Source organism: Marmota flaviventris, chromosome 9 (genome assembly GCF_047511675.1).
Source record: "Marmota flaviventris isolate mMarFla1 chromosome 9, mMarFla1.hap1, whole genome shotgun sequence".
In the NCBI taxonomy this organism is placed as follows: Eukaryota; Metazoa; Chordata; class Mammalia; order Rodentia; family Sciuridae; genus Marmota; species Marmota flaviventris.
In genome coordinates, this window is record NC_092506.1 from 46,412,003 (window position 1) to 46,468,176 (window position 56,174).

The 56,174-nt window shown below is 35.8% G+C and overlaps 1 protein-coding gene and 1 pseudogene across 4 annotated transcripts; both read right to left on the reverse strand.

Annotated features, from left to right (window-relative positions):
• Positions 1 to 525: 525 nt before the first annotated feature.
• Positions 526 to 1,365, reverse strand: LOC114098151 (claudin-6-like; annotated as a pseudogene).
• A 1,402-nt stretch (positions 1,366 to 2,767) lies between these two features.
• Nucb2 (nucleobindin 2) lies at positions 2,768 to 55,408 on the reverse strand. Of its 4 annotated transcripts, XM_071616364.1 has the most exons (16): positions 55,292 to 55,407; positions 50,319 to 50,465; positions 31,854 to 31,997; positions 30,994 to 31,101; positions 29,499 to 29,625; positions 22,921 to 23,024; positions 21,725 to 21,910; positions 21,075 to 21,165; positions 20,449 to 20,507; positions 20,264 to 20,356; positions 14,873 to 14,962; positions 13,150 to 13,320; positions 12,154 to 12,229; positions 8,764 to 11,742; positions 5,173 to 8,143; positions 2,768 to 2,970 (listed from the first exon to the last, which is right to left on the reverse strand). In XM_071616364.1, exons 2-14 carry the CDS (start codon positions 50,322 to 50,324, stop codon positions 11,735 to 11,737), a joined length of 1,263 nt encoding a protein of 420 aa, XP_071472465.1. In that variant the 5' UTR covers positions 50,325 to 50,465; positions 55,292 to 55,407; the 3' UTR covers positions 2,768 to 2,970; positions 5,173 to 8,143; positions 8,764 to 11,734. The 4 variants fall into 4 exon arrangements, with proteins under 4 accessions (XP_071472465.1, XP_027798076.1, XP_071472464.1 ...); XM_027942275.2 differs by lacking the exon at positions 5,173 to 8,143; XM_071616363.1 differs by having other exon boundaries at positions 5,173 to 11,742.
• Between the last annotated feature and the right edge of the window lie 766 nt (positions 55,409 to 56,174).

Here is a 56,174-nt window from a genome sequence, read left to right on the forward strand (position 1 = left end):
GTCTAGATCATTTTCATTTCAGTTATCAAACAGATTTTAAAAGACACCTCCTCCTCTCCCATAAAAACAGCAAAAAGTACTGGGCGTGGGGGCGCACACCTGTAATCCCAGAGGCCGAGACAGGAGGATCACTGAGTTCAAAGCCACTCTCGGCAACATAGTGAGATCCTAAGCAACTTAGAGAGACCCTGTCTCAAAATAAAATATAAAAAAAGGGGATGTTGGGCTAGGGTTGTCGCTCAATGGTAGAGTGCTTGCCCAGCATGTGTGAAACACTGGGTTTGATCCTCAGCACCACATATTAATAAATAGAATAAAGGTATGGTGTCCACCTACAAATACATACACACACACATATATAAAGGGGATGTTAAGTGACCCTGGGTTCAAGTCCTGGTACCAAAAAGAAAAATTAAAAAAAAAAAAAACAGAACCCCAAAGTTGTCAGACATCACCATCTCTTGATGGGTTCAATTCCGGGACCAAGTCTCCCTAGCCAATGGAACCCTCATTCCACCCCCAACATCAGATATAATTTTTGGTGAGGTACTCAGAGGGTTCCCCAGAGGGATAATACAGGAGAGATGCTAAATAGCCAGCTAGGCAGTTGTTGGAACCCTGGGACTCTCTAGAAGGGTAAGTACAGCACAGCAATCCTCTATACAGCAGCAGAGGTCCCCAGCTCTCACTTTTGGGCCTTGGTCACCAGGGGGCTGTAATGGATCAGGACCCCAGAGATGACAAATTTGATCCCAAAGATGAGCACTAGGTGGGTCTTGAAATCCTTATCTACACAGGTAGTGCACTTGGTCCTGGCCAGGAAAACCAGCAGGCAGAGTAGGGTCATAAGGATGGTGATAACAGAGGGGTGCACATTACAAATGGCACACTTTGCACTGTATCCAATACTTTGACTCTGTCAGACATACACAGCCGTGCTCATACCACCTTGGCCTCCACAATGTGGTTGCCAGTAAATGTAGTCACTTTCCACATGGGCAGGACTTAGGAAACCAGGGCCTTCACCCCTCCCAGCAAAGTTAGGATAATTCCTAGGATTTGCAGACCAGTAGAGGCCAATACAAGGTTGAAGAGGTTACAATGGGGACCAGAGAGATCCAGAGGCCAGGTGTGGGGTTGGGGATGGAGACAAGGTTTTACAAGAGGCAATGATATTACTGGACAACTTTGCCTGCGGACAAACCCAACCCTCTATCTGGTAGGCAGCAGGCCCAGGCATCCTAGCCTGAGGTAGAGATGGGGAGTGCTCAGGCAGGGCTGTAGGGACCCTGGTTGACTGACTTCCCAGCCACCACTTATTAGCCTTGTGACTAGGGAACTTACCCAACTTTCCTGAGCCTCCATTTCCTACTTTGACAAATGGATATAACAAGCCTACATTATTTTAGTCTAAATGTCCTAAGATACAAATTAAAGAACACATTATTTTTACGTTACTGTTACACCCCCCTGGGTCCTTAAGAAAGCAGAAATTAACACTGTAAGGGTTGTTTCATATCTGATTCTCTCTACTCCACATCCTTTGAGCACCCAGAAGGCCAGGTGAGTGGGAGCAGGGGTGGCTAGAGGCTCTCGCTGTGAGACCCAGAGGCATCTTCTTATTTTTGTGGTGCTGGGGACTGAACCAAGGGGCTCCCTCATCTCAGGCAAGTGCTCTAACACTGAGCTACATCTCCAGCAACACATTTTTTCAATGTTGCCAATTTTTTTCCCTCAGAAAATTACAACAAATACTACATATTTTCTTGATTTTACATTTAATATAATTTAAAAAGAACTTATATAAATGATAACTAGAATAATACTTTCTAATAAATACTGAAATGGAATAATTTTTACAATATATTCATAAAATGAATTCAAACATAACAAAAATTGTGTAAAATCTGTCTGATTCTGTATCACATTAAAATCCAATTGTTGATTTGAAATATTAAAAAGTTAAAATGTCTAAACAAGCCAAGAAGAATTATATATAATCTTCAAGGCAGTAGATTTTTTTTTCAAAATTTAAAATTAACAGCCACGTTTATAAAATGTGTGTGTGTGTGTGTGTGTGTGTATACAATTTCTTGGGTACTGGGGATGTAACCCAGAGGCACTTTACAATTGAGCTACATCCCCAACCTTTTTTATTTTGAAACAAGGTCTCTAAATTGCTGAGGGCCTGGTTAAGTTTGTGACGCTGGCCTTGAACTTGGAATCACCATTCTCAGCCTCTTGAGTCACTGGGATTACAGGCATGTGCCACCACACCCAGCAAAAGGTTATATTTTTAATTCAACATTTAAATTGAAAAAACTTGCAAAATTCTTCCCCAAATTAGTAACAACAAAAGGGGCTGAGGTTGTGGCTCAGTAGTAGAGCACTTGCCTGGCATGTGTGAAACACTGGGTTCAATCCTTAGAACCACATAAAAATAAATAAAATAAAGGCATTGTGTTCATCTACAACCAAAAAAAAAAAAAAGAATTTATTTATACACACACACACACACACACACACACACACACACATTAAAAAGGTATTTAAAAGCCTGACTTTAAAATGGGATGTATAAATCATCTTATTAAATGGGTGTTAAACATAATATTGGAAAAATATGCATTATACAGCACTAGTTTCCATCATTAAAATGAAAAGCAATAATGAAAAAAATCTTTTTTCCTGTTTTAATTTCGAAAGACAATGTATGGTCTTCTATTCAAACCTATTTTAGGTACAAGCTTTCACATAAATACACATATTCCATCCAAAAAATTGATCTTTAATCAGAAGCTATACAAGTTGGTACATAGCATTTACTGAACAGAAGCTATTTTTAGAGTTACAAGGGCTTATGACTTTTATGTGTACTAAAAGATCTTGGTTTCAGAAGACCCGCCTTCACTCAAGAGGGGCTCTTTCTTCACCTTCAGCCTCCAGGTTTTTCAATTCTTAGGCTGTGAACTGGGAGGAGAGGCGCAGATAAAACTATGTCACCACAGAAGAATGAAACAGTCGCTCTGGGTATTAACTGACTTCAAGTTGTTGTCCTTAGAATAACATATTTAGCCTTTTTTACCTTTTATATAAATCTTTCAAAAATCAATTTGTTTTAAACAAAGTTACCATATCTTAATTAGTAATAAAACAGACTCCCTTAGAGAAAAGATGAATGGCTTGGAATTGTGAGGAGAATTTCTCTGAAAGCCCTGGTGATAAGTCCCATGAAGCTTACTATGAAATTTTAAGTCTGAAAATGGTGCTATAATATCCTGTATCTCTTAAAACTTTCTCCAATAATAAGAAAGTACATGAGAAATGCAAGAGTGGAAAAGTTAATACAAAACTGGGAAAATAAGCCAGGAGTGGTGGTGCATGCATATAATGCCACCTTCTAGGGAGGCTAAGGCTGAAGGATCTTGAGTTCAAGGCCAGTTTGGGCAACATAGTAAGACTCTGTCTCAAATTAAAAAGAAAAAAAAAAAGGTGGGGGGGTGTGAAAATGGGAGAGTGCCTGGGAAGGAAAAGAACATGATTGAAACTCGGGTCATCAAATGTAATGAAGAAACAACACACTATGCTTATGGTGTCCATGTACAAATATGTAACAATGAATCTGAATCCCATCATTATGAATAACATAACTCACCAATAAAAATATGGAAAAAAGAAAATGAAAAAAACACACTATGCTACTTCTTTTCTAATCAGAAATTGCCCAATTCATGTCCTGGTTTTTCTGTACCAAAAAACATTTTTCTTTATTAATGATATTACAGAGAACATTTGGTGGGGTATAAAAATTACAGTGGATGGGCTTTTGCTTATTTTTAAAACTATTATTAAAAAGAGTACCAAAAAAAAAAAAAAAAAAGAATTGAGCAAGGGACATCCATCACAGTCTGTTACATATCTATCCAAAGCTGGCTCACTCTGTCAAAGAGGAGTGAGGAGTTGAAGATGCATACCATGAGTTAGAGATTCTGTTGCAGGGTGAGAAGTGCTCTCCAATGGGCAGAACCCACTTAGGAAGAACTGCCTGTTTGTCTAGCCAGCTCAAAAAAGCTGACCTATCTACAGAGGAGCTTTTCTTTCTCCCCAAATCAGCTTTGAATCTCAATGAAACATACAACGAGTCTCAAAGAGAATAAAAACACACAAACACCAAGAGAAATAAGAAATGCACAAAGGATTACAGCTGAGATTTAGTCAAAGAAATAAAGTAAGACAAACTTGTAAAATATACTATTCAATGCTACAGAACAAGAAGAAATCACTACACAAAGATGGTAGAGGTTTTAAATGATCATGTTTGGCAAAATGCTTCAATACTACCATTAAAATGTGTAAAACATTAAAGGACATGATAAATATGTTTTAAAAAAGAAATAATCTATACATTACCACTTGAATAAGAAAATATTTAGAAAGCAACACCACCAAGAACAGAAAGGGTAAGAAGTAAAGCAAACCCAAGTCATTGTAACAATTGAAGAGTCATAGTGAACAGCAATATAGATACAGCGACATGATAGAAAATCAGGATATCCGGGTTGTATGTTTCATATCCCACACATAGGGATTCTAAATTGAGGGTAGGAACTTAACACAAAGGCACATACTTTGGCATCACTAAAACTGAACATTTAAAATGGACTAGAAAAAATATAACATGTTAACTATAATGCTTCATGGGAGACGGCAAAGAAAACTAGATGAATTTTTTTCTCTCATTTTTAAATCATTTGGACAGGTTATAACTTTGAAATCATGTAGAAAATAAATTGTTACTTACTTTAAAATTCGATTGAGTAGCAAAATCTTAAGAATTGGAAAATAAATATTTTAACACTTTAATTTTGAGTATATATATTCATAAACCTGGAAAGGCCAGGCAAATATACTTAGTACTAAAGATAAAATAAAATTAGATAAGCAAATTTGCACAGCAAAAGTCAAACCCATTGTGTACAATAGATTATAACAAAACAAAACTTGTTTACACAGGCATGCAGAGCTTTGAGGGCAACCAAATGGGTGATTATGTAGGGAGAAGTACCCAGTCAAGAGCTAGCTGATAACCAAGCTGAGGCATTCATCCTCCTTGGGCACATGACTGACATCAATTAAAATGTTTACTAAGAGCTCTGTGAAAATTATAAATACCTGTAAACATGAAGTGCAGTTGTTCTTCTATGTAGTTCTCTGGGAAATATTTGAATAACTCTTAAGTTCCTACAATTAAATCAAAAGCTTCATTGGTTTTGTTTTGCTATTTCATTAAACAGGTTGGCAGCTCTTGAACTGTAAGTCCAGATTTTTCAATCTGGTGTCTTTGCCATTTGCTATTGCTGCTTGTTCTGGCTCAGTACTTGGATTCCCTAAGCAATGTTTATGAATTCATAGATAATCACTCATTTAAAAAATAAAATTAAGGGACTGGGGCTGTGGCTCAGCAGTGGTATACTTGCCTAACATGTGTGAGGCACTGGGTTCGATTCTCAGCACCACATATAAATAAAAAAAAAAAAGGTCTATCAACAACTAAAAAATAAAAATTAAAAAAAATAATAATAATTTTAAAAGTGGGTAAGGAAAGATTTGGATTCTATTAATAATATTTTGTTTTTTAAAAAAGAAAAGCAAAAATAGGATCGAATTGTCTTCAAATACCACATCTCAGAAAGCAGGTTCTCATTGCTGTCTCGATTATATCATCCACAAGGAAGGAAAAAGCAAACTTTGCATTTTAATACCTCAGTTAACCAATTTCAACAAAATCTGTGAATTTAAAAAGTATATTTAGTTGAGGCACCAGTGGTTAAAGGGTGAAGGTAGACTTCTTCAGCAGTTTCTTCAGGGGATAAAATTGTTGCATGAACATGATGAATTTCATCATCTAATTCTGGTTCTTTTTAAATTTCTTCTTGATTGTACCTCACAGCTATAAGATAAAGATTAAAATTTATGTACTAACCAAACTGGGCTTCTCAAAAATTTGCCCTAAAAAAAAACAGATTTCTTAAAATCACACTATCATAAAATACTAACACTCTCTTATATGTGAAAAAAGATTTGCACTTAGGCTTATGGCAATATAAATCTGTTCATTATCATAAAAATAATGCTGTTGTAAGCAAATCTTGGTTAAAAAATATATGGCCATGTCTCAAAGGAACTTTTTTTAACCACTGCTTTTTTTTTAATTTTTTAATTTGTTCTTTTTAGATATACATGACAGTAAAGTATATTTTGGCGTATTATATATACATAGTTTAACAAATTCTAATTAGGATCTATTCTTATGGTTGTACATGACGCAGAGTTACCCTGGTTGTGTGTTAAAATATAAGGACAGGAAATTTATGTTCCAGTTAATTCTACTGTCTTTCCTATTCCCCTCTCCACTCCCTTCCCTTGTTTGCCTTTGTCTAATCCAATGGACTTCTATTCTTCCCTTCCCTATTTTCCCTTCTTGTGGATTAGTGTCCACATATCAGAGAGAACATTTGTCCTTTCTTTTTTGGGACTGGCTTATTTCACTTTGAAAGTAAAAAGTTTTTACGTGGGGATGTGGCTCAGTGATAGAGTATTTGCCTAGCATGCATAAGGCCCTGGGTTCCATCCCCAACACTATAAATAAATAAGTCTAAGGAATAATGATCTTTTTTAAAATCAAATTTTTCTTTTTTTTTTTTTTTTTTTTTTGGCGGGGGGAGGGGGAGTACTGTAGATTGAACCCAGAGGCACTTTACCATTAAGCTATATCCCCCATCCTTTTTTTGTTTTGAAATAGGGTCTCACTGAGTTGCTGAGGATGGCCTTGAACTTGTGATCCTCCTGCCCCAACCTCCCAAATCACTGGGATTAAAGGTATGCTTCAACTGCACCCAGCTCTTTTCTTTTTTGAGATGGAGTCTTGGTATGTTGCCCAATCTGGCTTCAAACTCCTAGACTCAAAAAATCCTCCTACCTCACTTTCTCTTCCAAATGACTGGAACAGGTAGAGTCACTGCACCTGTCTAAAATCAAATTTAATAATATATACCTAAGGGTACTATAAAATTTATGTTTCAGGAAAATTCATACATAAAACTCAAAATTACTAATACATACCACTTAGTTAGCTAAGCCAAAGCTATTTAACATCTAAAGAAATAAATAGAATGTCATAAATTAAATTTAGCCCCAATACTTTTTTTCTCCAATATTTTCTATTAACTATAAAGAATAATATTTGCAATTTTCTCAGAAGTAACATTCAGTCATAAATGCCCGGAAATGGAATTACTTAAGTCCATAAGTAATTTTAGGTTTCACAATTCTTTTTTGAATAATATAAATTATGATAATTTGCTGGAAACCGTGAGATGTTGTTACCAGAGGCTGAAAGTCAACTGTAGAGTGACCCTGGGTCCTCGGGTATAATACCTATGATTAGGAAAATTGGCCTGGCACAGAAACAAGTACAACAAGGCAGGGATGGTAATTAGAGCAAGTTTATTGCAAGGTGAGGTAAAGACAAGAGAAAGTGAGATACCCTAGAAAGAGGGGTGGGCAGACTGGCTAGGGACAGAAATGCACAGCAATGGTTAGGCTGTAGGCTTTTGTTAGGATATGGTGCAGTGATGTGAAACCTTGGAGTGGCAGTAAGCACACTTCTTTAGGCTGGTTCCTTGTTCAGCTGCTGCCCATTAGGGGGAAGTCATATGCTGCACTGTGTAAAAATTGAGGGCAAAGACCTATGTACTGGAGTACCTCTCTCTGGCCTAGCACCATGGGTGAAGTTTTTATAAAGGTCAGCTGACTCTTGGAGCAGCTTGCAGGTGCATGCCCAATCCTAGGAACATGATGTGTGCTCATCAATCTACGGAGGAGTGTGACATGTCCTTTTGTGGAATATGGGGAAAGGGCATAGTCAATGGTACTATTCAGTGACTCTGAGTAGTCTTCCCATCTTCCTTAGATGGATTTCTTCTATAGCCCCCTCACACAAAAGGGGTGAAACAGGTATGAATTATGTCCTTATGGCATCACATGACGGCTATTAAGTCCTCTGAGTCAATCATCAGTCAGGAGTCTTTTTACAGATGTCCCCTTTGGTTTCTTCTATTCCTGCTCATCATTAGCTAACTACCTATGATAATGATATGTCTACATTAATATCCATTCATTATTCTCATGTCAAAAATCATCAAAAGAAAGTTCTCTTTCAATTACTTTCCACTTTAACCCCAGTTCACCATCTAAAGAAGTTTACCAAGATAATACCAATCCTATCACTAGTCACAGAAATCATCTATAAAAGATTGTTTCAAACCATCTTTCTACATTGCCCACAATTTAAACAATAGAGATAGAAATTCTGCTCCATCTTTAAAGAAACAGAGGCTATTACTATGTTGAGTAGTTTCTGTATGTATGTGTGCTTTATAGCCAGTATATAAAGAACTTTTCTAAATTGCTATATTTAATTTTAAGATCGATGATTTAAGGGGAAGAAAGTCTATGGTATGTTTCGAGCAGAATTAATGATTATTTTAAAATACTTAAAATGAGGACTAATAATTTTTAAAAATGATTAATGTTAAGAGAAACAATGTAAAAATCATAAGGCTCTAGAGTGGATTGGCTCAACCTGCTTTTAACATGCATTCTCGTAACACAGAGGTAGGAAAGTCAAACACTGTTAATTCCCAGACTCCCTTATAGAGAGGGTTCCAGATACAATTGGTGCAATCAATCAGGAGCACTCACTTGAGGTTTTCCTCTGAACAGAGTTACATGGAGAGAGAAGCAGAACAGGAGGTATCCGTTTTCCCGGCACAGAGCATGGCAGAGGTCGTGTGGTTCTGGAGTTGGCAACTATTCACAATGTTCTAACCCAGCAAGTGGCTTCCTGATCTGGCAAGCAGCTTCTTGACTGTTCCAAAGTCAGCAGCTCCTTTGAAGGTACACTCTTGTGATGTAGTTTCTAGAAGTCCAGCCTAGGTTTGTATCTTCAGAAGATATCTGAGAATCTCCCAAAGATTCTGTGAGCGATCTACACTCCTTAATCAATACCCTCTGTTTAAAGATACAGAATAATCTTCTGAAGGAAGATCCAACTAACTACAACCAAGAATCTTGACAAAGACAGGATTTGGTATTAAAAATTTGGTAGTAAAAATTAAAAGTAAAGTGCAGCAAGTAAAAGCACCTTAAATATGGGGTTGGCACGGAGTTCATAGCTCAGTTGATTTGATCCCCAGCACCAAAAAAAAAAAAAAGTCAGAAGGTGGGGAATGGCATAGTTGAGGAAACAGGACTTTGGGCAATGAGACCTCCTGCCAACCAAGGTTAAGGTATCTGACAAAGTAGTGGTAGGACTTCAGAAGGCTATCATGTGCTGACTGCTTCTGGCCAAGCATACAAGATAAATGCAACTCAGGCTAAGATTCACAAGTCTGCAGATACAAGGCAAGACAGCTTTGCTGAAGGAACTTCTCTCTGCCTACAATATCAATTGAGAAAGCCCCAAATCTATGTCTCTTTGAATTGAAAAAGTCAGCTACTACTGCACTCCAACTGAAACTGTTATATCAGTAAAGGCTCTGAGGAAGCTGCTAACATTTTTCAAGAACCTTCTCTTAAGAATTTTCTGCCAGCCAGGTATGTGCCTATAATCCCAGCTATTCAGGAGGCTGAGGCAAGAGGATCATAAGTTTGAGTCCTGCCAGTGCAACCTACGGAGACCCTATGTCAAAATCAAAAATAAAAAGGGCCAAGGGTTAATTCAGTGGTAGAGTGTCCTTGGATTCAATCCCCAAGACTGAGAAAAAAAAATTTTTTTCTACCTAGTAATAGAAGCTATTCTCAGAGAAAAGATCAAATTAAGACTGCTGCCATCCCATCCAAGACTATAGTCTGAAAGGGTCTCAAGTAGGTATCATTTGTTTAAGACCGAAGGGATGGAAAGAGCACAGAAGCCAGCAAGTAAATAAAGAGGTTCTTTCTTAAAAACCGTCTTTTAACTAAGTTAAAAATGTCTTTGATTGTGGTTACTCATGGAAATAACTGAAGGGGGAAAAAATACCCAGAAACTTCTTAAGTTTGGGGAGAACTATTTGGCAAAAAAAATCAAAATAACAAATAACAACCAAACCTAGCTTGCAACAGCCTGTAGCTATTAACTATCTAAAACGATCCTGGCACCTCCAAGCCCATAATAGTAGGAAGTGAATTTCTAAGACCTTCCAGTTTCCAATTCCCATGCAGACATGTCCCTGAAAATTAATGGTCAATAAAAGTCTCCTATAGGGTAAAGCCAAGGACTTGAGGACATTAAATAAGGGACTTCCTCTCAGAAAAGTGAACTGGGGTTACCTGAAGGGCAAAATAAGGAATATATCCATGATCACAGCAGACATTACTATTTTTGCCAAACAGTACTTTTTAATTGCTAGGGATCAGTGTCCATTATATTTCCAATTCTTTCTTTTTCTAAAAGCTAGTTTATTTGTTTGTTTGTTTTGCTATTTCCCTACACCTATGCATTATGTATGTGGTGCTTTGGGGGCAGTAAACTTGCCCTTCAGTTAGTAGGTGGTCATAACTCAAGGAGCCATAACCTAACCTGAAGAAAGGGGAAACACCCAGCTATGATGGTCTTAGAACCAATATGTAATGATGGAGTAGATTTCTGGTGGTTTCTCTTTGGGATGGGAGGAGTGTTTTCTGTCTCAGAAAAAGAATATATAGAGAGTCTTCAGTAGCTAGACTGATTCAGGTTAAAACTATAAGTTGTCTACCAAACACTTCCTCCTTCCTTCTTCTTAGTAAAACCCTAACTTTTAGTTAGTCACATTACTGTGTGGACTTTTCAGCCTCCCCAGCTAGGTTTGGCTATGTGACTTAGTTCTAGCCAATGAGATGTAAATTTAAGTGCTGCTGGTTGTAGAAAATTGCCTCAAGCTGATTCAACTGAGGAAAGTCTTTCCTTGCCCTTCCCCACAGACTCCAACAGCAATCTCAGTGAAAGCGGAGGTAGCTTGAGGATAAAAAGCACACACTGAGGAAGACAGGAACTTCAGAACCACCTACTTCTAAATTTCTTCTATGTAAGGGGTGGGAAATTCTATTTAGTTTAAAACACTATAATCTTTGGTTTTCTGTTATAAGTAACAGAACCTAATCTTAAATGATAAAGTATACAGAAAAAATACAAATGAAAACTAACCTGAATTCGTAGAAAAAGCTATTCATTTTAAGAATTTCCAGCAGTTTTTGCTAAAAATAGGCAAAAGTTATCAGGAAACTCTGGAGAATAGTATGGTCTTTTCACAATAATTTATAATATCAAAAAGACATTTATTGAAAGAAGGGATAATAAGCACCCATAAAAGAATATCTATCTTTATGAGTAAGTGAGAACTATTTATTTTCAAAGGAGTAGACAGACCTTTCTCACTTAATAATATTTTCATTAAATTCTGGCATGAGGCCACTTAAAAACTAAAGGAGAACAAGGGGAAGACAAGGGAGGTATGATGAATGTGTTTTCTTCCTTGTTATGGTAGATTTATTCTTAAATGTCTGTGTCCAAAAACATGTGTTCGGGTTTTAAAGATATCTTCCTTTATTCTGAATATGCTTTAAAATATTTATTGAGCGGAGAACAAGGAAAGGAGGTAAAAAGATGAAACAGATGTTAACAGGTTTCTTCCAAGTTCTGGTGGACTTCGGAACTTTAAATGTCTGTTCAAAAGAAATATGCTCTCATTTTAAACATATCTTCCTTTATTATGAATATTCATTTACTTACAGATTTAACAAGTCTTTTTAAAAATATGTTTAGTGAATCATAGATTACAATTTAAAAACACATACTTTGGTAAGATCAATATAATTGATTAGAAAAATTTATTAATAATGTTGAAATAAATCATTTCACCATAAATGTGGTTATCAAATTATACAGCATTTCAAAAATGCTGATGCATAAAATTTTTGAAGGACTTTCATTTTTCTGTGATGCAAATTTCTCAATTTCTACAAATATATAAAAACCATAAATCTTAAAAATCTAAAATTATACTCTATCTGTAATAAATGTGGATTGAAATTTATAGTGGTGTATTTTCCTAAAAAATAAACAAAATTACATACGTGGTTTCAACTCTCCAGTTGTTCCTGATGGAGCAATTCCTTGTTGTAATTTTTTCTGTTCCATCTGCTGAATGGCCTGTTGAATGGAAAAAGAAAATATTTAAAGTAAGAATTATTTGATTTTTTACATATATGTGACCTTTGACAAAGCATCAAAAACTAATTGAAAATTGTTTTCAAACTATAAAATTTAGATTAATATTGTACAAAGTAATTTTTTAAATACTAAAATTTAAAATACAATAGCTAATAGTACATTGAAAAAGGATCTTACAAAAACACAGGCTTTAGCACAGCACCTAACATCAATTTTTTGTTTTGTTTTGGTATCAGGATTTGAACCCGGTAGCATTTAACCATTGAGCAACATCCCCAGGCCTTTTTTTAATTAATTAATTTACTTATTTAAATTAGGTATATATGACAGCAGAATGCATTTCATTGTACACAACTGTAGCACAACTTTTCATCTCTCTTGTTGTATGTGATGTAGCATCGCACCATATGTGCACTCCTATATGTACTAGAGTAATGATGTCCATCTCATTCCACCATCTTTTCTGCCCCCATGCCTCCTCCCCTCCCCTCCCTTCCCTTTGAGTGCTTGCCTCATATGCACAAGGCCCTGGGTTCAGTGGCCAGCACCACAGGAAAAAAAAAAAAAAAAGTTTAAGGGCCAGGTATGGTGGCCCAGCCTTTTTTATTTTTATTCTTTTTATTTTGAGATAGGGTCTCACTAAGTTGCTTAGGGCCTAGATAAATTGCTCAGGCTGGCTTTGAACTTGCAACCCTCCTCCCTCCACCTCCCAATCTGCTGGCATTACAGGCATGGGCCACCATGCCCGCTTATTTTTGGTTTTGTTTTCGCTATTTGGCTGTGCTAGGTGGGGATCAAATCCAGGGCTTCATGCATGCCAAGCATGCACTCCACCACTGCACCACACTCCCAATCCCTAGCATTCATTCAAATGTCATAATCCTTTCACAAAATACCACCTGATGATATTCCTGCTTCTGAGCTTCAAGCTGATCATGCTGACGCTGCAGCTCTTCTTTTTGTTTCTGAAGTTCATCAGCCTTCTTCTTAAGTTCATCTTCTTGTAAAGCAATAATATTTTCATATTCTTTTAGTTCCTCCTCTGTGAAGAACTGCTGCTGATCCAATGTCTAAAAGAAAAAGAAAATGAGGAAAAAATAATCTTAGAAATAACCAAGTCTGATTCAGCTCTAAAATTTTATGATTAGTACAAAAATACATTTATAATATTACATATTTTGGGTAAAAAAAAAAATGGGAAATAAGAAAAAATATACTTATGTAGTCATTTGAGCTCCAATTTGTCTAGAGCTGCCTGGTTTTATCAATGAAGAGTTCCATATCGTGGGAAACCCCTCAGTCCTGGGTAAACCAGAACAGTTAGTCACCCTACCCTGTTTTCTGGACAATTAAAAACATAATTTAAATGACAATTTTTATTTTTTATGTAAAAAACACAACATTCTTTCTTTGATTTATTTTGGTTGATATCTCCCAACTATTCTTTTGAAATTGTGTATATACACATTTATATAGTTATAAATTGGTATACTTTTCTGAATCAATGTGGCAAGATATATTGAGAAACTAAAAGTTTTCAGAAACCTTGAGAATAGTTCTATTCATGGGAATTAATCTCAGGGAAATCATCACAGTTTGCCCACAAATGTTTAATTAAATAGATAACTATAATACTATTATTTATTATAGTAAAATATTAAATTTTGCCTAAAACATATAAACCTGGAGGAATGGTTACATAAATTATGCTGTAACTAAACAACCATATGTTAAGTAGTTATTTCTTTTGTGGGGGGTAGTACCAGGGATTGAACTCAGGGGCACTCAACCACTAATCCACATCCTCAGTCCTATTTTTGTATTTTATTTAGAGACAGAGTCTCACTGAGTTGCTTAGCATCTCCCTGTTGCTGAGGTTGGCTTTGAACTTTCAATCCTCCTATCTCATCGTCCTGAGCTGTTAGAATTATAGGCATGCACCATCATACCCAGCCCAACTAGTTGTTTCTTAAATCATGTTTTTGGAAAATCACAATGAAAAATGTTCATGAAGTATTATCAAATAAAAAGCAGTACTTCATGAACATATAGTCATTTATATAACAAAAACATTTTTAAAAATACATAAATGTTTCAAGAGCTATGTAATGTTTTGAACAACTAATAATAATAAAAAAAAGAAATTCTTTAAATAAAAAAAATACATAAATGTGAATATATGTGTATCTATAAATTAAGAATAGCATAATACATTGTTTACATATATGCTACATATACATGAGCTGTGTACTATTCCAAATTGGCATAATAGAATGCATAATTTAAATGTTTACATTTAAATGACAGAATTACTAGTAACTTCTAATTTATTCTTTAAATGTATCTATATTTTTAAATTTTAATAATGTATATCATTTTATATTTAGTAAGAAGTATGTTTATAAAGACTTCTAATTATTTTTAATGTGCTAATACATAACAGATCCATTACTACAAGCTTTCCAAGAATCAGGTTCGTTATTTTATAGTGACATTTTATATAAAAAAACCAAGACAGTAAGACTATACATGCAAACAAAACAAGGAACAAAAGTTAAAAGTTGAATAAACTGATGCAGACTTTCTTGAACCATACTTTCTATTTGAAGTTGATTCTATTACCTCCCAGCTATCTGGCTCTAAGAATTCTTTTTTTTCTGTAGCTTTCAAAAATTCTTCCAGAGTCACCAGTCGGTCTTTGTTAGTATCAACCTGATTAAAGAAAAACATATGTATAATATAAAATAAATATTTCTATATTATTTCATCTTTCTTCTATTATTAGAAGTAACGATCTTCTAAAGGAGGCTACTACATAATATATAAAAATTAGGACTGCCTTAACCTCCACAGAAAACAGAAAAAAAAAAACACTCAATATTATAATAGAATTAGGAAATAAATACCTTTCAATCCTGTATGAATGAAACTTTAACATACAAGATATCTATATACCCAAAGATCAAAACATTTGAGTCAGCTAATCTGACTGGTTAAGTGCTACTGTCTTCTTCTGTCACCTATAATCCTCCTAAAAATCAAATGCTTGGGCAAGAAAAATCACCATTCCAAATGAGTATTGTTTTAGCCATGTGTAAAAGAGTTTAATTAAAGTAGTCCCTATTGTGTGTTGTATGCATATATGAATATATAACAGCAAATCCATCATAATGTACAACTATAAGGTACAAATTTTAAAATGTGGGAAAAAGTACTCACAACATTTTTTCTAAAAAAGAAACAACTAACTAAATTAAAACTAAAGTTGACTATTTCTCCAAATCCTCTTAATGACTAATACAGACTGGCAAATTCAGTTACAAAGGTTAGCTTTATAATAGTCAAGAAAATTCATTTGATATTTGAGGTACTTCCAAGAAACAAAGATCCCAATTCATTATTAACAGCTCATATATTCAGGTGACAATCACTGAAGTCAAACAGTGGGCTTTAGTAATCCTGCATCATATGATACCCATATCACAAGTTTTTTTCTTGGAAGGAGGAAGGGCAGGACAAGCACCACAAAAAAGGGCAAATATTTCATTAGGAGGGTCATGGAGGTCTTTCTAAAGAATGAACATTTGAGCACACTTGAGAATAAATCTGCTAAAAGTGAGCCCAGGAGATGATCTAGGCAAAATGTTCCAGGAAGAAGAAACTTCTAAGTTCATATGCCTTAAAATGAGAATAACTTTGGTGAGAGGTAAACACCAAGAAGACCAATGTAGACAGTAGAGTGTGACAAAATCACGAGACATGGGATCAGAGAGCAAGGCAAGGGTGAGTGAAATCATGCCATGACCATTACAACATGAGACAGGACTCACCTTCTAAGTGAAACAGCAAGCCACTGAAGTATTCTGAGTAAGAGAACACTATGACCTGACTTATGCTTTTCTTCCCCCCCCCCCCTCCCTTTGTGGTACTGGGGATGCAACCAGGGCCTAGTGCAGTGCTCTGTCACTGAGTTACATTCCAAACCCTAATTTATGTTTTTAAGAGATTACTCTGCCATCTGTACTGCTGTGTGGGTAGGTGATTGCAGATAAGATGCAGAAGCTGAGATACCAGCCAGGAGATTGCCTTTATTTTTTTAAGAAATACTTGGAATTGAACCCAGAATCTCACACAGTACCCTATCAACTGAACTACATCCCAGCACCAGTCAGGAGAGGATAGGAAAGGTAGCAGAATACAACAGTTACTAATAGGGCATTATGTAAAAATGTGGATGTGTAACCAATGTGATTCTGCAATCTGTATTTGGGGTAAAATTGGGAGTTCATAACCAACTTGAATCTAATGTATGAAATATGATATGTCAAGAGCTTTGTAATGTTTTGAACAACCAATAAAAAAAAAAGAAATACTTGGAATTGAACCCAGAATCTCACACAGTACCCTATCAACTGAGCTACATCCCAGCACCAGTCAGGAGAGTATATGTGGGACAAAGTGGTCAAATTCCAGATTTATTCAAAAGGGAGATCAATGAAGACTAGCTTTAGGATATGAAGAAAGAGAAATTAAGAATGACTTAGCTTGAGAAATCAGATAAATCATAATTCATTCACTGAAATGAATAAGGCTGAGGGAGGAACAGGCCTGGTTATGGTGAAGAAGTGCATTAAACATGAAATGGGAAAGGTCAAACAAATATAAGCCTGGAGAACAGAAAAAGGAAAAACTGGTGATTAATAATTTTGAATTCACCAGGGCATACACAGAGACACAGGACTCCATTTATCACCTAAGGAAAGAGAAGATAGAAAGGAGAACACAGCTCAGGGCACTGCAACATTTAAAACTTGGGAAGAAGAGGGACAGACAGCAAGGAAAATTGAGAAGAAAGAGCAAGTGAGTATAAGGAGGTGTGGTTCCCCAAAGGCCAAGGGTTATGGTTTGGATATGAGGTACCCCCCTAAAAGCTCAATGCAGGAATACTCATAGGTAAAATGATTTGATTTTGAAAGCTGTAATCTATTTAGTCCATGCTAGTTTGAATGGACTGACTGGGTGGTAATTGTAGGCAGGTGGGGCATGGCTGGAGTAGGTTACTGGGGGCTTTTCCGGAACGATGCAGCTTCCCTGTGGTTCCTTTTCCCTCCCCTCTGCTTCCTGACCCCACCATGAGCTGAGCCATTTTCCTTCATTAGGCCCTTCCTCAATGATGTGCTGCCTCACCTTAGGCCCAGAGCAATGGAGCCAGTCATCTATGCACTGAGACCTCTGAAACCCAAATAAACTTTTCTTCCTCTAAGTTGTTCTTGTCAGGTATTTTGGTCACAGTGACACAAAGCTGACTAAAACACCAGGTAAAGAAAGCATTTCAAGAAGAGTGAAGCATCAACTGTATCAAATACAAGAGTCAAGTAAGATGAGACAACTGAATTGGTCATCTGACAAGAGAAATTTCATTGGAATGGTGAAGGCTACAGCACAGATTGTGAAGAAAACAAAAGGTGAGGAATAACAGAAACAGGAAGAGTAAACAACTATACAGAATAATTTCCCGTGAAGGAAAGAATGGAAATGCAGCAATAAGTTCAAGTATGGTTTTGTTTTTAAGTTGAAAAATACTAGGTCATGTTTGTCTCCTAATGAGAATGATCTAATAGAGTAGGAAAAACTACGCAAGAGCGAAAGGAGGATAACAGCAAGAACAAAGTCCTTCAAGAGGAGATACTGAATGGGACCTCGTGCACAGGTAGAGAAGGCCTTCCATAGGAACAGCAGGAATTTATCCACAGTCGGGTCCAGTGGTGCATGTCTTTAATCCCAGTGACTAAGGAGGCTGAGGCAAGAAAATCAAAAGTTTGAGGCTAGCCTCAGCAACTTAGTGAGACCCTGTATCAAGATAAATAAGAAGTAGCTCAGTGGTATAGCACCCCTGGGTTCAATTCCCAGTACCAAAAAAAGAAAAACAAAAGTTTATCTACAATTAACAGAAGACAAGACAAAATAAATGATACAGATGCAAATTGGATGATAGATTTGATAGAGGAAAGATGAAGAAATTCTCTTGATTGCTTTTATTTTCTCAGTAAAATGAGAGGAGTGGGAGGGGAGAAGGAGGAAAGGGAAGTGTCTTTGAAGGTATAAGGAGAGGGAAGAATATGCGAAACTGTCAGACTGTGATTGTGGGGATGTGGATGTTCAGGGGGAATATACAACTGCCAGCAGAGGGCCTGCTAGCAATCTGTGCTTGGAAGACTGAAGTTAACATGTTTCCATATTAATCTCCAGCCACGGTCCACTATCCCAATATAGTAGAAAAAAACAGGGCTATGAACTTAGTAGTTATTACAAGTGATGTACTTAGGTAATCATCATTCTATTTGCAAAGGGCCTCATCCACCATCTATTTAATAAGAAGCATGCATCATAGTCTGGACACCTAATTTGGAGGGGGAAGAAGCTCACTGAACAGGCAAATTTAAAATATCTAGTTGGAGCCGGGGTTGAGGGTCAGTGGTAAAATGCTTGCCTGGCACATGTGAGGCACTGGGTTAGATTCTTAGCACCACGTAAAAAATGAATAAATAAAGTAAAGGTATTGTGTCCATCTATAACTAAAAATATATTTTTTAAAAATATGTCTAGTTGCTTTGAAAGGACAGAAATTAAAATTTTAAGACCCTGGTTGGTTTGGGCTATTGTTCCCAGCTATTGCTCCCTCCTGTAATAGGATTATACACCTCCGCCCAGTGGCACATGACTTGCTGAACCATCCTGTAAGAGGTATACATCCACTTCTCACTGACTGGGGACTTGACCCAGATATGCTTCAGTCAAGGGGCTATAATAAGTAAATGTGAGGTTTACCCTAGATGAACATAAGTCTTAAGTAATACAGAGTTTGACTTGGAGTTTCTTATGATCCAGATAAGACCCAGATAGAGACCATTCCTGTAGCCTAGAAATGATAAGACATGTAGAGCCAAGCCTAGCTGGGCCAGATTTGGCCAAGCCAGCCTAACCCTGCCATACCTATCTGACATTAACCTTTAAAGCTTAATAATATTAACAAGAAATAAATATTTGTTATTGCAAGCCATTAATGTGTTGGTATTTTGTGATTTTTCTTAGTATAGGTTGAGTATTCCTTATCCAAAATGCTTGGGATCAGAAGTGTTTGGGATATTGGATTTCTTTGAATTTTGGAATATTTGCACATACATAATGAAATATCTTGGGGATGGGACCCAAGTCTAAACATAAAATTCATTTATGTCTCATATACACCTTATACACAGCCTGAGGTAATTTTATACAATTTTGCAAATAATTTGGTACAGGGGAGGGGAGGGGAGGGGGGATAGTAGAGGATAGGAAAGGCAGCAGAATACCACAGACACTAGTATGGCAATATGTAAATCAGTGGATGTGTAACCGATGTGATTCTGCAATCTGTGTATGGGGTGAAGGTGGGAGTTCATAACCCACTTGAATCAAAGTGTGGAATATGATATGTCAAGAAATTTGTAATGTTTTGAACAACCCACAATAAAAAATTAAAAAAAAAAAAAAGAACTATGTAATGTTTTGAACCAACAATAGAAATTTAAAAAAAATAATAATAATAATTTGGTACAAGAAACAAAGTTTCATGGTATGAAATTCCCATTTATGGAATCTTATCAGTGCTCAAAAAGTTTTGAATTCTGAAGCAATCTTTATTTTGGATTTTTGAATTGAGGATGGTCAACCTGTAAAAGCTAATGTAGGTTTTTAAAATGCCAAATGTTGAGCTTCATTGTTTCATACTACTAAAAAAAAAGAAAAGAAAAAAAGATTTTATAGTTCATATGCAATAGCATCTTAATCTTTTAAAAATAGTTTCAAATTATGTTATTTAAACTTAGGGAATCTAGCATAATATTCTGAAAAAAAATGCAAAATCCAATTAAATACCTACTTTCTATCTTTTTCATTTTATGGGAATATTTATTGCAAAAAACTTTAATAATCCAAAGAAACAACATACACTCTTAAACTTTTAAAACATACCTCACTCATTACATGTTCCCTCATTCTAAGTCTTTCTTCCTCCATTTCTACCATATCATCCTCTTCATTTTGGGCATCATATACTTTCTCCAACTAAAAATAAAATTTAAAGGCCATCATGAAAGAAGAGAAGACTAAAAAAAAAAAAAAAGCAAGAACACTGAGCACTTAATAAACTCATTTACCTCTTTAGTAAATAGGGCTTCTAATTCTTGTTCATCCAGGAACCCATCATTATTGACATCTAAAGTTTAAAAGTTACAGAAGCAGAAATGGATTTTAATCCCTTGTAAAATAAGTACTTAAAATACAATTACTGAACACATGGCTTGCAAAAGCAGTAGAGACATGAAACAACAATATACTGCAGAGAAGGGCATCTTCTTTTTCGTGCAGCTTCAGATAACAATTCAATGTTTATAATTCATCATTTTCATAAAAACATAACCATTTTTTTCCAACAAGATAAAGTAAAGCAATATGCTGTAAAAGTAAATTTTAACATTATAGTATAAAGCCTGTTAGATATAAGCTAGCTAGCCACAGAATTACCTTCGGTTTACAAAGAATCTTGCAAAAAGTCATACAATGACTTAATAGTAAAAACAAGTAGAAAGATGGCTTCTTATCTAAAATATTTTATTCTGCTTATCAGTAAAAATGTCCATAATATTAACCTAGAGAGATAACTAAGTATTTACTATATATAGGACTCAATAGCAGACCATGGCAGAAATCAATGAAGAGTAAAGTAAGTATAATCTTTTCAAATAGCAAATATAAAGAGCAATATTTGTATCAAATCTGTTACCATGTAGCTTGAAAAATGTCTTGGGGTCGAAGTCATTAGGATCCAATCCATCAGTCTCTTCCCATACCTCTTTTAGTTGATCTTTGCTTCCCTGTGAACCAATTTTAAGAAATTGCTTGAATCAAAATGTAATCTATGTGCATAGATTCAAAATGAAATATAAGTTTGAGGAATTTTGCAGAATTGAGAGTCAAGATTTAAGTACTAACAACTTATGATAAAATTCTGCCATCTGATATAAAGAATAATCTTCATCAAAATATGGTTTCATGGGCTGCGGTAGTAACTCAGGCACTGGGTTCAATCTTAAGTACCACATAAAGATAAACAAATAAACTAAATGTATTGTGTCCATCTACAACTAATATATATATATATTAGTTGTAGATATATATATATTTATATGCATACATTAAAAATAAACAAATAGCCTGCCTGTAATCCCAACTGCTCAGGAGGCTGAGGCAGGAAAATGGTGAGTTCAAAGCCAGCCTCAGCAAAAGCAGGGTGGTAAGCAACTCATTGAGATCCTGTCTCTAAATATATGGCTGGGGATGTGGCTCAGTGGACGGGTGTACCTGACTTCAATCCCTGGTACCCAAAAAATAAATAAACAAATAAATACGGTTTCATAAAGTCACAATTCTTACTGGATGATTAACTTTTGGATGATTTTCATGCTTTTTCTTCATTTCTTCAAATTTAGATTCTTCTTCTTTTCTCTTTTCCTCATTCAGTGTTTTTAAATATTCTCTCCGTTCATGTTCCTTCATCATTTCATATTTTTTAAATTCTTCATGCCGAGTCCTGTCATAGTGTTCCAGATCACTTGTTGCCTTAAAAAAATAAAGAAATGTATTTGAAAAGTATAAACAAAGCCATTCTTAAATATAGCACACTAACAGAAGGTAGTATAGGAGAGCAAAAAATGACTGGACTACCCTTTTTAAATTCTACCATTTTACTGGAGTCAGTATTATTACCAGGGAATGTAAGTGTTCAAAGAAACTAAAAATTCAAAGCTAGCTTCAATTTTAGAAAATTCTCATAAGCAAGAAATATATGTTGATTTTTTTAAAAAAACAGAACGGACTGTATCAATATGTACAGTATAGAAAACTAGAATGGTTTCTAACCATTTCACTAAATCTAATAACTGCCAGACTAGAACATCTAGTTTGGTAACTCTTTTATACATGAGAGGTCTATAAATTCTCATCTAAAATCCCTGAGGCCAGATGTGTTTTATAACTTTCCAAGTTTTAGACAGGGAATATGACACATATACCACATTATAAGACATCCTACAATGTCTGTAATCAAAAATTAGTATTTCTTTAACAAAAATCTATAAATAGACTAAATAAAAAACTTCAAATAACATTACTATAATTGGTTAGTTCAAGCCAGGTTTCAGTTTTTATAGGTTTTTGAATTTTGAAATTGTGGATAAGTGATTATAAACCTGCATTCCACATTTATACCTGCAATGATCAAGATTAAGCTTCCTCCCTTTAAAGATAGATATTTTAGCAAGTATATAAACATTTTATTTCACTGGCACAGTGGTGCATGCCTGTAATCCCAACAACGTAGGAGGCTAGGCAGGAGGATTGCAAGTTTAAAGCCAGCCTCAGCAAATTAGCAAGACCCTAAGTAACTTAGTGAGACCCTGTCTCAAAAACTAAAAAGAGCTGGGGATGTAGCTCAGATGGCCCTGGGTTCAATCCCCAATACCAAAAAAAAAAAAAAAAAAAAAATTTACTTCTGCTTCATTGGGTTTATTTGCCAAATTACAAAACCTCAAATGTACAATAAGAACAATGCTTTTTGGAATTATTCTCACCGCTTTGATTAGCATATCTAAATCTGTGGATTCAAACTTGTCAGGATTCACATGGTTTAGATGATCAAATTGTTTTAGAAGAGCTTGGTGGTCCATGCCTATATCTGAAAGAAAATGAGAAAACTGTAAATGATCCATTACCAGTTGCTAGAAACATTAACATAAATGATATAAGAAAAATACATTCACATTTATTCTTACAGGATTTTATAAGAAAATTTCAAAGTTTCAGAATAAGGGCTCGTATCCATTTTTAGAATATTACACATATTGTTATTCTAGACAAAGGTGATGAATCTAAATAGGATACAATTTAATATGCATATTTTAAAGTTCTATGTAGAAAGCCTATCAGCATAATTAACAGCAAAAACCTTTTTGATTATTTTGAAACTATCAGATATACCTTATTTAAAATCAGGTAAACCCTAGTATAATACCCTCAAAGATCTAAGTAGCATTTCTGAAGAGAACTGTGGAGCAATAAAAATTTAATTTAAGTAAATTCATTCAAATTATGACATTTTTAAAGAAACAACAAATGTATTCTTTGAAAGAAATTTTTAAAGACAAGTTACAAAATGAACTGGTAAAGTGACTCTGGATTATTTCAATTGTATAACTGATTGGGTCATATATTGATGTTGGAAATCAGGGTTTTCACTTAGGAAGAAGGAATATACAAATACATGAAAAAAGTCTGTGAAATGGATAGGAATTAGTACTATGTGTGAACTCAAGACTTCTAAAATATGTACATGCAACATGTATATTGCATTTGCTTCACATGTATATGAATGCGTGTGGAGACATGTATATATTTCCTACATCTGATGAAAGTACAAGAAAAATACATTCCAGTAACAAGGAAAATACTATTGCTGGCCTTTGATCTATAATAGTATTCCCCATTTAAAAGAACCAGGACACCAGACACAGCAGTGCACTCCTGTAATCCCAGCAGCTTGGAAAGCTAAGACATGAGGTTCAAAAGTTCACGGCTAGCCTAGGCAACTTAGCAAGACCCTGTCTCAAAATTTAAAAAAATTTTTAAAAAAGGGGGTGGGGTGTAGTTCCGTGGAGGAGTGCCCCTGGATTCAATTCCCAGTAGTGGAGGTAGGGAGGAAAACAGGGCTCCTCAGAGAAATGGCTGATTTAGGGCTTAGAAAAGGGTAAGTAAAAGATAAACCTGGAACATATTGTTATGTCAGAAAGTAAAGATGTAGTTCAGTCAAGCTTTCACTGAATCTCTAGTATGGCACTGTATTAGGAGTTTTACTCATAAAAAAGAAATTTGTTAAAGGACTTATCCCTAAAAAAATATAGCCAGACAGTGAAACATGAAACGATGCCTAACCTCACTCAAAATAAGAGAAATACACACTTAAACTACACTATTAAACCATATAACAGGAGCTTGGGTTATGGCTCAGCGGTAGAGTGCTTGCCTTGCATGTATGAGGTGGGTTCGATCCTCAGCACCACATAAAAAAAATAAATAAAATAAAGATATTGTGTCCATCTACAACTAAATAAAAAATAAAATAAAATAAACCATCTAATGGAACTGCAAAATTCAGAATTATTGCTAATGGGTATATATACTGGCTCAACTTCCATGGAGGTAATAGTAGGAACAGCTATCAAAATTACAAACACACATATCTTTTTATTTAGCTATTTCACTGTGGGAAAATTATCCTACAGATATCTTATATGGAACATACAAGATTAATCACTAGAAATAACCCACATGTCCATCAATAGGGACCTGGTGCCAGGTGTGATGGTCCACACCTGTAATCCCACCACTCAGAAGGCTGAGGCTGGGCAATTCAGTGAGACTCTTTCTCAACATAAAAAAAAAAGGAAGGCTAAGGATGTAGCTTAGTGGTAGAGTGTTTGTCCAGCATGCATGAGACCCTAGGTTCAATCCCCAGTGCTACAAAAGAAATTTAAAATAAATAAATAAATAACAGGCCTGGTTAAATGTATCCATATAATGAAATTCTATGCAGCTGTAAAAAAAAAAAAAAGAAAGTAAAGATGGTCTCCATGTACTAAAACAGAAATATCTTCAAAATGTTTCAAAAAAGGAAAACAGTACACAAAATGTGTACTGTATGCCATCTTTGGGGGTTTTTTGGTTTGTTTATTTATGTGATGCTGGGGATCAAACCCAGGGCTTCTTGTATGCTTGGCAAGCACTCTACCATTGAGCTCCAAATCCCTGTCTGCTACCTTTTATATAAAAAGAGCTTTTATCCAGGTACAGTGGGAATGCCTATAATCCCAGAGGACTGAGGCAGTAGAATCACAAGTTTAAGGATAAACTCAGCAATTTAGCAAGACACTGGCTCAAAAATAAAATATTTTAAAAAGGGATATAACACAGCAGTAGAGCACTGGCCTAGTGTGCCTAGTGTGCCTAGTGGCCTGAGTTAAATCCCCAGGATGGTTAAATAAATAAACTTACTTTTATTTATGTTTGTTTCTGTAAGAATAAAGAACCTCAAGGACAAGGACGGTATTAGAGGACAGTAGGAAGTTATAGGGAACAAAAATACCAGGTAGATTGCTGCTCTGTACTTTCTTATGCTTTCTAATTTTAAACCATGTGAATGCAAAACCTACTTCAAAAATTACCTCCCCCCAAAAATCCTGTAAATTCGTCTTTAAATTATCAGAAATTTTAACTCATAAATTATGAATCAATGAGAAAATTCATAAATTTCCTAAGTCACATCAGAATCTCTGCATTTTTAACAAGCTTGCCAAGTGATTCTTATGCAATCTTAAGTTTATGAACCACTATTCCAAACCAGGTGTCGTGGCACACACCTGTAATCTCAGCAACTTGGGAGGTGGGGTCTGAGGATTACAAGTTCAAGGTTAGCCTTGGCAATTCAGTGAGACCCTATATAAATAAATAAACAAATCAGACTGGGGATGTAGCTCAGTGGTAAACCACCCCTGGAGTCAATCACTCACTCTCTCTCTCTCTCTCTCTCTCTCTCTCTCTCTCACACACACACACACACACACACACACACACACACAGACAAATGTGTTTATTAACCACAATCAACCACCAGAAGAGCACAACCAACATATGGGGGCATGTCACAGGACACATGAACCAGCTTGAAGGATCTCGCATTGGCCAAATCTAGCCCTCTGGTTTTGACTCGTAATTAGAAAGGCCATTCTGAGATAATAAATGAAATTCACCTATTTTGTCACCTACTACTTTTGAAATTTTATTTTTTTACATTTAAATGTTTGACTCATATACACATATTTTGATGCAGAATAGAAGAATAGCTACATCAATATTTTAAACATTTTTTTTCTCTTTAGGTTCATTCAAATGGTTTATAGTATTAGATTTCCTAATAGTAAATCAAATTTGCATTCCTAAAATAAATTTACTTGCTGTAAGACTATGTTATTGAGCTTAGGGTATACCTCAGTGGTGAATCATTTTCCCCACTTACACAGGCCCTGGATTTGATCATCCGTGCCACAAAACTAAAAGAAAGAAAAGATTGGGGGTTTTCATTTTTTATGGTGCTGGGAATTAAACCAGGGCCTTGTGCTGTCGAGGCAAGCACTCTTCCAACTGAGCTTTATCCCCAGCCCAAGATTTTATTTTTGTGATACAATAACTTTGGTTTTGGTATCAATACAGAACAAGAATATGGAAGCTTTCTTTTTCGGTGCTCAACAATAGTTTAGAGAGCATTGATAATCTGATTTTTAATGGTCTGAATTCCTTTATGAAACTGTATAGTTATTTCTTGTTTGGTTTTTTTTTTTTTTTTTTTTTTTTTTAGTACTAGGGATTGAACCCAGGCAAGCTTTACCACTGAGCAACATCCCCAGTTCTTTTTATTTTTCATTTGAGATAGGGTCTTACAAAATTGCTCAAACTTGCAACCCTCCTGTCTCGCCTCTAGAGTCACTGGGATTACAGGCATGCACCACCGTGCTCCTGAGGGCCTGGTGATTTTTGTAGGGTTAGCTCTCTGACAATTGTTCTATTCCATATGTGACATTATTCTAATTAGATTTTCTTTTGGTTTCCTATGATGTTGCTCTTCCTCTTTTTTTTTTTTTTTTTGCATTACATTTCTTGTTACATATATAGAGCACAATTTTTCATATCTCTGGTTGTATATAAAGTATGTTCACATCAATTCATGTCTTCATACATGTACTTTGGATAATGATGTCCATCAACTGGAACAAGATAGGGATGCCCTCTATCACCACTTCTATTTAACATAGTTCTTGAAACACTGGCCAGAGCAATTAGACAGACGAAAGAAATTAAAGGGATACATATAGGAAAATAAGAATTTAAATTAGCACTATTTGCTGACAATATGATTCTATAGAAGACCCAAAAAGCTCCACCAGAAAACTTCCGGAACTAATAAATGAATTCAGCAAAGTAGCAAGATATAAAATCAACACCCACCGCTAAATCAAAGGCATTTCTGTACATCAGTGACAAATCCTCTGAGAGGGAAATGGGGAAAACTACCCCATTTACAATAGCCTCAAAAAAAAAAAAATACTTGGGAATCAACAAAAGAAGTGAAAGATCTATACAATGAAAATTATAGAACCCTAAAAAAAGAAATCAAAGAAGACCTTAGAAGATGGAAAGATCTACCGTGCTCTTGGATGGGCAGAATTAATATTATCAAAATGACCATACTATCAAAAGCACTATACAGATTTAATGCAATTCCAATCAAAATACCAATGGCATTCCTCATAGAAATAGAAAAAAGCAATCATGAAATTCATCTGGAAAAATAAGAGACCCAGAATAGCTAAAGTAATCCTTAGCAGGAAGAGTGAAGCAGGTGGCATCACTATACCAGACCTTAAACTATACTACAGAGCAATAGTAACAAAAACAGCATGGTATTGGCACCAAAACAGATTGGTAGACCAATGGTACAGAATAGAGGACACACAGACTAACCCACAAAATTACAATTACCTTATATTAGACAAAGGTACAAAAAACATGCATTGGAGAAAACATAGCCTCTTCAACAAATGGTAATGGGAAAACTGGAAATCTATATGCAACAAAATGAAATTAAAGCCCTATCTCTCACGATGCACAAAACTTAAGTGGATCAAGGACCTAGGAATTAAACCACAGATGCTGCATCTAACAGAAGAAAAAGTAGGCCCTAATCTTCATCATGTGGGATTAGGCCCCAACTTCCTTAATAAGACTCCTATAGCACAAGAATTAAAAGCAAGAATCAATAAATGGGATGGATTCAAACTAAAAAGTTTCTTCTCGGCAAAAGAAACAATCTGTGAGATGAATAGAGAGCCTACATCTTGGGAGCAAATTTTTACCCCTCACCCATCAGATAGAGCACTAATCTCTAGGATATATAAAGAACTCAAAAAACTAAACAACAAAAAAACAAAAACCCCATCAATAAATGGGCCAATGATCTGAACAGACACTTCTCAGAAGAGGATATACAATCAATAAATATATGAAAAAATGTTCATCATCTCTAGCAATTAGAGAAATGCAAATCAAAACTCCTCTAAGATATCATCTCACTCCAGTCGGAATGGCAGCTATTATGAAGACAAACAACAATAAGTGTTGGCGAAGATGTGGGGGAAAAGGTACACTCATACATTGCTGGTAGGACTGCAAATTGTTGCAGCCAATATGGAAAGCAGTATGGAGATTCCTTGGAAAACTGGGAATGGAACCACATTTGACCCAGCTATCCCTCTCTTCGATCTATACCCAAAAGATTTAAAAACAGCATACTACAGGGACACAGCCACATCAATGTTTATAGCAGTACAATTCACAATAGCTAAACTGTGGAACCAACCTAGATGCCCTTCAGTAGGTGAATGGATAAAAAAAAAATGTGGCATATATACACAATGGAATATTACTCATTAATAAAAGAGAATAAAATCATGGCATTTGCAGGTAAATGGATGGCACTGGAGAAGATAATGGTAAGTGAAGTTAGTCAATCCCAAAAAAACAAATGCCAAATATTTTCTCTGAAATAAGGTGACTCACAGTGGGGTGGGGGAGGGGAGCATGGGAGGTGGAATGTCAGTGGCTTAATACATTACTTTTTGTTCTTTCTATTGATAAAATAATTTAAAGCTAATAATTTGAATTTTCATATTTATTTGTTTTTGTGGTCCTGGGAATTTAACCCAGTGCCTTACAAGTGTTCTACCACTGCTCCACATCCCAGCCCTTTCTTTTTAAAAAATTATTTTGTGAAAGGGTCTTGCTAAATTGAAAAGGCTGGCTACATTTATAATCCTCCTGCCTCAAACTCCCAAATAGCGGGGATTATAGTATGTACCACTGCATGGGTCTTCATTTGAATTTTTTGAATGATATACTATCTATTCAAAAAATTAAATTAAATCTTAAAAATTATGAGATGTCAAATCAATACAAATAATTTTGACAAGAAGAACATGACATGTCTCATGTAAACTGACCTCAACAACCAAATACTGAAATTTTCCTACCTTCTAACACTTACCTTGAAGAGAATCCAATTTAGCTTTAATTAGCATTCTTAACCTTCCTACTTCTTGCCTTTTCAGTTCATCAAGTTTTGTCCTCACATGGTGACTTACTAAATCCAGCTCTTTGCTTAGCCTCCCACTCTATCAACAAAATTAATAAGTTAGCTTTATCTATTACATTCAGTTTTTAGACCATATGCAACATATTTAAAAGAGGGTTATAATAATTAGTGATAAACACTTTGATTAGTTGAGATAAACTCACCTAATTATAATCAAAAAGCATCTCAGAAGAGATTCAGTTTGTAATTCTAAAAATCAATATGTCTAAAAAAAATCACATAATTTAGGAAAGTATATTTAAAGCATAAAGTAGAAACTTAAAAAATTGAACTGTAAAATGGTGCAGCCACTTTGGAAAATAAGTCTGGAAGGTCCTCAAAAAATTAAAAGCAGAGTTATCATATGAGCCAGCAATTCTATTCCTAGGTACACATAAGAGAATTGAAAACATATTAACACAATAACTTGAACATAAATGTCCATAGAAGCATTATTCATGTGAACCAAAAGAAATATAAACAATTCAAATGTTCATCAATTGATGGATGAATAAAGAAAACAGGACAGTTCTTCCTTAGTATCCATGGGGGACTGACTCCAGGACCTAAATGGATACCAAAATCCTTGGATTTTTAAATCTCTTATTCAAATAGCATAACATTTGCATATAGGATTTCATTCTTTTATTTTTCAAATCCTTATGTTAAGAGGTTGACTTTCAATAGATGAAATTGAGAAAGCTGCTTTCCCACACAGGAAACCCCAACCCAGAAGCAAGCCCTTTATCAATTGTTTAGCACCATGTTATCACAAATGGAAAAATGAACTGAAGTGAGCGCTTATAAATCTAGCAATCCAGCCACACCCCATTTCCCAGGAGGAAGGGCTCTCTGCACATGACCAAGGACCATGTCCCCCGGAGTGGGGGGAGGGGTCCGGTCTTACACCTTTGAATAGCTTCCCGCTATCCTCAAGTCATGATCCAAGCCCCTTCATCTGATATACAAGATCTGACCCATGACTATTTCCAGCCTCATATTTTGGCCATTCATGGATTCCATTTCCCACTCTGGGATTCAGGAATAGGTACTACTTCCATTTTTCTAGGTACTTCTTGTCTTTGTACCCTTGTGCTTTTGCCTAGGATACCGTCCAGTCTGTCTTTTTTCCAGGTATTTCTTTGATTTCTGGCATATATACTATCTACCAAGAATGACTTCTGGCCTTTCCCCACTGCTTCATATTGGATTATGTGTCTGTCCTCTACCTCTATATAATGCAACATCCATTTATCCATCTATCCATCCAGATAATCTGTTTCTGGATGTGATTTTCCCCTAAGTGTTCATTAAGGGCTAGGAAAACTCTCATCTTTGTATCCTCAGCATTTAGCTCAGAGTCTGATATGCTTAAATGTTTTTTAAATAAGTATTTAGTTACATTTACCTTTATTTCCTCTATGTCTGCTTTCTGGAGCTTTTCTCTGAAATGTTTATCTGTTTCCAGCACATCAATCACCTGCTTAAGATATTCATCATAATAAAGTCCAGTATCCTTCAAATTAAAAAACAAATGGTAATGCTTCTGAAAGTTTTTCCATATTTGAATCAATCATCTTTTTTCTGGAGTGGCGGGGGGAATGCGGATTTAACCCACGGATGCACTATCACTGAGCTACATCCATACCACTTTTTTACTTTCTATTTTGAGACAGGGTCCCGCTAAATTGCTTAAGCCCTCATTAAGTTGCTGAGGCTGGCCTTGAACTTGCAATCCACCTGGGATTCCAGGCATGTACAAGTGTGCTCATCTTAAAGATATCAATCTTTAAGAAGCAATTTCCAGCAAAATGGCACTAAGAAATATCTACTGTGATAGTTTCAATTATTGAGGTTAAAAAGCTGAATTTCTTAGACTTTTGTATCTGAACCAATACCATGTTATTATAACATAAAGATACACTTATTATATGGTTTAAACAAGGAAGATTTAACCAGTAATACGAACTGGTTTCTTCTCATTGCCATCTGTCTCTCCTTTGAATATAACAGTATTTTCTTAGCTAGTTAGTTCTACATTGAAATGTATTGATTAATTCTTCTATGTACTAATAACATTAAATAAACACTGGCTAATGTTAAACAGCCTATGCCTGTCACATACTCTTTTTATTTCTATTTCAGAAATACAGCCTAAAGGTCCAATTTTACAAGTAATGAATATTTGCAATATTTTAGTTATAATGTTTCCATTTTACTTCAGTTAGATATAATTAATTTAGTTATAATTCCACCCACTTCACTTACTGGTGGTTCTATCTTTGCACTTTCCACAGGTTGAGTGTTTTGTACTTTTGTCTTGTCGATGTCTATAGGGACAGCTTCAAGAGTGATTAGTAGACATGTAGCTGAGAGAAAATAATACTGTTGTAGGCTGGTCCTCCACCTCATCTGAAATACAGAAAGAGTTATAGTCAAGTCCTAAAAAGGTGTTTTAAAACTACATATGGAATTCCCAATGTCACATTAATAACATTCAATCTGAAAGACTTATTAATACAACAAAAAAATTCTAGAAAAGGGATAAAAATAGATTGTAACTTGGGCTGGGCTTGTGGCTCAGTGGTAGCGTGCTCGCCTAGCACATGTGAGGCACGGGGTTCGATCCTCAGCATCACATAAAAATGAAATAAAGATTGTGTGTCCACCTACAACTAAAAAATAAATATTTTTTAAAAATAGATTATAACTTGTCAAAAATAATACTTAAAATAGATTACTAAAGAAAATCAGGGGAGAGATATTTTTAGTCAAAATTAAAAAGATAGGACAAAAAATTTAAAGTTCAAACTACATAAGAAAACATTTGGCTTATTATAAAAAAAAAAAAAAAAAAAAAAAACTCCAAGTAAAGATGGTAATGAGGAACCCAATTTTTTTTTTTTTTTTTTTTTTGGAAAACAGCTCAAAATGAGAAAAGAAGAAGGAATAAAATCACTTTTCCCCAATTAAAATATTGGGAGCCAAAATTATTTCTGTATAGCTTAATTTAGTTTCAACCTAATTTTCAAAATAAATTGCTCGAATTCAAGCTCCCATTCGCCTGCGTCTCACAGACAAACCGCTGTGACTCAGCACTAAAAGATCCTGCGGAAACAACTGGTCAGCCTTTCTGAACCTGCGGAGGTTAATACCAACCGAGCCTTCATAGGCAGTGGCCACAGGATTGAGACGGGGCTTGGGAGAGCCAGTCATGACCCACCTGTTGCATTGGTCACCCGGCAAAGGGAATGAACTGTCACCATTTGCATGGGATACCACCATGGCAGAGAACTGACGTCACCAGAATGAGGCAGAGGAGATAACTTCATTGAAACCGGCGGCAACAGGTGTGTAACCTCCTAGTCCTCCCTCTGCACACAGCGGGGAAACCTTAAGGGCCCCTCCCAGCTCTCCTGTGAGCGCGATAGTCAGAAAGAGGGAATCAGGAGTGGCGCGGGACCTGCGGCGCGGAACCCCCAGCTACCGCTCCCACCACTGCTGACAACTGAGGTCTCTTGGACCAGCTACCAGGGGCGTGGCTACCGGAGGGCAAGCAAAATTCAATGAGGGTTCTCAGCCCCAAGCTCCACAAACTTAGGGTCTGAGGGAATGGCAAACAGGGAGAATGTCCCCAGTCATTCAAGAAAATAGGGCTCCCGGGAGCAGCAGGCCTGGCGTGTAGCCAGTATTGTGGTGAGCGTCACCAGTGAGCAGGGCCTGGCTTGAGGAAAAGTGGGGAAGTGACTAGACACAAGAAAAGGCCCTAGGCACTCAGAATTGGAGACCCACCCAGTCTGGGAGGAGGAGCTGCTGCACAGTGATTGGTTCCCGCGTATTGAGAGGAGAAGCTTGGCCCAGTGGGCACAGCTCCACCTACTGGAAGAGAAGTTAATCAAACTCTAAGATTGCATTTATTAATTTTTTTATTATCTGGGGGTTTTTTTCATTTTTTAAATTTTTTATTATTTATTTTAATTTTAATTTTAATTTTTTATTTTTTTTATTTTTTTATTTTCTATTTTTTTTCTTTTGTCGTTTCATTTCTTTTCAATTTCCTTATTCCCCCTTCCTTGAATTCTACCTGCTTACTCTCATTCTCTTCAGTGACTTCTTCCCTTCCCTTCTAATACCTTTCCTCCCAAGCAGCAAATAATTTATAGGAGTAAACAGTAACTCAGCAGTCAAACAGAACAAGAAGTAACATGAGCAGCATGAAAAAGCAAGGAGTACAAACAATGCAGGACAGCCTAAATATTCAGGAGGACCTAGAGGCATCAGAAAAATGGTCAAAAAAAGAACTCAAGGAATACCTTAGACAGATGGAATGGAACCTTAAAGAGGATATAAGACAGCAAATTCAAACAGTGAAAGAACACATTTAAAATGAATTACATAAACAGATAAAAGAAGCAAATAAGCATCTTTATCAGGAGATAGAGATTATAAAAAAATCAAACAATAATTCTAGAAATGAAGGAAACTATAAACCAAATTTAAAACTCAAATGAGAGTATCACTAACAGAGTGGAGCAAGTAGAAGCCAGAACGTCATATAATGAAGACAAAATATATCATCTTGAAAAGAGTCTAGCCAACTCAGAAAAGCTGGTAAAAAATCAAGAGAAAAACATCCAAGAGACATGGGATAACATAAAAAAAAACAAACTTAAGAGTCATCGGGATAGAGGAAGGTACAGAGGTTCAAACCAAGGGAATGAGCAACCTGCTGAATGAAATAATTATAGAAAACTTTCCAGAAATAAAAAAGGAAACGGATATACAAATTGTAGATGCATACAGGACACCGAGCATACAAAATCACAGTAGACCAACGCCAAGACACATTGTTATGAAGATATAAAACATACAGAACAAAGAGAAAATTTTAAAAGCTACAAGAGAAAGGAGGCAGATTACATTAAGGGGTAAACCAATAAGGTTAACAGCGGATTTTTCATCACAGACGCTGAAAGCGAGAAGATCCTGGAACAATGTATTTCAAACACTGAAGACAATGGATGCCAACCAAGAATTTTGTATCCAGCAAAATTAAGCTTCAGGTATGACAACGAAATAAATATCTTTCATGATAAACAAAAGTTAAAAGAATTTGCAGCCAGAAAACCAGCATTGCAAAGCATCTTGAGCAAAACACTACACGAGGAAGAAATGAAAAACAATAACCAAAACCAACAGTGCGAAGTGCCTCAGTAAAGACAGAGGGCGGGGGAAAAGCTAATCATGGAGAAACAATCTAAATTAAAAAAAAAAAAAGATAAATAATCAAACATGGCTGGAAGTACAAATCATATATCAATAGTAACTCTAAATATTAAAGGCTTAAACTCTCCAATAAAGCGACATAGTCTGGTAACATGGATTAAAAAAACAAATCCAACAATATGCTGCCTCCAGGAGACACATCTGATTGGAAAAGACATACACAGGCTGAAGGTGAAAGGATGGGAAAAAATATACCACACACATGGTCCTCGTAAGAAAGCAGGGGTGGCCATCCTCATATCGAATAAAATCGACTTCAAGACTAAGTTAATCAAAAGGGATAAGGAAGGACATTATATACTGTTAAAAGGAACCATTCACCAACAAGACATAACAATTATCAATATTTATGCACCAAATAATGGTGCTGCGACATTCATAAAACAAACTCTCCTCAAGTTCAAGAATCAAATAGACCACAACACAATAATTATGGATGACTTCAACACACCTCTCTCACCATTGGACAGATCCTCCAAACAAAAGTTGAATAAAGAAACTATGGAACTCAATATCACAATCAATAACCTAGACTTAACTGACATATATAGAATATATCAACCATCATCAAGTGGATATACTTTTTTCTCAGCAGCACATGGATCCTTCTCAAAAATAGACCATATATTATGCCATAGGGCAACCCTCAGTAAATATAAAGGGGTGGAGATAATACCATGCATTTTATCTGATCATAATGGAATGAAACTGGAAATCAATGATAAAAGAAGGAAGGAAAAATCCTACATCACATGGAAAATGAACAATATGTTACTGAATGATTAATGGGTTACAGAATACATAAAGGAGGAAATCAAAAAATTCTTAGAGATAAATGAAAATACAGACACAACATATTGGAATCTATGGGACACAATGAAAGCAGTTTTAAGAGGGAAATTCATTGCCTGGAGGTCATTCCTCAAAAAAAGAAAAAAACAACAAATAAATGAGCTCACACTTCATCTCAAAGCCCTAGAAAAGGAAGAGCAAAACAACAGAAAATGTAGCAGAAGGCAAGAAATAATTAAAATCAGAGCGGAAATCAACGAAATTGAAACAAAAGAAACTATTGAAAAAATTGACAAAACTAAAAGTTGGTTCTTCGAAAAAATAAATAAGATCGACAGACCCTTAGCCATGCTAACGAAGAGAAGAAGAGAGAGAACTCAAATTACTAACATACGGGATGAAAAAGGCAACATCACAACAGATACTACAGAAATACAGAAGATAATTAGGAATTATTTTGAAAATCTATATTCCAATAAAATAGAAGATAGTGAAGACATCGATAAATTTCTTAAGTCATATGATTTGCCTAGACTGAGTCAGGAGGATACACACAATTTGAACAGACCAATATCAATGGATGAAATAGAAGAAGCCATCAAAAGACTACCAACCAAGAAAAGCCCAGGACCGGATGGGTATACAGCGGAGTTTTACAAAACCTTTAAAGAAGAATTAATACCAATACTTTTCAAGTTATTTCAGGAAATAGAAAAAGAGGGAGCTCTTCCAAATTCATTCTATGAGGCCAACATCACCCTGATTCCGAAACCAGACAAAGACACCTCAAAGAAAGAAAACTACAGACCAATATCTCTAATGAACCTAGATGCAAAAATCCTCAATAAAATTCTGGCGAATCCGATACAAAAACACATCAAAAAAATTGTGCACCAGGATCAAGTAGGATTCATCCCTGGATGCAAGGATGGTTCAATATATGGAAATCAATAAATGTTATTCACCACATCAATAGACTCAAAGATAAGAACCATATGATCATCTCGATAGACACAGAAAAAGCATTCGACAAAGTACAGCATCCCTTTATGTTCAAAAACATTAGAAAAACTAGGGATAACAGGAACTTACCTCAACACTGTAAAAGCTATCTATGCTAAGCCTCAGGCTAGCATCATTCTGAATGGAGAAAAACTGAAGGCATTCCCTCTAAAATCTAGAACAAGACAGGGATGCCCTCTCTCACCACTTCTATTCAATATAGTTCTCGAAACACTGGCCAGAGCAATTAGACAGACGAAAGAAATTAAAGGCATCAAAATAGGAAAAGAAGAACTTAAATTATCACTATTTGCGGCGACATGATTCTATACCTAGAAGACCCAAAAGGGTCTACAAAGAAACTACTAGAACTAATAAATGAAGTCAGCAAAGTGGCAGGATATAAAATCAACACACATAAATCAAAGGCATTTCTGTATATCAGCAACAAAACTTCTGAAACGGAAATGAGGAAAAACACCCCATTCACAATATCCTCAAAAAAAAAAAAAAATACTTGGGAATCAACCTAACAAAAGAGGTGAAAGATTTATACAATGAAAACTACAGAACCCTAAAGAGAGAAATAGAAGAAGATCTTAGAAGATGGAAAAATATACCCTGTTCATGGATAGGCAGAACTAACATCATCAAAATGGCAATATTACCAAAAGTTCTCTATAGGTTTAATGCAATGCCAATCAAAATCCCAATGGCATTTCTTGTAGACATAGATAAAGCAATCATGAAATTCATATGGAAAAATAAAAGACCCAGAATAGCAAAAGCAACTCTAAGCAGGAAGCGTGAATCAGGCGGCATAGCGATACCAGATTTCAAACTATACTACAGAGCAATAGTAACAAAAACAGCATGGTACTGGTACCAAAACAGGCGGGTGGACCAATGGTACAGAAAAGAGGACAAAAGACTAATCCACAAAGTTACAACTATCTTATATTTGATAAAGGGGCTAAAAGCATGCAATGGAGGAAGGATAGCATCTTCAACAAATGGTGCTGGGAAACTGGAAATCCATATGGAACAAAATGAAACTGAATCCCCTTCTCTCGCCATGCACAAAAGTTAACTCAAAATGGATCAAGGAGCTTGATATCAAATCAGAGACTGCATCTGATAGAAGAAAAAGTTGGCTCCGATCTACATACTGTGGGGTCGGGCTCCAAATTCCTTAATAGGACACCCATAGCATAAGAGTTAATAACAAGAATCAACAAATGGGACTTACTCAAACTAAAAAGTTTTTCCTCAGCAAGAGAAACAATAAGAGAGGTAAATAGGGAGCCTACATCATGGGAACAAATTTTTACTCCTCACACTTCAGATAGAGCCCTAATATCCAGAGTATACAAAGAACTCAAAAAATTAAACAATAAGATAACAAATAACCCAATCAACAAATGGGCCAAGGACCGTAACAGACACTTCTCAGAGGAGGACATACAATCAATCAACAAGTACATGAAAAAATGCTCACCATCTCTAGCAGTCAGAGAAATGCAAATCAAAACCACCCTAAGATACCGTCTCACTCCAGTAAGATTGGCAGCCATTATGAAGTCAAACAACAACAAGTGCTGGCGAGGATGTGGGGAAAAGGGTACACTTGTACATTGCTGGTGAGACTGTAAATTGGTGCAGCCAATTTGGAAAGCAGTATGGAGATTCCTGGGAAAGCTGGGGATGGAACCACCATTTGACCCCGCTATTGCCCTTCTCGGACTATTCCCTGAAGACCTTAAAAGAGCATACTATAGGGATACTGCTACACTGATGTTCATAGCAGCACAATTCACAATAGCTAGACTGTGGAACCAACCTAGATGCCCTTCAATAGATGAATGGATTAAAAAATGTGGCATTTATACACAATGGAGTATTACTCTGCACTAAAAAATGACAAAATCATGGAATTTGCAGGGAAATGGATGGCACTAGAGCAGATTATGCTAAGTGAAGCTAGCCAATCCCTAAAAAACAAATGCCAAATGTCATCTTTGATATAAGGAGAGCAACTAAGAACAGAATAAGGAAGAAGAGCATGAGAAGAAGATCACCATTAAACAGGGTCGAGAGGGGGGAGGGAAAGAGAAAGAGAAGGGAAATTGCATGGTAAAGGAAGGAGACCCTCATTGTTATACAAAATTACATATAAGAGGAAGTGAGGGGAAAGGGGAAAAAAAACAAGAGAGAGAAATGAATTACAGTAGATGGGGTAGAGAGAGAAGATGGGAGGAGAGGGGAGGGGAGGGGAGGGGGGATGGGAGGAGAGGGGAGGGGAGGGGAGGGGGGATAGTAGAGGATAGGAAGGGCAGCAGAATACAACAGACACTAGTATGGCAGTACGTAAAAAAGTGGATGTGGAACCGATGTGAATCTGCAATATGTATACAGGGTAAAAATGGGAGTTCATAATCTGCTTGAATCAAATATATGAAATATGATATGTCAAGAGCTTTGTAATGTTTTGAACAACTAATAATAAAAAAAGAATCAAAATAAATAAATAAATAAAAACAGAAAAAAAATAAATTGCTCTATGAACATCTGTTGATTAAGAGAGATAAATAACTAACCACAAATATTCTTTTAACCTTATTAAATTATTCTGTCACAACCAATAATCATTTGGTAAAGATCTTTTTGGTCAATAAGTTCTCAAATAAATAGGTCAATAAAATATCAAGTAGAATATAATGAGGCTGAAACAAAATAACAATACTAACATTGTTAGTCTCACAATATTCAAATTTTATTTATTCATTCCACTAGGATCTCTGTAACTCCAGAAGTCTACTACAAAAATTAGAATAAATGTCTCATATTCAATTGATTTTATACATATAAACTTATGATAGTGTTCAAGTCAATAGTAATATCCTGAGGGTGTAGTTCAGTGGTAAAGCACTTGCCTGGCATATGTGAGGCCCTGCATTTGATCCTCAGCAAAAATAAAAAAGATACATTTATTATATAATTTAAACAATCTGGAATATGCATTATTTAACTTAGAGTCTCTCAAACTTAACTAATCATAGACTTTCCTTTTTTTTTTTTTTCATTTTTTTTTTTTAGGGTAACACATTCTTATACAGGTCACAATTTTGGAAAGAATACAAAACCCCAGTCAGGCATTGTGCCACACATCTGTAATCCCAGCAATTTGGAAGGCTGAGGCAAGAGGGTTACAAGTTCAAGGCTATCCTCATCAAGTTAGCAAGGCCCCAGCAACTTATTGAGATCCTGTCTCAAAACTAAAAAACAAATAAATAAAATTTGGGGTGTAGCTAAGTGGTAAAGCATCCCTGGGTTCAATCCTCAGTATCAAAAAGAAAAGAATAAATAACCTCATTTTCATACCACACCGTAGATGGTACTCACTAAATACACTGAAGGAAAGTGACTCATTTTACAAATGAAGAAATTAATAATCAAACAGATTGCCTTTATAGTACATTGTCTTTTCATTAACAAAACCATTAAGACTCACATTTCGGCAATTTCTATAGCAATTTTTAGTATCTGTATTGAGATAAACTTCACATGGCATAAAATTCACAGAATTTGTCTAATCTATGAAGATGCTACTCAGAGTTTAGTTCTCCAGCCTCTCAGATCAGAAGCCCTCTGGAGCTGACTGTCAGGAATACCAATTCTCAGGCTCTACCCAAAGCCTCAGGGATGGGGCTTAGGAATCTTCCAACAAATTTTCCAGTGATCCCTATGTATAGTGAAGCTTAGGATTTATCTTCTCTAGGACACTGGTTCCTCAAGCTTGATTGTTGTAAGTAAATGTTTTTCATGATGAATGATTGGCTCCATGATGATAAATAGGTTTTCATTTTTGTAAAACTTACAGAGCTTAGAATGGTTTATTTGTGGCATAGACTAACCACTATGAATCACCTCCTCTTCCCCAGAATTATTTTTTATGACAACAAAGGTTTATTTCTCATTCATGCTTTATGCCCACATACATAGGTGTGTGTTTTGGTTTTGGTGTTTTTGAGATATAACTCATAGACCATGAAATTTACCCTTTTAAGTGATACAACTCAAGCTTTCTTTCTTTTTTTTTTTTTTTTTTAGTGTATTTACAAGGATATGCGACCATTGTTACTAATTTTCAAACATTTCATCACCCCCCAAAAGAAAACCTATACTCAATAAGAATCACTCCCAATTCCCTTTCCCCCTACCCCCTGGGTAGCTACTAATCTACTATTTTATTTTTTGGTACTGGGGATTGAACTCAGGAGCACTCAACCACTGAGCCACATCCCCAGCCCTATTTTGTATTTTATTTAGAGACAGGGTCTCACTGAGTTGCTTAGCACCTTGCTTTTGCTGAGGCTGGCTTTGAACTTGTGATCCTCCTGTCTCATAATCTATTTTCTGTGTATATATATTTGCCTATTCTGGACATTTCATATAAATAGAATTGTACAATACATAGCCTTTTGTGTCTGGCATTTGTCATTTAGCAGTATGCTTTTAGGGTTCAAGCATCCTGTAACATGTATCAGGACTTCATCCCTTTTTAGAGCTCAACAGATATTCCATGGTATGGATATACCACAATTGTTTATCCATTCATCAGCTGATGGACATTTAAGTTGTTTCTACTTTCAGGATGTTTTAAAATAATTCCTCAGTGAACATTAGTGTTCAAGCTATTATATTAGTATGTTTTCAATTCTTTTGATTATATACCTTTAGGAATAGAATTGCTGGATAAATTTCATAACTCTGTGTGTTTAACTTTTTGAGGACCTGCCAACTGTTTTCCAAAGTGGATGTACTATTTTACACTCCCATCAGTAATATAAGAGTGTTCTGATTTTTCCACATCCTCCCATCTGTTGTTGTCCCTTTTGCTTTTTCTCACTCTTCTGCCACATCTACCATAAATAAGAAGACAAGTCAAGAGAGAGATGTGCTTGTATATATAACTATGTATGTCTCCTGGCAATATCTCAAAGTGACAAAACAAAGAATCTCTCTAATCGAAAACACTGACAGAATTTATGATTCATAAACACTGATTGATCCTCATGTTTATTATAAGTAACAGTAACAACCATCTATTTAGTGTTTCCTATGTACCAAGCAAGACAATTAAACATTTTTTTATATTAACTCACTTAAGTCTTATGACAACACTGTAAAATAAATATTATCACCCCCATTTTAAAGTAAAAGAAACCTTACTGCTTAAAAAGCTTGATCTAGATCACAGAGCAGTTAGTCATAGAGACAATTTAGACTTGAGAGTGACTAATGCCAAAGCCAAAGTCTACTTTTAAGCCTCGGTTCTCAAAGTGTGGGGTTCCCAGGCCAGTACCACCAGTATCACCTGGGAAATTGCTAGAAATGCAAACTCTCAAGGATTACTCCAGACCCAAATCAGAGACTCTAGGCTGTAGGCCCCACAATCTGTCTTTTAACAAGCCTGTGGATGATTATAATGCCTGCTAAAGTTTCAAAAGTACTGCCCTATAACATACTGCCTTCCCTCGTTCTAACACTTATAGACCTTACTTATAATGAGAGACAAGAAGAATACTTATGTCAAAAAGAAATGTTGGATCCTTAAGGAATTGGAAATGTCTGATGTGTGTGTGTGTGGGGGGGGGTTCAACAGGGATTAAACCCAGGGCCTCTAGGTATGGTAGGCAAGTGCTCTACACTGAGTTACATCTCCATACCTTTTTATTTCTTATTTTGCTGCAGGGTGTAAGTTACCCAGGGTAGCCTCAAACTTGTGATCCTCCTGTCTCAGCCTCCAGAGTAGCTGGGACTATAGGTATGTACCACCATAGTCAGCAGAAAATGACTTTTATATCTAACAATAAGGCAGAATTAAATTTTATTATGTACTTTCTAATTCTAGCTGCATCGCTTATTTACTATGTCATCACAGGTGAGTCAATTGACCTTCTCCACTTCAGTTTTCTCATTTTAAAAACAAAGAATTTGTTAAATTAGAGAATTTAACTTAACCTCAGTATTTGTTAAGTGCTTAAATTCTAGTACCTATTTTCTTAAGTATAGATCTTTTCTATTATGTATTCAGAAATACTAATAAAGTACTAATAAAGTTGCTTATATTCACACCAATTATTTTATTTTATTTTTTAAAGAGAGAGAGAGAAATTTTTTTAATATTTATTTTTTAGTTTTCGGCGGACACAACATCTTTGTTTGTATGAGGTGCTGAGGATCGAACCCAGGCCACATGCATGCCAGGCGAGCGCGCTACCACTTGAGCCACATCCCCAGCCCAATGATTTTAAATTATTAATTTGTAAGATCAATAAATGCCTTTAAACTAAACATTGCATATTTGGCAAGTTTAAAATACATAGGCAAAGGAAGAAACAGAGATGGGAACATAAATTGTAACAAAACAAAACATAATTGTTGAGATGGGAACATAAATTGTAACATAACAAAAATCAACTGTCAAGGAAAATTCCTTTGGGGATACAATGACAAAAAGAAGTAAAGCCAAGAAAGTTTCACCCTTTGGAAACAGGTTGTGAAACATTATACCCTCTCATCAAACTTAGACCTTCTTGGTGGAGTAGAAACATAGCTTAGGTTTAGAGGTTGTCAGACTTGCATTGAATCGGTACTGCTGTTTCAAAACCAAAGGCTATTTCATATTTTGATAATTTTAGGACAAAAGATTGATTTTAAAGGAGAAAATTGTTTGTTTTAAAGTCAAATACAACAGAATAAATAACAAATACAGCCAAGAGCAAGAAGACATATATTATATGATTCAATTGGTATGAAATGCCCAAAATAGGTAAGTTCATAGAGGAAGAAATTAGATTACTGATTGCTTAGAACTATTGGTAGGAAAGGGGGAAATAAGAAATAAATGCTAGTGGATACAGGATTTCTTTGGGGGGTGATGAAAATGTTCTAAAATTAGATAGTGGAGATGATTGAAAAACCCTACAATTATACTAAAAGCAAGGGAATTGTATGAATTATATTCCAACTTTAAAAAAAAGGAATAAATGGTGGTTCCATTTGGCTCAGCTATCCCTCTCCTCGGACTATACCCAAAGGACTTAAAAACAGCATACTACAGGGACACAGCCACATCAATGTTTATAGCAGCACAATTCACAATAGCTAAACTGTGGAGCCAACCTAGATGCCCTTCAGTGGATGAATGGATTAAAAAATGTGGTATATATACACAATGGAATTTTACTCAGCAATAAAAGAAAATAAAATCGTGGCATTTGCAGGTAAATGGATGGCTCTGGAGAAGACAATGCTAAGTGAAGTTAGCCAATCCCCAAAAAACAAATGCCAGAATGTTTTCTCTGATATAAGGAGGCTGACTCTTAGTGGGGTAGGGAGGGGGAACATGGGAGGAATAGATGAATTCTAGATAGAGAAGAAGGGAAGAGGGGAGGGAGGGATAGGGAGAAGGCAGGGGATTAGCAAGGATGGTGGAATGTGATGGACATCATTATCCAAAGTACATGTATGAAGACACGAACTGGGTGTCAACCTACTTTATATACAAACAGAGATATGAAAAATTGTGGTACATATGTGTATTAAGAATTGTAATGCATGGGGCTGGGGATGTGGCTCAAGTGGTAGAGCGCTCACCTGGCATGCGTGCCGCCCGGGTTCGATCCTCAGCACCATATACAAAACAAAGATATTGTATCCGCCGAAAACTAAAAAATAAATATTAAAAAAAATTCTCTCTCTCTCTCTCTCTCTCTCTCTCTCTCTAAAAATAAAAAAAGAATTGTAATGCAAAAAAAAGCAAAGTACATGTATAAAGGCATGAATTGGCATGAACATACTCTATATACAAAGATACGAAAAATTGTGCTCTATTTGTATAATAAGAATTGTATGCATTCCACTGTTGTGTATTTAAAAAGGTAAAAAATAAAAAGTAAAAAAAAATTTTTAATGAATTTAAAAAATAGAGCAAAAATTTCAAGCTGAAAAATTTTAATGTGAAGATCAAAAAATACAATTCTTGCTTCACAATCATTTTATTTTTTTTATATTCTTAATGATTTTTGTCTCCTTGTTTCACCATTACTAGACAAACATGTGAAAATCTTACATTATTATTTTGGACTTTTCTGTTTTTCCTTATGATTTTGTCAATTTTATTTAAATATTAGATATATATAAATGTAAGACTTTCTAGCCTTAGATTTAATGTTTTATCACATGTGAGTGGCCTTCATATCCCAACTTGCCTTAAGGTCTATATTAGTTGATACTAATATAGTGAAACCAGTTTTTTTTTTTTAATACTGTGTGAATATATATATACATGTACATATGTACACATGCAAACATACACACATATACTAAGGTGACAATCTCTGCCTTCTAAGTGGAGTATTTTCTCTGTTTACATTTAATTAAATTACTTATTCTGTGCTTAATCCATCCTAAAATGCACAATTTCTCATTTTAACATTTCAGGAATCAGGGAGTATCTTTCAATGACTGGAATATTAAAATTGTGATTGAAGCTGGGCACAGAGGCGTATGCCTATAATCACAGGCATTTGGGTGGCTGAGTCAGGAGAATTACAAGTTCGAAGCTAGCCCAGACAAATTAGTAAGACCTGTCTCAAAATAAAATTTAAAAAGATGTGGGGATTTAGCTCAGTTGTTGAGGCTTCCCTTGTACACACTAAGCCCTGGGTACCATCCCCAATACTTCAAACAACAACAACAAATAAAATTGTATTTGGTCAAGTACCAACAACAATATGCATTACATATGCATAAATTTTTTATCAAATTTATTCTTACTGTCCTAACTTCAGAATTTCTGCATTATCAGTAGTTCCTTATTATCATTTTAAATATCTTCCCAAGAAGATTAAACTATAATTTGATATTAAAATGAAAAGTTATTTTGTAAGTTCAGAAATGAAGCACTCAAATTGGTGAAGCAAATGTTTGATGTTAGAATAATAATTTTATTTTTTCTCATAAAGGAAGAAGTAAGTGCTTTACTAAACTCTAGACAGAAAGATACCCAAAGTAGGACTGGGGATATAGCTCAGGTGGTAGAATGCTTGCCTCACATACACAAGGCCCTGGGTTCAGTCCCTAGCACAACACACACACACACACACACACACACACACAAAGATACGCAAAGTAGATGATGCCATGTTACATTTTGTTAGAGCAACAGAATTACCTATTAGCAGCCAAACAATGCAAAGGCAGCCAACAGAAACTGACAATGCCTCCAAAAAAATTTCAAGGCACATGAACTTTATTTGACCAATTTATAAAACATTAAGGCAAATGTCAATTTGTCAAAAACTTCCTAATAGTACTAAGCAAAAGCTGCAGAACTTCCAACAACATGTAATTTAAGTGGGGAGAAAGCTGAGTTGAGTCAATAGGAAGTGTCGACAAAATTCTGATGCTATTTTAGAATACTTCAAAATAATACACTAATGCTAAAGCTACAAAAGAGATTGATATAAGAGAATGGGTTATAAAACAGCTATTACTGTAATGCATCATAAATACCTATGGCCAAAAGTCGCTGCTATGTTAAATTTTAAACTACAAAATAATTTCCCAACAATGTTATTATATACATTTTAAAAAACAAACAAAAAAAAAAAAAACAGGTATGGTGGCACACACCTGTAATACCAGGTACTTGGGAGGCTGAGGCAGGAAGATCTCAAGCTCAAGACCAGCCTCAATAACTTAGCAAGACTCTGTCTCAAAATAAAATAAAACAAAACTCTGGGAATGTAGTTTAATGATAAAGCATCCCAGGGTTCAATCCCTAGGGATTAAAAAAAAAAGTAAAATAAAATTTTTTCAGTAAGCATATTGTAAGTAATAAAGCACAATGTCATAGTTTGGCAGGATTTTTTCTATAGCATATGATGGTATATCTTAATATCAATGAGGTTTTAGAATCAATGAAATACAGGTATTCTATCTTAAATTCAAAATCTACCATCTTCTTTAGGGCTTTCTATCTATCCTGTCTCTTTAATATTTATTTTTTATCGTCTTATCTTTTCTTTTTTCTTTTTTTTTTTTTTTTTTTGATTAATGGAGAATGTTTTAAATATATTTTTTCCCTCTACTAGTTTTAATCTTTCAGTGTTTATTCTAGACATAATAAGGATAATTAACTTAAACCTTTACTCTATTTCTTAATAAAGTCTCTTCAAATGTCACCTGCTGTCATAACAAAAGAAACAGAAAGTGTTGAGTACATTAGGTAGAAAAGTAATGACAAAAATCTCTTTAGGGGTTGGGGGTATGGCTCAGTGGTAGAGTGCTTGCCTAGCATGTGTGAAGCACTGGGTTCAATTCTCAGCACCACATATAAATAAATAGACAAAATAAAGGTCTGTCAACAACTAAAAATGTATTTTAAAAAATCTCTTTAAATACAAACATAATGCCAAAGGTGTCAGAAATAGGGTTACATGTTTTTATGAACTGGAAAAGACAAAAAAATCCATACAAAAAAAGGAGAAATGAGTGATAAAGAGAAACAATGGGAAGAAGTGGGGACTAACCTACTTTTCTTCCATTTTCCAGTCATTAAGACTGGCCTTCTTCTCCTATCTTTTATCACCCTGTGTTTCCATAAGACTCAGACTTCAAGAGGAGACACTGAGCTAAACTAGGCTGAAACAGTAGACTGACTAATCCAAATATGGATAGGCTGATTATTTCCTCTCTAAAGTAGGATGATGTGAGATTCTAAATCAAGAGATCAATTCATTGAAGAACATCTTAGAAGATGGAAAGATCCCCCATGCTCTTGGATAGGCAGAGTTAATATTGTCAAAATGGCCATACTACCAAAACTGTTATACAGATTTAATGCAATTCCTATTAAAATCCCAATGATATTCTTCATAGAACTAGAAAAAGCAATCATGAAATTTATTTGGAAAAATAAGAGACCAGAATAGCCAAAGCAATTTTTAGCAAGAAAAGTAAAGCAGGAGGCATCACAATTCCAGACCTTCCACTATACTACAGAGCAATAGTAACAAAAACAGCATGGTATTGGCACCAAAATAGATATGTAGACCAATGAATGGCACAGAAGAGAAGACACAGAGACCAACCAACATAAACACAGTTTTCTCATACTAGACAAAGGTGCCAAAAACATATATTGGAGAAAGGATAGCCTCTTCAACAATGATGCTGGGAAAACTGGAAATCCATATGTAGCAATATGAAATTAAACCTCTATCTCTCACCATGCACAAAACTCAACTCAAAGTGGATCAAGGACCTAGGAATTAGACCAGAGACCCTGCACCTAATAGAAGTAAAAAGTAGACCCAAATCTTCATTGGGCCCCGACTTCCTTAACAAGACTCCTAAAGCACAAGGAATAAAATCAAGAATCAATAAATGGGATGGATTCAAATTAAAAAGCTTCTTCTTGGGCTGAAGTTGTGGCTCAAAAGTAGAATGCTCGTGTGGCATGTGTGAGGCACTGGGTTCGATCCTCAGCACCACTTAAAGCAAAATAAAGACATATATTTAAACAAAAAGCTTCTTCTCAGCAACAGACACAATCATTGAAGTAAAGAGAGAGCCTACAGTATGGGAGCAAATTTTTACCACACACACATCAGATAGAGCACTAATCTCTAGGATATATAAAGAACTCAAAAAAACTTAATACCAAAAAAATAATAATAATAATCCAATCAATAAATGGGCTAAGGAACAGACACTTCTCAGAAGAAGATATACATGTAATCAACAAATACATGAAAAAGTGTTCAACATCTTTAGTAATTAGAGAAATGCAAATTAACACTACTCTAAGATTCATCTTACCCCAGTCAGAATGGCATTTATCAAGAATACAAGCAATAATAGGTGTTGGAGAGGATGTAGGGAAAAAGGTACACTCATACATTGCTGATGAGACTGCAAATTGGTGCAACCACTTTTGAAAGCAGTGTGGAGATTCCTCAGAAAACTTTGAATGAAACCACCATTTGACCCAGCTATCCTACTCCTCGGTTTATACTCAAAGGACTTAAAATCAGCATACTAAAGTAACATAGTCACATCAGTGTTTATAGAAGCTGAATTCATAGGAGCTAAACTGTGGAACCAACCTAGATGCTCATCAATAGATGAATGGATAAAGAAACTGTGGTATATATGCACAATGGAATATTACTCAGCCTTAAAAGAGAATAAAATTGTGGTATTTGCAGGTAAATGGATGGAGCTGAAGAAATTATGCTAAGCAAAGTAAGTCAACCTCAAAAAAACTAAAGGCCTGGGGCTGGGTTTGTGGCTCAGTGGTAGAGTGCTCGCCTAGCATGCACAAGGCACTGCGTTCGATCCTCAGCACTACATAAATATAAAGATATTGTACCAAATGTTTTCTCTGATTAATAGATGCTGATCTATGATGAGGGGGTGGGGGGTGAGCATGGGAAGAATGGAGGATCTTTGGATTGGGCAAAGGGGAGGATGGGGTGGGATTAGGAGGGTAGAAAAGATGGTAGAATGAGATGGACATCATTACCCTAGATACATGTATGATTGCATTAATGGTGCATCTTTACAAGGTGTACAACTAGAGAATTGAAATGTTATGCTCCATTTGTGTATGATGAATTGAAATTCATTCTGCTGTCATGTACAACCAAGTAGGACAAAAAAAATAAGTAAGTATATTTAAAAATTTTTTAAATATTTCAAGATAGCATGGAATCAATTATCCCAAAGGCATCAGAGCCTCAGGCATAATTACAAAGTAATTATGAGTTCTTAATCTTCTCCTAGTATCCAATAGATACAAAACAATTTCCCTACCTATCCAGGTCCTAAAAGGATAAATCAAAACTCTCATTCATAAACAGAGGCAGATTTCTTAGCTATAGATTCACTCCAGTAGTTAACCAGATTAAGTTTATTTGAGAGGGAGGGGTGGGATATCCCTGTTTTAATTGTGGGGCAAGATATCCTGGAAGGGGTTAAAAAGAATGGTCATAGGTAAGTAAGTGAAAAGAAAACAAAAGAGTTGAGGATTTAGCTTAATGGTAGGGCACTTGCTTAGCATGGACAGAGCCCTGGGTTCAATCCCTGGCAACACAAAAAACAAACAAAAAAATAGAAAAGCTGGAACTAATCTCTTTCCTTGTAAAATCTCTGTTCCTCCCTCATGTATATTTTTCTCCCTTCCTCATCTTTCTTGCAGCCTGAGCTTTTGTTCAGGAAGTCTCCTGAAAGAGAGAAGAGATATCCTTCATTACCTTTGCCTTGCTGCCTGTATCTTGGCTGTGATGGTCAGAGGCTGGTAGCTATCTTAGACTGTGAAAAACAGAGTCACAACTTAGGGAAAGCAGATCAAAGAATTGGAGGAGATTAGGTCTCTTATGACTTAATAAAATCATTATGCCTGTCCTAGACTGTCTACTTCAAGAATTATTTCAAATGAGAAAAAAAAAAAAAAAAACATTGTGGGTTTAAACTACCAGGAAGCCTATATTGGGTTTTGTCCTATCTGTGTTTTATTATTGTTGGTAGTGGTGGTAGTTTTTGTTTGCCAACAAAGGCAAGTCTTAACTGAGCACTTACCTTCATACAGCTAAACAATTTTTATGTCCTTTTTACAGATGAGGCAACTGAGATCCAGAAAGGTAAGATGTTTAATATCAAGTTAGTGAAGAGGTGGATCTTGGCTCCTGACCCAAATTTTTTTCATTAAAAACTGACTCTTAGGTTCTAAATGAAAAAAAAAAAGACAAATTAAATATAATCATAAATTTAACCATATTATAGTGGTGGTAAAGGCAAATGACAGCATATAAATTTGTCACAGCATGAAAAGAAAACGTACCAAATTTTCATGATATGAAGGAGACTAAATTATATCATATTCCAATAGGGAAGGGAGATACATTAAAATAAACAGAATCAAAGACCAATTGATTTGCTGTGCCCATATTTTACTATATTGCTCCTCTTTTTTATTGATTTTATTATATTTTTAAATACACGACAACAGTGGAATGCATTACAATTCTTATTACACATATAGAGCACAATTTTTCTTATCTCTGTATATAAAGTATGTTTGTGCCAATTTATGACATTATACATGTACTTTGGGTTTTTTAAAATTACAATTCTTAATACACATATGTACCCCAATTTTTCATATCTGTTTGTATATTATAAGGTATGTTGACACCCAATTCAAGTCTTCATACATGTACTTTGTATAATGATGACCATCACATTCCACCACCCTTGCTAATCCCCTGCCCCCTCTCTTTCCCTCCCACCCCTCTTCCCTATCTAGAATTAATCTATTGCTCCTCTTTTAAATAACTAAGCAGAATTCAGATTAAGCTTTTAATTTTCTCAGCAATTACATTTTAAGATATAAGGTAACTTCTGTTAAATACTTAACTGGAATCTTCCTTTACTTTTACAATACTTTAAAATAGTTAACCTTGATCCCAGTCTACCACAGTAATGAGACAATAAAATTCTAACTCTTTTTTGAAACCCTACTACATAATACAAGACAGCTTGTGTGCAAACTCATTGGTGAACACGATCAATTATTTCCAAGTGGTCTGTAAAGAAAACAAGCAAATAACAATAGTTTCAAATTTGAACAACATATATATTCCTTTTTTACATGGCAATTTAATATGAAACCATCTATGATAATATGCATAATGTATTTTGTAAAGGTATATGGCCTTTTCTAATACAGCATGATAAAAAAAATTTAAAAAAAAAAAAAAAAAACAGATTGAATCCTAACCTCTCCCATTTATTTGTGAGATACTTGTTTTAAGTGCTAGGGATTGAGCCCTAGGCCTTACACGTGAGCTCTACTACTGAGCTACATCTCCAACCCTCTTTTGGTCTTCTGAGTCTTGATATTCCTATCTATGAAACTGAACTGATACTTCTTTACAGGTTTATTGATGAGGTGGAAATAAGAAAGAACATAAAATAACCAGTATAGTATATGACAATAGTATATACTCAATAAATATTAATGCCCTTATTGTCTTGAAAATGAAATATACATATATATGAAAATCTGTTCTATAAATACCCAAATTATAGAATTTAAAAGGCAATATCAGTTTGACAATCACAAAACATTTTTGAAATGCCTCATTAGAGCTTTTCTCTGAGCATTGCTATAACCAAAGCTCCAATGCAGCTACAAAGCCAATAGAAGGAACACATCCAACAAGAATGGAACAGTCTCTTCCTCCAAGCCATTAAAATCAAGCTGGAATGAAAGGCCTAGGTTTGTTTTTTTGTTTTTTTGTTTTTCCCCCAAAGGCACTGCCCTGAGCCAGGAAACCAGGGTTGCTGCTTTTTAATGTGTCAATTCTGACAGTAAAAAGGGGTGGAGTGAGGAAAACTAAATGGTGTCTTGAGTTTCTCCATGCCAGCAGTGACAATATAACCTGTTGCTCACCTCCATTTCCCACTTTGAAAATGAGAGTCAGATAGAAAGTGTGATTCGAAATAAAATATCAGGTATATGACCAGCTGAGCTAGACTTCAGCCCCTTCCTTGATCAAGACATCAGTATAGATCTTAGTGTTTCTGATGTCCGTATCTGTTAAAAGGACATCAATCAAGGAAACTATCATATATCTCCTTTTTTTTTCCAATCTTAGCAATGGTTTACAGTATTCTTAGAAATAAGTTTATTAATATATACTGTTGATATCAGTATCACTTAATAAACACTTAATAAATCACTTAATTTTTTTAATTACAATGTCCTCAACATTTACATATACTGTACTTCAGATAACTAAAATACAATGTCAAAAGACTCTGCCAAAAAATGAAGGCATGGAAGTGCTATCTCAATTTCCATTAAGTTGTTTGCAAATTTTAGAATAAGAGAATTCTGAGTCCAGAAATGTTTTCAGAGGTAATCCAGTTCACTTTCCACCTTTAGAAAAGGTTATATAAGCACAAAGAAGTTAACTGACTTGCCTAAGATAATCTAGCAGAACAAGGACTGGAATCTGGCCAAGAAATTCTAATTAAGTAGACTTTTCACCATATTGTAGATTTCAATAACTTTTAGATTGAAAATTATCAAAGTGATTGATAATTTTTCTTGAGTAAGTTATTTTAACTTATTTGGAGCCTGTTTTTTAAAGTCTATAAACTGATTTCACATATTAAACATAAAAAAACAAATTTTTCTTTTTCTAAACTGTAAATTATATTGAAAAAGTTATTTGTCTATTATGCCAAATATGGTCAACTTATTTATTAACAATACTTAAAAAATTATCCACTTTAAAGATTATTTTCAATACATTCCAAAATCTTACACTTGATTCTTCCAGCCACCTACTCAAAAGGGTGTTTTATACACCCCAGCCATCAAAAGGATCCTTAGAAATTGGAACACAGTTTAATATGTATTTAATATATATTATTTTAAATTATATAAAATTAATTTAGTATATCTACAGAGATATACTTCATATACTAAAACAAAAAGATAACTGAATTGCTCATGTTGCTGATACCCTATATTAATGCCCATAATTAAAAGCTAGTATTTTGCAAATTACCCTAATTGCCTTAATTATGATTTCTTCTTTTTTAAAATATTTATTTTTTAGCTTTAGGTGGACACAATATCTTTATTTTACATTTATGTGGTGCTGAGGATTAAACCCAGTGCCTTGTGAATGCTAGGCGAGCACTCTACCACTGAGCCACAACCCAGGCCCCTTAATTGTGATTTCATTTCAAATGGTATTTACTGAGCAAAAAACAACTGACAAAAGGCATGCTGAGAAAATGTGTAAAATGTGTCATATAAATAATTAGTATCTTGGGAAAGCAGAGAAAGATAAACACACCCTTAGAAGATGGGTAAAATCAGGATAGCAGAAGAACAGCACGAGTAACCACAAGGAGACAGAATTATTCACATTAGGAATGTGAACCAGATTGGAGAGAATTTAAAGATCAAGATGAGAAAAAGAAGTTTCCATGTTCACCATAATAAAAAGAATAATATTACTTGAGGTTTTACTTCTATTTTCTAAATGATTTAATTTTTTACCCTATTAACTAAGGAGCATCTGTTGAAACATTTATTTGTCTAATGTTTGTTAAACTTGTTCAAATTTTATAAAACAAGAACTCACACTTGGCTTAAATCAGGATGAATCCTGATGCAATTTCTATGACAGACAAAAAATGCAGGAATTTGGATATTACCAGAGTCCAATTATTTAATGGAATCCACCAGGGAATACCTTAAGAAACAAATAATTTAAATAGGTAGTAAAAGATAGGTTATTGGAACAAAATACCACTAGTCTCATACAGCTTTTAGCCAATCCTTTCAAGCAACTGTCTTTTTTTTTTTTTTTTTTTTTTTACTTTCCTATAGGGAAAACCAAGAGTTTCCTTCAAACAAAACTATTAGAAATATGTGCATTTAGGGCTGGGGTTGTAGCTCAGTGGTAGAGCGCTTGCCTCTCACGTGTGAGGCCCTGGGTTCGATCCTCAGCTCCACATAAAAATAAATAAACAAAATAAAGATATTGTGTCCAACTATAACTAAAAAACTTTAAAAAATAAAATAAAAAGACAGCATTAAAAAAGAAGAAGAAAAGAAAAAGAAATATGTGCATTTAACCGACCCCTGACCCCTGTCTTTTTTTTAAGCCAGGTAAAATTTGGTTTAGTGTCCATATTCATCCATGGATTTAACAGAACCTTAATAAAAGGCTTTAGATGGTAGCACTAATTCTATTGTCAAAAGGTACATTACCCAGTGTAGTAGTGTAGTGAACACAGAATCTCAAGAGGTTGTCTCCCAAAAATCACACTAAAGATCCATGTTCGTTCTCATTTTCTCCCCCTCCACCTCTTCTGACACTGTAAAATAATTGCCAAGACCGCTGCCAGCACCAACCACAATAACCACATTTGCTCACTGAGTTAATATTTAGCAGGTGCAACAAGGAAGTACCATCCTTCTCATCCCCTAAAACTGAAAGGGATCACCTCGAACCTAAGTTGTCTCTTAAAAGGAAAAACAAAAACAATAGTACGACTGGCAGGAACTTTCTCCTGAGTGTAAGAGCTTAACAGAACCGGCAGAAAAACGGGGTTCACAGGCCTACCTTTTCTCCACGGCGAATCGTGTGGTGAGCATCAGCCTGGAATTGGTAGATATACCTTTCCTCACCGATGGGCATCTCCCTCGCCCACTGAAGCGCCAAGACTGCGCCGGACCCCGCCCGAGTCTCGGTCCTGCATCTACCCTCTCTGGCTCTCGCGGAGAGTCTGCCTCCCACATCTACCCCAGAGAAAGCTCGGGTGCTCTGCAGCGAGTGAAGCGGAGGAGGGGACCCCGAGTCTCAAGCTCAAGTTGGGGGCTCCCTCCCCACCTGTGCCCGCCCAATGTGCGGGCCCCGCCATGCTCACTGCTTTGGCAGGGCAAAAAACCAGAGTCTTATCTCAGGACTCGCCCCAGCCTCCCGACTTACTAATCCGCATCCACCTCCAGCCACCGGCCTTACCTTGCGGGTTGCAGGCGAGGAAGGCTCCGCTTGCTGAATGGGTTGGAACAGACTCTCTCCAGCCCCTAGCCCACTGCTTTGCTGGGTCCCTCCACCAACCGCGCGCGCCCGCCTCCTCACTGCCATGGCGACAGCTCCCGCCCCCACCGCCGCTGATTGGTCCGGCTCGGGATCGCGGAGGGCGCCGATTGGCTGGGATTGGATCCAGGCCAAGCCAGCGAGGCCGGAGGCGGGAGGTGTGGAGCGCGTAGCAAAGGAGCCTGAGGTAGGCTGAGCCAAGAGGGACGTGGCGCTCTGCTTCGCTGGGCAGGGAGGCCGCGCCTCTTCCTTCCCAGCTTTCTTGGAGAAGCCTGTGGAGCAGGACTTGGGCGGGTGTCCTGTCCGAGAAATCCAACACAGCCCTAGGGATAGCCTCCTTCTTGACCACTGGTCTGCCCCTCAGCACCCATACTGGTCGCCCATACTGTCAAGCCCTTTCTCAACCACAGGCCTCGCGTTGGGGAGGTGGGGGTTCCCGAACCTCCTTTTAGCAAAAACCCTCCTCAAATTTGTAACCGCGCCCCACTCTCGTTCTGCTGATCCCTGGGTCACTGTGGCCTGACTGCATTTGCCCCACCTTCTCGCACATCCATCTGTAGACATGCCTTTCTCTACATCCTCCACCGTAGAACCAAGGCATCTCCAAATCTCTTATTTTAAAGATGGGGAAACTGAGTATCAAAAATGTGTGTGAGCCGGGCGCTGTGGCGAACGCCTGCAATCCCAGTGGTTTGGGAGGCTGAGGCAGGAAGATTTGAGTTCAAAGCCAGCCCCAGCAATTTAGCGAGGCACTTAGCAACTCAGCAAGACCCAGTCTCAATAAAATATAAAAAAGGGGCTGGGG

What these genes read in the sequence shown, in the direction of transcription:
- Nucb2 (XM_027942275.2), bottom strand. An exon ending in CAGACATAGAGGAAATAAAG is followed by an intron (nt 29,626 to 30,993) that starts GTAAATGTAACT and finishes TTTTGTTGATAG; the next exon opens with AGTGGGAGGCTAAGCAAAGA. An exon ending in GACATTTTTCAAGCTACATG is followed by an intron (nt 20,508 to 21,074) that starts GTAACAGATTTG and finishes TTTAAACTTTAG; the next exon opens with ATGTCAATAATGATGGGTTC.